General features: G+C 50.8%; 3 protein-coding genes and 1 long non-coding RNA gene across 6 annotated transcripts in view; all 4 read right to left on the reverse strand.

The window, feature by feature from the left end:
- LOC311528828 (cell surface A33 antigen-like) overlaps positions 1 to 9,254 on the reverse strand; it is a 22,150-nt gene extending 12,896 nt beyond the window's left edge. The window contains exon 1 of the mRNA XM_084644263.1: positions 9,052 to 9,254. Coding sequence (XP_084500389.1) covers positions 9,052 to 9,112 — 61 coding nt within the window. The 5' untranslated portion in view covers positions 9,113 to 9,254. The remainder of the gene's footprint in view (positions 1 to 9,051) is intronic.
- A 10,164-nt stretch (positions 9,255 to 19,418) lies between these two features.
- On the reverse strand, positions 19,419 to 50,338 carry LOC311529180 (cell adhesion molecule CEACAM2-like). Of its 3 annotated transcripts, XM_084644939.1 has the most exons (9): positions 50,105 to 50,338; positions 42,852 to 43,184; positions 38,567 to 38,884; positions 37,494 to 37,823; positions 30,916 to 31,239; positions 29,849 to 30,178; positions 21,473 to 21,586; positions 20,958 to 21,004; positions 19,419 to 20,406 (listed from the first exon to the last, which is right to left on the reverse strand). In XM_084644939.1, the coding sequence occupies exons 1-9, from the start codon at positions 50,196 to 50,198 to the stop codon at positions 20,245 to 20,247; spliced, it is 2,052 nt and encodes a 683-aa protein (XP_084501065.1). In that variant the 5' UTR covers positions 50,199 to 50,338; the 3' UTR covers positions 19,419 to 20,244. The 3 variants fall into 3 exon arrangements, with proteins under 3 accessions (XP_084501065.1, XP_084501066.1, XP_084501067.1); XM_084644940.1 differs by lacking the exon at positions 38,567 to 38,884; XM_084644941.1 differs by lacking the exon at positions 30,916 to 31,239.
- Positions 50,339 to 52,594: 2,256 nt separating this feature from the next.
- Positions 52,595 to 58,668, reverse strand: LOC311528883. The gene is made up of 2 exons (XR_014713721.1): positions 57,997 to 58,668; positions 52,595 to 55,082 (listed from the first exon to the last, which is right to left on the reverse strand). It is a non-coding gene; the product is annotated as an uncharacterized lncRNA (long non-coding RNA).
- A 7,420-nt stretch (positions 58,669 to 66,088) lies between these two features.
- LOC311529245 (C-C motif chemokine 17-like) lies at positions 66,089 to 68,711 on the reverse strand. Its single transcript, XM_084645071.1, has 3 exons — positions 68,563 to 68,711; positions 67,103 to 67,217; positions 66,089 to 66,458 (listed from the first exon to the last, which is right to left on the reverse strand). Exons 1-3 carry the CDS (start codon positions 68,627 to 68,629, stop codon positions 66,338 to 66,340), a joined length of 303 nt encoding a protein of 100 aa, XP_084501197.1. The 5' UTR covers positions 68,630 to 68,711; the 3' UTR covers positions 66,089 to 66,337.
- Positions 68,712 to 69,730: the final 1,019 nt, after the last annotated feature.

Consider the following 69,730-nt stretch of genomic DNA (forward strand, 5'->3'; position numbering starts at 1 on the left):
AAGTTCAGAGTGGGAAGGGCTCAGACTGGGCAGTTTGCACAGGCCTGCCCTACTGGCACTGTTAGCCGGCCTGCCCCACTGGCTACAGCCTGCCATACGGGCTCCATGGGGCCTCTCCCTAAGTGCCATCGAGAGAGCACTGGCTGGATCCTAAGGATCTAGAGAGAAGCCCAGATGCAGAGAATTGGGCCTGCAGGCCCCAGGGTGGAGTGTCTGCTCCAGGGAGGCAAATCTCAACAACAATGGGCCAAACAAAGACTTGGGGGGAGGGTTCAATGAAGGGAGATAGAGATGGGAGACAGGAGACAAAAGGAAGGTGGAGAGGGGAGAAGACTGAGGGAAAGAGAGAGCTGGGAGTGGAGAAGAGCGGATGGGAGAGAAAAAAGAGAATGTGTGCAAAGGAGGGGAGAGGGATAGAAAGATGGAGGGGGCCTAAGGAAAGGGGAAGTAAAATAGACAAAGAGAAAGGAATTGTGGTGAGGAAGGAAGTATGAGATGGAAGGAAAGGACAGTTCATGTTATTATTTATTCCCATTGCACCTAGAGTCCTCAACCATCAGTAGAGCCCCACTGTTGTAGGCCCTGTACGTACGTACTGTAAGAGACCATCCCTGCCCTGAGGAGCTCACTGTCTAAACAAAGAATGGGAGAAGAAAGACACAAGGGGGGAGTCTACATAGTCCCTATGCACCGGGGCACCGCCAGCCTGTTCCTGGTGTGGGGGCTTTGGTGGACGAGACAGAAAATTGGAGAGCTGTGCCACCCCCTTGCCACAAGGCCCCACCCCTCTCGATGGCCCTGCCTCCTGGCCAGGTCAGAGGCAAGGATCGGGCAGTGCGGGGCGCTGGCTGTTCACAGCCAGTAAGAGCTGCCGAGGTGGGGGGGGATCTGACTCCAGGGCCAGCAGAGTTCTTGGGGAGCAGCGATTGTGGGGCCGCGGCCCAGGAGCCTGGGCTGGAGCAGGTCAGTCTGGTCTGCTGAGGGGAGCCCTGAACCCTCCACCTGCCCTGGGCAGTGCCCCCTGGTGAGCGAGGACACGGGGCAGGGGCTGCTTTCAGGCCCCCCGGTCCCTCACTCAGGCTTACTTCTCTGCTGCTGCTGGAGCTGGGTGCCTGGCCAGCAGCCACTGCTTTCCCCACTCTGCCGTCAGAGCTGGGCAGCTGGAGAGCAGCAGAAGCTACTGGGGAACTAAGGGAAATTTTGGGGATGGCTACAGCCCCTGAAAGCCTGCCCCAGTGCTGCCCCGCCTATGCACTAGACCATACCACCTCCTCCTAATTATTATTATTTATTATTAAGCAGTACTGCTAATGAGCACAGCACTCTGCAGAACAAAGAGCAGGACGATGAGTGGTATCATCTGCAAACTTTATAAGTGTACCCTCGATGCCATTATTTAAATAATTTAAGAACATATTGAATATCACTGGACCCAGAATTGATCCCTGTGACACCTGTAACAGGGTTGAGACTCGCCGGTGTGGCACCTCCTTCTGGTCGTTCGGGAATTGCCTCATCCAGCAGTCGACACGCCTCCTGGTGGCCAGTGTCTCACTTGCCAGGCCCCTGTGTCCCTCCTGGACCCTGGTTTCCCTTACCCTGGGGTTCTGCACGCCCCGATGGTCCCCACGCTCTGGGTCTTCCCTCCCAGAGGAACCCCCAACCCACTACGCCCCCGTTGCCTCAGTGGCTACTGCCAGGCATCATCTAGCCCCCGCTCACTGGGGCAGACTGCAGTCTGTTATGGCCACTCATCATTGGCAAGGAGGTTGGACCAGCTGCCTCTGCCTAACCCTGGGCTGCACCTCCCAGCCCCAGGACCTGCGTAGGCCTCTGTCAAGGCCTTAGCCTGGGGAGTTGCCAGGCTGGAGATCCCCAGCTCCTCCTGCCTTTCCCCAGCCCTGCTCTGCATCAAGAACCCTATTCCCAGGCAGCTAAGTCCTTCTCTCTCTAAGGCTGGAGAGAAACTCTGACCCAGCTCCTCCCTTAACTCTTAACCTAGGTAGGGTGACCAGAAGTCCCGATTCTACAGGGACAGTCCCGATATTCAGGGCTTTTTCTTATATGGGCGCCTATTATCCCCTACCCCTGTCCTGATTTTTCACACTTACTGTCTGGTCAACCTATAACAGGGGTAGGTGTGGCCTGATTGGGTGTGGCCCCAGTTGTGGCTGCTTCCCCAATCAGCCTAGCCTCTTTCCACCAGAACGGGGTAACTGCCCCGCTATAGACCCCACTAGATATGCCCTTGCACCATGACTATGAACCACTGATAATAACTACTCTCTGGGAATGGTTTTCCAATCAGTTATGCGCCCGCCTTATAGTAGCTTCATCTAGGTTGTATTTCCCTAGTTTGTTTATGAGAGACTCATGGGAGACGATATCAAAAGCCTTACTAAAGTCCAGATATACCACATCTACTGCTTCTCCCCTATTCACAAGGCTTGCTAACCTGTCAAAGAAAGCTATTAGGTGGGTTTGACATGATTTGTTCTTGACAAATCCATGCTGACTGTTACTTATCACCTTATTATCTTCTAGGTATTTGCAAATTGATTGCTTAATTATTTGCTCCATTATCTTTCTGGGTACTGAAGTTAAGCTGATTGGCCTGTAATTCCCCAAGTTGTCCTTATTTCCCTTTTTATAGAATGGCACTATATTTGCTCTCTTCCAGTCCTCTGGAATCTCTCCCGTCTTCCATGACATCTCAAAGATAATTGCTAATGGCTCAGATACCTCCTGAGTCAGCTCCTTGAGTATTCTGGGATGTATTTCATCAGGCCCTGGTGACCTGAAGACATCTAACTTGTCTAAGTAATTTTTAACTTGTTCTTTCCCTATTTTAGCCTTAGATCCTACCTCATGTTCACTGGCATTCACTATGTTAGACGTCCAATCACTACTAACCTTTTTGGTGAAAACTGAAACCAAAAAGTTGTTTAGCACTTCTGCCATTTCCACACTTTCTGTTACTGTTCTCCCCACCCCCCTTTTCCCCCACTGAGTAACGGGCCTGCCCTGTCCTTGGTCTTCTTGCTTCTAATGTGATTTAGCTCAAAGAAGTTCTGGGCTTGATGCAGGAATTACGAAGTGAGATTCTATGACCTGTGTTATGCAGGAGGTCAGTGTAGATGTTCATAATGGTCCCTCCCTGGCCTTAAAAATCTATGAAACTATGAATGCCTGAAACACAGGCCATTATTCTGCTGCACCTTCTGCAGTCAGTTCTACTGTGCAAAGTGTGTGTAAAATACAGCAATTCTGCTTTGTTTCCTTTGCACAGGTGCAAATGATGACACAAGATGCAGGCTTAGACGCGGGGCGGGGGACGGGGGGCGGTGTCAGGTTCACAGTGTCTGCCCAAAGAAGCACAGGCCTGATTGAGATCTTAACACCAATTGTACCCCAGGTCATGTCTACACAGCACACCAAGCCCGGGCTCTGACTCAGGTTTAAGCCCAAGCCCCCCTTCCATCCCCACAGAAATATGTCTGACTCTGGCTCACAGACCCTGCTAGGGGGTGAGTCAGAGCCTGAGTCCCACTGTGACACAGGTCAAAGCCCAGGAGTGTTGCAGTCTGGATGCAGCTGAAGTCTGGGTCACCAGACTCTGGTCTGGAGGATCCACCAACACTATCCCACAACCCCATGGGGCTGTGCTTCTCAGCCCTTCCATCCCCAAACTTCCCTTTTGCTTCCAGGGAACCAGAAGCAACCTCCTGGTCCAGATGCAGCTGCCTGGCGTTTAACCCTTCATTTCTACGTGGACTGCTCACCTGGAGACACAATCAACCCCAATGTGCATTGGCTATGGCCAGTACTAAGGAGCACCACATCAAACTCGCCGCTAGCTGGCCAAAGGAACAGAGCCCGATTCTGGTTCACTTCTGGTGCAAGGTGAGCAAGAGGTTCGACGTCAGCAAGAGCACGAGAAATGATGGTGTCTACAAAACTGTGAGCAGCTGACGGCACTGGGCCGCAGAACCATGCGGAGAGCGTGGCCTGTCTGAGAGGAACGGTTAACGGAACGGGGGCAGTGAGGGAGGGTTGTTACAGGTCAATGCACTGTGACTGTGATATAAAGTGGTCCCAAGCAGGGTGGTACTGAGGCCAGGGAGCCTGTTGTGGGGTCCTTAAGGCAGTGGGCCGCAAACTGTACAGGAATGTTCGGCAGGAGGGGCTAGGTGGGGCCAAGGCCAGTCCCCATGGGGGTCAGGGAGGGGGCGCTCCCCAGCCACAGCTAGGGCCCTGGGCCCCAAACTGTACAGGAATGTTCGGCAGGAGGGGCTAGGTGGGGCCAAGGCCAGTCCCCATGGGGGTCAGGGAGGGGGCGCTCCCCAGCCACAGCTAGGGCCCTGGGCCCCAAACTGTACAGGAATGTTCGGCGGGAGGGGCTAGGTGGGGCCAAGGCCAGTCCCCATGGGGGTCAGGGAGGGGGCGCTCCCCAGCCACAGCTAGGGCCCTGGGCCCCAAACTGTACAGGAATGTTCGGCGGGAGGGGCTAGGTGGGGCCAAGGCCAGTCCCCATGGGGGTCAGGGAGGGGGCGCTCCCCAGCCACAGCTAGGGCCCTGGGCCCCAAACTATACAGGAATGTTCGGCAGGAGGGGCTAGGTGGGGCCAAGGCCAGTCCCCATGGGGGTCAGGGAGGGGGCGCTCCCCAGCCACAGCTAGGGCCCTGGGCCCCAAACTGTACAGGAATGTTCGGCAGGAGGGGCTAGGTGGGGCCAAGGCCAGTCCCCATGGGGGTCAGGGAGGGGGCGCTCCCCAGCCACAGCTAGGGCCCTGGGCCCCAAACTGTACAGGAATGTTCGGCGGGAGGGGCTAGGTGGGGCCAAGGCCAGTCCCCATGGGGGTCAGGGAGGGGGCGCTCCCCAGCCACAGCTAGGGCCCTGGGCCCCAAACTGTACAGGAATGTTCGGCGGGAGGGGCTAGGTGGGGCCAAGGCCAGTCCCCATGGGGGTCAGGGAGGGGGCGCTCCCCAGCCACAGCTAGGGCCCTGGGCCCCAAACTGTACAGGAATGTTCGGCGGGAGGGGCTAGGTGGGGCCAAGGCCAGTCCCCATGGGGGTCAGGGAGGGGGCGCTCCCCAGCCACAGCTAGGGCCCTGGGCCCCAAACTATACAGGAATGTTCGGCAGGAGGGGCTAGGTGGGGCCAAGGCCAGTCCCCATGGGGGTCAGGGAGGGGGCGCTCCCCAGCCACAGCTAGGGCCCTGGGCCCCAAACTATACAGGAATGTTCGGCAGGAGGGGCTAGGTGGGGCCAAGGCCAGTCCCCATGGGGGTCAGGGAGGGGGCGCTCCCCAGCCACAGCTAGGGCCCTGGGCCCCAAACTGTACAGGAATGTTCGGCGGGAGGGGCTAGGTGGGGCCAAGGCCAGTCCCCATGGGGGTCAGGGAGGGGGCGCTCCCCAGCCACAGCTAGGGCCCTGGGCCCCAAACTGTACAGGAATGTTCGGCGGGAGGGGCTAGGTGGGGCCAAGGCCAGTCCCCATGGGGGTCAGGGAGGGGGCGCTCCCCAGCCACAGCTAGGGCCCTGGGCCCCAAACTGTACAGGAATGTTCGGCGGGAGGGGCTAGGTGGGGCCAAGGCCAGTCCCCATGGGGGTCAGGGAGGGGGCGCTCCCCAGCCACAGCTAGGGCCCTGGGCCCCAAACTGTACAGGAATGTTCGGCAGGAGGGGCTAGGTGGGGCCAAGGCCAGTCCCCATGGGGGTCAGGGAGGGGGCGCTCCCCAGCCACAGCTAGGGCCCTGGGCCCCAAACTGTACAGGAATGTTCGGTGGGAGGGGCTAGGTGGGGCCAAGGCCAGTCCCCATGGGGGTCAGGGAGGGGGCGCTCCCCAGCCACAGCTAGGGCCCTGGGCCCCAAACTGTACAGGAATGTTCGGCAGGAGGGGCTAGGTGGGGCCAAGGCCAGTCCCCATGGGGGTCAGGGAGGGGGCGCTCCCCAGCCACAGCTAGGGCCCTGGGCCCCAAACTGTACAGGAATGTTCGGCAGGAGGGGCTAGGTGGGGCCAAGGCCAGTCCCCATGGGGGTCAGGGAGGGGGCGCTCCCCAGCCACAGCTAGGGCCCTGGGCCCCAAACTGTACAGGAATGTTCGGCGGGAGGGGCTAGGTGGGGCCAAGGCCAGTCCCCATGGGGGTCAGGGAGGGGGCGCTCCCCAGCCACAGCTAGGGCCCTGGGCCCCAAACTATACAGGAATGTTCGGCAGGAGGGGCTAGGTGGGGCCAAGGCCAGTCCCCATGGGGGTCAGGGAGGGGGCGCTCCCCAGCCACAGCTAGGGCCCTGGGCCCCAAACTGTACAGGAATGTTCGGCGGGAGGGGCTAGGTGGGGCCAAGGCCAGTCCCCATGGGGGTCAGGGAGGGGGCGCTCCCCAGCCACAGCTAGGGCCCTGGGCCCCAAACTGTACAGGAATGTTCGGCGGGAGGGGCTAGGTGGGGCCAAGGCCAGTCCCCATGGGGGTCAGGGAGGGGGCGCTCCCCAGCCACAGCTAGGGCCCTGGGCCCCAAACTGTACAGGAATGTTTGGCGGGAGGGGCTAGGTGGGGCCAAGGCCAGTCCCCATGGGGGTCAGGGAGGGGGCGCTCCCCAGCCACAGCTAGGGCCCTGGGCCCCAAACTGTACAGGAATGTTCGGCGGGAGGGGCTAGGTGGGGCCAAGGCCAGTCCCCATGGGGGTCAGGGAGGGGGCGCTCCCCAGCCACAGCTAGGGCCCTGGGCCCCAAACTGTACAGGAATGTTCGGCGGGAGGGGCTAGGTGGGGCCAAGGCCAGTCCCCATGGGGGTCAGGGAGGGGGCGCTCCCCAGCCACAGCTAGGGCCCTGGGCCCCAAACTGTACAGGAATGTTCGGCGGGAGGGGCTAGGTGGGGCCAAGGCCAGTCCCCATGGGGGTCAGGGAGGGGGCGCTCCCCAGCCACAGCTAGGGCCCTGGGCCCCAAACTGTACAGGAATGTTCGGCGGGAGGGGCTAGGTGGGGCCAAGGCCAGTCCCCATGGGGGTCAGGGAGGGGGCGCTCCCCAGCCACAGCTAGGGCCCTGGGCCCCAAACTGTACAGGAATGTTCGGCGGGAGGGGCTAGGTGGGGCCAAGGCCAGTCCCCATGGGGGTCAGGGAGGGGGCGCTCCCCAGCCACAGCTAGGGCCCTGGGCCCCAAACTGTACAGGAATGTTCGGCGGGAGGGGCTAGGTGGGGCCAAGGCCAGTCCCCATGGGGGTCAGGGAGGGGGCGCTCCCCAGCCACAGCTAGGGCCCTGGGCCCCAAACTGTACAGGAATGTTCGGCGGGAGGGGCTAGGTGGGGCCAAGGCCAGTCCCCATGGGGGTCAGGGAGGGGGCGCTCCCCAGCCACAGCTAGGGCCCTGGGCCCCAAACTATACAGGAATGTTTGGCGGGAGGGGCTAGGTGGGGCCAAGGCCAGTCCCCATGGGGGTCAGGGAGGGGGCGCTCCCCAGCCACAGCTAGGGCCCTGGGCCCCAAACTGTACAGGAATGTTCGGCGGGAGGGGCTAGGTGGGGCCAAGGCCAGTCCCCATGGGGGTCAGGGAGGGGGCGCTCCCCAGCCACAGCTAGGGCCCTGGGCCCCAAACTGTACAGGAATGTTCGGCGGGAGGGGCTAGGTGGGGCCAAGGCCAGTCCCCATGGGGGTCAGGGAGGGGGCGCTCCCCAGCCACAGCTAGGGCCCTGGGCCCCAAACTGTACAGGAATGTTCGGCGGGAGGGGCTAGGTGGGGCCAAGGCCAGTCCCCATGGGGGTCAGGGAGGGGGCGCTCCCCAGCCACAGCTAGGGCCCTGGGCCCCAAACTATACAGGAATGTTCGGCGGGAGGGGCTAGGTGGGGCCAAGGCCAGTCCCCATGGGGGTCAGGGAGGGGGCGCTCCCCAGCCACAGCTAGGGCCCTGGGCCCCAAACTGTACAGGAATGTTCGGCGGGAGGGGCTAGGTGGGGCCAAGGCCAGTCCCCATGGGGGTCAGGGAGGGGGCGCTCCCCAGCCACAGCTAGGGCCCTGGGCCCCAAACTGTACAGGAATGTTCGGCGGGAGGGGCTAGGTGGGGCCAAGGCCAGCCACAGCTAGGGCCCTGGCTGCAGCCCCACTCCCAGCCCCAGGGGCAGGTCCACTCTGAGCCTCATCCCCAGCCGCAGCCCCGGCTTCAGCCCCCAACTCCCAGCCCCGCAGCCTGGGCCACAACCATGTCTCCGCTCCCAGCCCCAGCCCCAGCTGCAGCTCTGACCCCGCCCTTGGCGCCCGGCCCCGATTGCAGCTCAGCTCTCTGCTCCCAGCTGCGGCTCCCAACCACGATTCCCGAGAGGACCCAGACACGTTCCATCTGGGTACGGGGGCGCAATGGAAAAAGTTTGGGGACCCTGCCTTAGGGTGCTGGCAGGGGAAGTGGGATGGGAACCCTGGAGTTAGCTGCAAAAGGGGACTGGGGCAAGGTGGAATCGTTCACAATGGGGCTCCTCAGCACGAGCAGGAGTGGCAGAATCTAGGGTGATCATAAAACAGCTTCTTTACCAGCTTTTCTGACACAGCAGCCACTGATTTGTGTCCACAGACGTCAGTGGAGTTCTGCCAGCCGGGAATTCAGATCAGTACGTTGTTTTTTCAGCTATGACCTGGTCTGTGCGAGAAAAGCTTTGCGACTCTAACTATACCAGCAAACCCTCCTCGAGGAGACACGGCTTATGGCAGGGGGGGAAAGTGCTCTTGCTAAATCCAGCTCCCACCAGTTCCTTCATCAAAATAAGCTACTCTGGGAACAGCACTTTCCGGCTGGTATCACATCTACACTGGGGCTTTTGCTGATACAGAGCATCTTCATAAAAATCACACCTCTCATTGACAGTGCTGTCCTGGCAAGAGTTTCTAGCGTAGACCTGGCATAAGAAGAAAATGCTGTCAATTGATTTTTTTAATGGTGATGCTCAGACCAAAACCAATACCACAGTCGTTACCTCTCTACGCCCTTTAATTCCATAGAAATATTTGTTACAGTTCATCCCTCCTTTCCCTCCGAACACTCGCTCCTCTGAAAGCGTCAAACCCCACAAACTCACCCATCCTCAGAGACAGGAGAAGTGGCCAAAGCAGAGAGAGCCTTTCCAGCTGGGCTCTCATGTTCCTTAGAGAACCTTTCCCTGGGCAGCACTGTCAGGGTCCCTAATTGAGGAGGTGTCAGATCTGCTGCTAAAACAGCCGGTGCTCTTATTTCTTGCAGCTCATTGTCTGAGGTAACACCAGAGCCGTTGTTGCACTCTCTCTCCCCGTCCCCTTTCCGCGCTGGCTCTTGGGAACTCTCCTCTGCTCTATGGTATTTTTTTCTGCAGATTCTTTGTTCCACGTGTGAATTTCCTGCTAGTATCCCCTGCCCACTTCCCTATTCTGTCACACTGAACGTTCTCAAATCACACGGTGAATTTAAAAATATTGCGGTTGAATAAATTTTTTAAACTTCCTCTCTTCTCTAGAAAACTCTTTACTAACCCAAAAAGAAAAGGAGTACTTGTGGCACCTTAGAGACTAACCAATTTATTTGAGCATGAGCTTTCGTGAGCTACAGCTCACTTCATCGGATGCATCTAACCCAGTCTTCCCAAAGTTTGAACGTATCAGACCAGCAATGCCCGTGGCCCTGAATCTCCCTCTGCAAGGTCTGAGTAATTTCTATTCCAGTTGTGTCCTCTCAGGCGGGGCATGGATCGGGGTCCCGAATAAAAAATATACCATTTAAAATACAGGTGTCATTCCCAAAGAGTGGTGCAGAGGGGTTGTAGTACAAAGAACGAGCAAAATGGAGGGGCAGGTTTAACTTTGCTTTTGAAAATCTCATCAGGTTCTATTCCCCTCTGCAAAACTAAACCCCCAACCCAGACATGGGTCACACCTGAATCCTATCTTATCTGAGCCCCCAAAGATCATGAAGGGTTTGGGTGGGCAGTTCTGCTGTTGGCCCATCAGTCCCTCAGACTGACATGCTGCCTGCATATGGAAGGCTTTGGTAGCTGCGGCATTAAATCCATGATTAAGAATGGAAATCCCTGATGCCTAATACATGCCACCACGTCCAGGAGATGGCAGACCCAGGTGCACCGATGTGAGGTCCCTTCATACAAAATGATGCAACTTAACTCTGCATAGGAAATGACTAACACCTGGCAATCTAAGTTTAAAATGAAGAGTATGTTTTACTTAACAAGAAGAGCAGGGCGGCATCCACTGGTAAATAAGCAATGCCCCAAATGGAGGGTAAGCAAAGCAAGGGGTCACAGCTGTGAAGGGAAGAGGAGAGCCGATGTGACAGGGAATGTCCCTGGTGATAGTGTTTGGGAAGAAGGCAGCACCGTTGGCCATGCGTGTGTAGATGTGAGCAATGCAACAGGTGTCAGCTGTCACGATGGAGGCAACGAAGTATGCCACACCTGTCAAGAGGAAGGCAGTGCAGATGGGCAAAAGGAAATCTCACGTTACTTCAGACAGACTAAGGCGAGATCTACACTAGGGGCTGTCTTCCGTGTCTAGGCCTGTGGTTGTGCAATCACCCCCCATTGTCGCCCAGAACCAAGTGTCTGCAGGAAACAGAGAGCGAGGGAGCTAGGCCACCTGAGGGGTGTGGTGTACATGCCTCCGGCTGTGGCCTGGCCCCGTTCCCATGCCAACTGGCAGCATGGACGGGAGGTGGGGGTGGGGGGGCGGGAAGGGAGTATACCAGATCTCGCGTTTCAATTGTCCTCCACCGCCAGCCCCACAATGCACTGAATCCTTTTCTGCCTGGTCCTTACCCAAGCTATAAAGGGCCAAGTCCCTCGTTTTCACCCGTAGGCATGAACTGTGCTGATCACATCAGCTTTCCGCTGCACTCTTTTGATCAGCACAGGTGAACCTGGCTCCTCCAAGAGCAGCCACCTGGCTCACCGGCCACGCGTGCGTGATGCTGATCAGCGTGCGGTCGGAGTACACCGCCCTCCCCGACGTTGCCCAGAGCAGCGGGAACATTCGCCTGTATCAGGACTCTCCAGGGAGGCTGGAGCAAGTCAGACACTTGAGGCTCCTGCAGCAGAGAGCAAAAGGCTCCAGCAGTTGCTGCGGGAGGACTCGTCATCGTCCATGGCCCCCTCTATGACGACCTGGACCCGGTGCTGTCAAGGGCTCCCAGTCCACAGCTCACGACCCCTTCCTCAGCCCTGCGGCCTCATTGGCTGACGGGATGCTGATGAGGGCCAGGGCAAGGAGGCAGCAGGAGCTGCAGAGGAGAGGACTGGAAGAGCCGGAGGATGAGGACCATGTGATTCTGCACCTCTACCCAGAGAAGGTGGATGAGGAAGCCCCCCCCACCCCCCGCAACAAGCCCAAGGAGAACCTAGAACTGGTAAGTTTCAATGGACCCCCCCACCCCAATATCCTTCTTGCTCTGGTGCTACATTCCTGATTTTAAGCCCGACTCCACTTCAGTCCTTAAATGGCCCCTGAGCAAGACGCGGCTATAGATCAATGATTTTATTGATTTCCAATCAACCATTATTAGACCTTTCGCAGAAGCTATAAAGCAGATTATTAATGAACAATCGTGCCCGGCTGTCTGGGCATTTCTTGGCCAGCACGCTGGCGGTGACATCCTGGGGCTGCACAGACTGGGCAAAGGGAGGGGGTGGGTTTAGAAGAGTTCCCGTTGTAGAAAACGTACAGTTGTTTGTCTAATAGCCGTTTCCTTTGTCCTTTCAGTTTCAGTGTTTCAGTTCTCTCCTCCCGCCTCCCCTGCTGCACTCTTTCTATCCACTTACAAAGAGGAGCTGCACAGAACAGAGGTGGAGTTAGGTCCAGGGAGGGAAAGCGGACACTGGTTATCTGAGAAAACGTTAGTCCCAGCCGTCCTTTCTCCCTTGGAAGATTACAAAATCCTACTACCCCTGTCCCTGGTGTCTGGCTTCTCCCCGCACTGAGCCATGCTGCACAAGTTCGGAAATGAGGGTGCGTAAGGAAGCCGGTCTGGCAGTTGGAGAAACACAGTGTGATGTCCCTTTGCTCTGGAGAGGTGAGGGGCTTGTGGTGTGGCGCCGAAGCTCCAGGGAACCAAATAAAGGAGCAGTGTCTCTTTCTTTCCCTGTGCTTTCCCCTGTTGTTAGGCAGGCACAGAGGCAGGATTGCTGGAGCTTGAGGAGGGCACAGGGTGCTCCTGGCTGGCCAGAGGGAACTGCAGCACCACAGAGAGCTCAGTGCTGGCAGGGACTGGGGGAGCGAGAAAGGGCTCCTGGCTGGCTGCTGGGCCTGAACTTAGGTGAGCCCTGAGGTAAGGGTGAAGCTTTGGCAAAGGCTGGGGCCATGGGAAAGTGGCCCAGGGAACTGAAAGCAGTGTAGTTAAAGGGACACGGTGGCATGTGGCTGCTATCCTTAAGATCCCTGGACTGGGACCCAGAGTAGTGGGTGGGCCTGGGTCTCCCCCAACCCTCCAATAGGCCACTGTGGAATTGGCTTACAGTCAGACAGTGAGAAACCCCCAGAAGGGGAACTGAGCTACTTTGTGGCCCAGCTGGGGCCAGAGTAGACCAAAAGGGCGAAACCTTTGCCTCCAGGGAGGAAGCCTTGGAGGTACGGCCTGATACCAGGGCGGGGACTATTTAAAGGTTGCAGACACACCCAACCAGAAGGGGGCGCCCATGAGAGGTGGGTGCCATGCCATTACACACCGATGAACCCGTTCATGGAGCAGACGGCACACCATAGGGAAGGGGGCATTCCCTAATGGAGAGACTGAGAGAGCTGGTAGCCAAACAAGTTTGGGGTCCATCTGCTACCGTGGCCACTGCACCTGTCTGAACCACTACCACCATCCCCCTACTTCAGCCCCCGGGTGTGTGCCAATGTTCCCTCAGGAGCTTTTCCAGCAGCTGGACAGGGTGTGATGGTGTCCCTTGGCACAGGCAGATGTCATCCTTTGCCTCCCTGCTGTGCCAAGATACATGCGTATATCGCATCCCTGATTTCCCTTGCATGCTGGGAACCAGGACCAGTCTGCACATGGGTGGGATCCGGCTGTCTGTACAGAGTTTATAAACCTCCAACCTCCGGAGTTTATAAATTCCAACTGACTTCAATAAGGTCAGGATTTCACCCATTATGCATCCAGGTCTGAGGCTGCTCAGAGAGGGCAAATTAGACATTGCCCTAATGTCTATATCTAAGCTTCAACCCTGGCTGCATATTCACTCTTAGCATCAGCTCTGAGTCAGTTTTGTCCGTCTATCATCAGTTGCCCCTGCCCCTGCCCCTCTGCTCTGCCAGCTCCTGGCATCAACTGCCGCCGCAGGGTCCTAGCATCCCCCAACACTCATGCCAGGGCAGGCTGCCCCAGGCTGCCCCATGCTGCCCCTGCCCTTCCCCCTCTGATGGACCCTTCCCTTTTCCGGCAGGACCTTCCACCAGCACAGTCCCCTCCAACCCCCGCCTACAGTCACTGCTCCTGCCCTATGCTGGGCAAGGGGCAGCCCCACCCCCCACCCTCCAGTGAGGCTACAGTAGGGGAGAAGACACACATGTGATGGCAGCCCCCCGCCCTGCACCTATGATAGGGGATTCGAGGGGGCTTCCAGGACCTGAGAGGGGCCTTAGGAGCACATGCAGTGACAGTGATGCAAGGTGAGTGTCCTCCTCTCTTTCCCCAGCCAGGGGCAGCCTGCCTGCACCCCAAACTCCTCATCCCCCACCCCGCAGCCAGAGCTCTCACCCCCCTCCCCCGCACTCCAACCCTCTGCCCCAACCCTAAGCCCCCTCCTGCACCATGAACCCCTCGTACCCAGCCCCATCCCGCAGTCCTCAGCCCCGCACCTCAACCCTCTGCCCTAGCCCTGAGCCCCCTCCCACAGCCCAAACCCGTCATCCCCAGTCCACCCAGAGCCCTCAAATTTTTACATTATTTTTAAAAATATATATCGGCTTACAAGGCAGGTATGTGTGGGGGCGGGACCCATTCTGGGCACCACCAAAAATTACACAAACCTGCCACCCCTGGTGCCAACTTGCCCTAGGCATTTTCAGAACGTGGTCCAGGGCAGGGTGGGAGGGTGGGGAGTGGATCCCGCTGTAGTCCCCTATGAGGCCTGTATCCTCATCCTCCTACTCCCCGTAGATTACTGCTTGAAAGAAGCCTTTCCGGGCAATCACAAACATTTCTTCTTTTTACTTCTTCCGCTGTATCCGCTGGTTTTTTAATGTTTATTTGCACACAGGAAATATTAGCAAGTTAGCTCTCAGAGCCCCTTGACGTCTGTTCTCTAACAAAGAAAAGTGCAATTGAACAAATAACGTCAGTGAAGTTTCATAAAATTGCTGGATCAGGAACAAAATGGCTACACGGTCATAGCTATGTCGGTAAGAGCGAGAACGCGAATAGCCAACCATCCTTCATTACAGTGGTAATATCACGGCAACAGTGTCACTCCAAAGGAGAACCTGTGCCAGAAGGGCAAAGCCTGCTCGCAAGCGTTCAGGCCCAGATCCTCCAAGGTTGCAGGTGCCTAACGCCCAGTGATTTCTCTGGGCATTAGGTGGCTAAGCGCCTTGGAGGATCTGTGCTTATCGCCCTCCCGGTGCAGGGCGCTGCATGTGTAATGGGACAGGAGAACTTGAGCCTGCCTTTTTGGAAGAGCTGCTCTGTAGCTGCCGAGTCCTTCCTACCCAGCTGCAGTAGCCAGCTGTGCACTTAGCTCCGTGCTCCCCTTTTACCGGAGCGCTGTACAAACGCGACGTGTAGGCAGCGTTGGTGTAGCCACGCGGGTCCCAGGGTATCAGCGAGACAAGGCAGGTGAGGTCATATCTTTTATCCGCTCAGCTTCTGTTGGTGAGAGACAAAAGTTTTGGAACTACCCAGAGCTCTTCTTCACCACATATTCTGGGGGGACTGTGCCTCGCTCTCTCACCAACAGAAGTTGGTCCAATAAAAGACAACCGGTCTTTTATGACCGGTCCCTTAGAATCTGTGCTAACTGCTTATGCTAAACTATCGGTTTGCTCTTGTTGTTTGCGGTGACACTCTCAGCACCTTGCCCAGGCCCGAGGAAGAGCTTGGTGCAACTGGAACGCTCGTCTCTCTCTCTCACAAGCAGACGTTGGTCCAGGAAAAGACATCACCTCGCCCAGCTGTGTGTGTATTAGGAGACAGTCAAGGCAAAAAGCGCCACCTACTGGCACATAAGCTATTCATTTAGGATCAGTACTACCTATACTTCAATAAGGGTGATGTTCTTCACCGGAAATGAGCGCTGATTCCAGCTCTTCCCAGTCTCTGCCTCATTAACATGATGTGGAATGAGTGTGTTCTCATACGTGACTATCTGCCCACACCCTGCTCCTTTTATACCCTGTGAACAGAGGCCATGCGCAGGGGTGCTGGAACTAGGGGTGCTGGGGGGGGGGTGTGACAACACCCCCTGGCTTGAAGTGGTTTCCATCACATATGGGGTTTACAGTTTTGTTCAATGGCTTTCAGCCCCCCCACTATACAAATTGTTCCGATATCACTGGTGACGTATGGCGGGGGGGGGGTGGCACACGGGGTCACATGCCCCCCAGATTTGCTGCTTGGTTTGTACTGAGCATGCTCAGTAACATCTGCTGAAGCCGCTGCCCTCACTCTGTGCCCCCCCACACTGTCAGCAGGTCCGAGTCATTTCTGCTTGTGAATAAGGGTGAGGGCATGCCAAGGCCTGGCGAGTTCCTGCTGTTCAGTGCATGGGACTCTGCTCAACCTCTAACTCTTCTTCTCCCCTCCCCCTCTTGGATGCCAGAGCAAAACCTGATACAGCTCAGTGGAGTCAAGGCCTTTGTGAAAAAGGCAGCAGCCCGGGCCAGTGCTTCGGGAGAGGGTCGGGGTGCACAGGGCGGAGAACCCAAAAGGAGGAGAAAGCACAGATGGCAGGAGAAGGTGTGAAAACTCCTCCCTCTGGTTTCACTTTTGAGCAGCCTCATCCTCTAGGTAAGGGCAGCAGCAGAGGCAAAGAGCAGGTAAAGGTACAGGAAACCAGCTGATGTCTCCTACCAACCTGTCTACTGCCCGCAACAGAAACACCCACAGTGTGGGAGAAGCAGGGATAGCCTGTGAATTGACTCCAGGGCAGGAACTTTTACAGGCAGGCAGACAGAGACTATGCAGATGAGATTCTCCACTCTGGGGAACTTGCAATCGAAGGAATATCCTTGATTTTTGCCCAGGAGCCGTGCGGAAAGTTCCCAACCCCATTCTCCAGTTGGAGCACCGGAGCGGGGCAAGACCCCAACCCCGCTGCCTGGTGGGAGCTCAAGGGATGGATTAAAAGTTCTGATGGGCTGGACACGGCCTGCGGGCTGTAGTTTGCCCACCCCTGTTTTAGACAATCAGCTGGATATGCAGCAAGATCTCTGCACACTTGCAGTGTGTTCATTTTCATTTGCCTCTGTGTTACTTTTAAAGGTTGGCAGATCATAGTTTCTGTGAGACCTTGGAAGCCAAAAAATCCTGCCACACCAGTAGATCCAGGATGATGGTTACGGGCACCTCTGTCCGAGAGCATTTAGAAAGCGTCTTGTTTACAAAATCCTCTTTAAATGTTATGGAACCAGATCCTCGTCAGTTATGACTCCATGGAGGCTCTGACCCAAACTACAGTCAATGTACGTAGCTTTGGCCTTAGCCTGGGGATGTCAACAGGATATAATGTAGCTTGGTGCTCAGCTCCCTTGGCTTTCACTGAGAGTTGTGCCTAAAACTCACACTGGACTTTTTAGAAATCCTACATTTTATTCAAATATGCTGCTTTTTAAAATAATGGCATAATTAATTTCCTAGTGGAAAGAAGAAAGACCAAAAATAAAAGAATTTTTTTTTCTAGTTAGTTGTTTTCATCAACATTGCTCAACTTCTGATTTCTTGCCAAACTCTCCCTCTTCAGATAGGCTGATACAGATTCTGGTTCAGTTAAGACTAAAAAAGCCCTGGCAGCAGCAGGAATTTACCCTTTGACTTTACTTCCCCCTTTCACGGTGACTCATAAACTTCACTTTCCCACAGCAAACAGCAGTAGTCTTTGCTGAGCAGGATCTGGCTTTTGCTAATGGCAAAAATAAGAATAACGCACTGTCTTGTCCATAACCGAAGTTGGCTATTTCCAATCTTGTGGCATTTGAGGCATTTTAAGAAGCCCTTAAGTGGAAGTATTTGGTGTGGTAAGAAGTCTATGCAGTGTTGCACAGCAATGGCCTAAACCATCAGCAGTAATTCCGCTGTAAGCTGTAGTGTTTAGGGCAACCACTGTATATTCTGTATACAGCTTAGTCATTCAGTGTGGTGTCTCTCAACCTCCAACTGTCATAAGGGGGGACTAGACAACAGGGGATAGATCACTTGAAATTGCCCTGTACTGTTCATTCCCTCTGAAGCATCTAGCACTGGTCAAAGACAGGACACTGGGCTAGATGAACCATTGATCTGACCCAGGATGGTCATTCTTATCTATATTGTAAGGCACATGTACAGTCTTGGTGTAAATGTGTGAAAAACTTAATGACTTCAGCCAGGCTTGAATTTGGTCTCCACCCAGCATATGTGGTGTTGGTGATGGGTAATTAGTCACCCAATTCTTCTTCTGGAAGGACTGCCTCTGCAGATTTGCCCTGGGTGGATCTGCAGAGGTGATATACCCAATGAACAACAGTTACCACTGAATAACCCATCATTCGCATTCATGAAACTGATGTGGCTAAAGACCTACCCCACATAAGGGGCCCAAGCCCCTTATGCAATTTGATAGCTGCCTTTTCTTTTGGGAGTTCAGTCTTGAAAATGGCTGATGCCATGTCTTAGTTAATAATGAATTGATGCAGGTGTAAGCAGAGTCAGGATGAGCTTCACCCTGACACCTGCTGGTGAGGTGTGGCAAGTTGTAGAAAAGAACTTCAGGGGCTGATCTCATTTGCATAGGCACAGCCACCCTGCCTAGAATGAGGCCATAGCTGCCCAAATGGTCACTTTGGCTGCTGTGGGATCCCCAGTGTCTCTGTTATTAGGGCAGGAAGAATAAATTGTTATTACCCTGATTATGGGAACTGTGCTTGGAACTGTACTTGGCCTTTTGTTATGATGGAGGGACTCACCATCAACTAAGTAGCACTCGCTAGGCAAGGGTCATGGGTTCCAAAACTCTGTGAATTGAGAGAGATTGTGATAAGTATTAATACTCAGTGGCATAGATCCCTTGGTGAGGGCCTTACATGCTAATTGCACTTCCTCTTCTCTCTACTGTGGAATATCAGAGCTAATTTTTATTCTATTAGGAGTCTCGTTACAGACTGCTGAGCTCACTTTGGGCTAATGGTGCGCCAGCACTGAGGCTCCCCTAGTACAAGCTGAATTCACCAAAGAGCTGAACTGACTAAGAGCTGAAATCACTGAGCGTTGTGTTAAGTAGTGGGGGAGCCTGAAGATCTATTGTGGAGCAGTTCGTGGGGCGGCGGGAGCTGCTTGTGGGATGCGGAGCTGGTGGAGCGGCGCGGAGCCCTATGGAGCTGTGGGGCAGTCAGCTTCAGATCATATAAGGTGCCCCTTACATCGCTCCCCCCCCCATCTCCACCCAGGTTGGGAGGTAAAGCTCCGCAGTTAAACTTTCAAACTCTGGGGCTGCCCTGACCAGGGACAGAGACTTTTGGGTCATTGGACTTTTGGGTGATTTCGGGTTGCTGGACTCAAGAACCAAAGGGAAAGGACACGACTCAATTTGCTTGGGGTGGGTTTTTGCTCATGGGTTGTGTTGTGAATCCTGTTGGTGGTGTTTCCCCAACATAATGCCACATTGTTTCTCTCTGTTATTAAAAGGCTTTTTTGCCACACTCAGACTCTGTGCTTGCGAGAGGGGAAGTATTGCCTCTTGGAGGTGCCCAGCGGGGGTGGTATATATTTGTCCCAGGTCACTGGGTGGGAGCTCGAGCCAGTTTTGCATTGCGTTATTGGAATGGATCCCCTAGATATTGAACCCGGCCCTTGTTGCTGCCAATTCTGATGGGCAGAAGGGTTACACAGGTATTAATAATAAGCAGAACATTCTACAGGTGTTCACACGGTTGCTATGCTGTTTCTTCTGGTTGTATCCTTATGGCCATCCATGAGTTGTGGTCTGCACGGGTTATATCTCATTCATCTGCAGAAGTCATAAAAATCAATGCATTATGGGGAGACTTTAAAAGGCACTCCTGTTGATTTTTTGGGGTCTCTCCATTTTTGGGAGCCCAACAGCCCCTTTGGTTATTTTTTCTGGGGGTTTATCTAAAATTATTGGGGATATTTTCAAAAGCACAATCTACTTAAACCGCTAGAAATGATGGCATGTTTTTTTTTAAATTACACATTTCCTTTTTAAATTTACAATAAAGCCACGCAGACACAAGGGGACAAATCCATTCCTGGTGTAAGTAGGTATAACTCCATTTATATCAGTGCAATTGCACACACTTAATCCTGAGCTAAACTTGCTGTAAAAGCTTTAGTTAATATTTAAAATCTGCTTGCAAAGCAATTCATATTGTTGTTGTTTGGCTCTTAAGTGGGTGGAATCCAGGGAAGCTTAATTCACTCCCAACAGAGAAACCTACTTTGTGCTTAGAAAGATGAAACAATCGTGTCAGTCTTATTCATGAAAGTATGGGAAATTGCTCTTGAGCATTTTCAGCATTACTGTACATTCTTCAGTGTAGGGAGCATGGCTCTTCGGAGGCTTTTCCTTCCTCATTCAGCACACTTGGCACCTTCACTGGAGGACAGGGCTTCCCGCAACAAGATGGCAACATATTCCATACTTGGGTGGCTCAAGGGCTTGGCTCTCGGTCACTTGTTCAAATACAGTGCTGGTAAATAGCAACTAAAAGTTGCAACACTCTGATGGCTGGTGAGTTCGTTAAATGAATTTCTGGTCTCGACTCAGTTCCTAGTGAACCACTGTCCACAGCCCGGCCCATTTCCTGGCTACAATCATGGCACATAGGCCAAGAGTAGGTGGGTTAGAAGAACTCGCCATTTGCTCACAGAATTGGTCTCTCCACATCAGAGTTGAGGCATGTTGGTGGAGCAGGAAACGAGGGAATCTTGCATTGCTGCCTGTTCTGTTCATAACTAGAGGACTTTGATCTCCAAGGACCATCATTTACTAAGAGCTAATTCATTGTTTCATGGAGACTTGCATTTAACAGACGTGAAATACTGGTCACCCCTCTGTTAATTCCCACTAGCTCTTCCCCTAGTGATGATGAGGGTTGACTTTTGCGTAGATGACATTGTCATCTCTCTGTTTTGGCCGTATCTTCACTTCCGTGTAAACAACATCTTCCTCCGCTTTTGCGTCCCTTTTGTGGAAGTTCAAGTCAACGTAAGTCACCTCATCGGCTGGTGGAGGGGAAGACTGCAAAGCAAGAGGAAAATGAGTGAAGACTGCTCGTTCCTTTCATGCCCATATCATACTGTTATAATGCTAGACCATCTTCCACTGACACAGGCACTATAAAAGGGTGTGCTGACTTTTTAGGAAGCTGTATTCTGATTATGAGATACCTCTAAAGTTCATGGAACAAATGCAGCATTCTCCAGTATTTTGAGGTTTCTGGAGCTGCATAAGATTCCCCCTGCCTTGAACTTCCCAGTCCAACTGCCTGGAACCAATGCTGCATTCTCTATTATCGCTGAAGATCCTGCGCAATCGCTAATTTATGTGCTCTTTATCTTTGCTCTAAGGCTAATTAATTCTTGATTCCCCTCTAGCTTTTTAAATGTCGTACCACCCCTGATCCTATTCAGGACTAGTGCTGCATTTTCTGTTACTCTGAAGTTCTTGGAGCAGTCTGTAAAAGGAGAACCGATTTCTTTATTACCTTGTATTCCTGGAGTTGATGCTCAATACCCCTATGCTAGAGAGAAAAATTAAATGCAGCTCTTACGATAAGCTCTCCAACTCACCGTCTCCATCTGAGTCATCTCTGCCTCTGACCTGCTTTGAAGTGGTTCTGGAAAAAAAATGAAGTTGTGGCCAAGCTGGTAATTCTCTGATGACCTTTGGGTCACTTCAATGAAGGAGGTAGTTGTCAGTCTAGTTAGTTCATAGTGGAGCAGTATCTACATCCCACACGTTCCCACCAAGCAATTGCCAATAATTGGCGGCTTTGTTGGCAATCCAGCCAAAGGTGGAATAGACGTGGAGACTGAATCCACCTCTCACACCTTGAGGTGCTTCCTCAGGTCAGGGAGGAGACATAGAATAGTCCTACCATTGCCCAGGCGGTATCTGTGCTTAGGTATGAGACTTCACTAACTAGGGCTGCCTGTTCACCACCGCTGCTGTACATTCACTGCCAAAAATTCCCCAAATTACTCCTTATTCAGCTAAAGGAAGGACACAAAGAAGAATCTATCGGCATCCTATGAGCTCCCTTCATACAGAAATTGCTTGCATTTATTGTCCAAGTAAATCTTACCTTTGGAGCACTGTCTCCATCTCCACAAAAGGATACCGAGCACCAGCAAGAAGAGAATTGTCCCAGCCGCAGCTCCAGCAGCAATGTAAGAGCTCATTAGCCATTGGTAATGTGCTGTTGAAAGAAACATTCATTAGCTGCTGTCCTACTAGACAGGCGCTACAGAGGCAGGGCAAGTTGAGTTATTGCACTCCCATCACCACTAGTTCTAGGGAAAGACAACACAGGTTGGGTCATGCATTACCACCTCTACAGGAGTCCTGCTGCAGAGTGGCAGGGGAAGATGCTGTGAGCTAGGTCACTAGACCACCACTACCTGAGGCATCCCGCAGCAGAACAGCCAAAGGAGAAAAAGGAAGCCGGGTCTCTGCTCCACCACTACTGGAAGAATGATAACTGACACCATCCTGGTGGATTCATTTGTCAGAAGATGATATTTGCAATGGGCTAATCAGTTAGGATAAAGTACGGACTTGCTTACACCCTCACCCAGAATCAAACTGGAACCTGTGCTGAGGTTCCACAAGATTTCTCTTATTTTAAAAAAAAAAATACAGTATTCTACAGTTATGGTCCAAACCACGGCAGTTTACAATAGTGGTACTGCAGTGAGTGGGTTTTTAGGACTGTCCTCTGTCTAGACACTTCTTGTTTTTGTCCAAGACTGAAAGCAGAACCAGCAATATACTGAGAGGCATTTCCATCCTGCTCAAAATGTGGAAACACTGGAAATCTTCTTACAAGAGAGCCTATCATGGTGAAATTGACTGTTCAACATGGGCGAGAAGAGCTTCTGAACCTGGAGGTGCTTCTCCGAACCTCTGAACCTTTTGTGATTCGCCCGTCACCACATGGCTCAGAGAATTCTGGTGGGCAGCAATGCTGTGCGAAGGACATCAGGAAAAGGGGAGGGTTGCAAGTACTTGAATGACAAAAAAAAAAAGAAAGGAAAAAGAGATGGGCAGGATCTGGAAAGCCACCGGGAATCACTGACTTCTCACTGCAAATCTTTCCATAGCTTTGCCTTCTCCTTCTGTTTGCCAGCAACTCCTGTCCAATCACTATCACACCATGCAAAGTATTAGCATTAGCTCTTCCTTTCCTGGTCCTTATTCTTCCCTAGGAAATACAGTGAAGATCTGAGAGGACAATGCTGCTATTTACCCTGGATGGTCACTCTGGATCCATTTCCAACACCATTTTTACCAAAGTCACATCTGTAGAGCCCGGAGTCGTTCCTATTGATTTTGATCAAGGTGAGAGAGGCCAGGCCCTTTGAGGAGTCTAGGACTGTTGTGACAATGCCTGTTCCATTCTTCAGCTCATTCTCGTGTCCATCAGCCCCCTTCTTATACCACGTAACACTGTACATGGTGCTGGAGTCTTTCACCACCTTGAACCTACACTCTATAGTGAGCTTTTTTCCTTCTAATCCATTCATTACGGCAGGCGTCTGATTCACCAGCAGGTCAACAGCTGCAAAGAGAGAAGCACAAGTGACTGTACCTTGGTGCAGGAACATTTCAGTTGATTGGTGTGTGTATATATACACATATGATTTATATAAAATTATATATACACATATATTTTAAATGTCATGGATAAAGATGACTGGGCAAGATCTCCAATGGGAGGAAGCAAGATTGCTACTGTGCGTGGAGAGTGTTTCTGCAGGGCTCTGCCAGTAATTTGTTCTCATTTGTTTGCTTTTGGTTCCTCTTTAATCAAGAAGCATGTTGAGATTCTTGGGTGCCTTGTGTTTCGGTGTGGCTAGAATTACAGGTCTTTCGTAGAAAATAGGTTCTGTTTTTCACACTCAGAGGCTCGGGAGGAGTTCTTGCTACAGCCCTCGCACCTGGGGTGGGGGTAATTTAAGAAACTCTCTGTGACAGCCTCATTCAGGGTTTCTTCCTATCCTGGTTGTGAAGTTCCAGAACCAGAGCCTTTTCTGGTGTAAATCAGCATCACTCCTTTGGTGTCAGCTGAGGATTTGGCTCACAGATCTGATGTGAAGGACACTCTTTGCAAGCAGGACTTACCAGTACAGAACATTCATTGAAATGTTCTCAAATGCTCTGGTCTTGCTATTTCAACCCAATTTACTCACCATCATCCAAAACAAACTGCACTACCCTGGAAGTTCTTCCCGTTTTTGGTTGTGGATCTAAGTTTTGTTTTGATTTTTGGGCAGAGGGAAGCTACTGACTCACATGATCAAAAGAAATCCTGACCCCTTGCTTCCTACAGCATCAAGAGATCAGAACGAAGGGGAAGCTTTTCCAATGTCCCTCTGGCCCCATCCCTTCTTGTTCATGCTTTTTACTTAAAAAAAATTAGACCTCACGTTTAAACGTGGAGCTCTGATATCCATGGAAAAACAATACCTTCCTGCAAGCAAAGAAGGATTGTATTAGGCATTGTAATACATTCTTCCTCTTAAGTCAGCCCCAGTGGTACGTGGGCATAGCTCATAATGCCCCATTATGGATCCATATAGAACAGGAACCCCCGCTCCATTGTGGTGCTTAAGGTCCATATATTACAGATATTCACAGGAACGATCACTGGCAAATGATGTTACGCAAAGAATCTAGCAGCTAGACTAAAATGTCATCCATTGACATATGACTAGTCAATACTCTTGGGCAATTCAGCCTCGCTAATTGGAGTCAAATCAATGATGGGGAAGCAGGGGATAGAGAAGAGTCCTCTATTCCCATCCCAAGTCCCCCCACGCCCCAATGATCATTTAAAGACCTCTAAGGAGCTGCAGGGTTGGCAATTCCTCCAGATGAGACATTGGTTAGTCAATAGCAACCCAATGCAGCAGAAGCCCTGGTATATACAGACTTATAAGAATAATAGGGCAGCATGCCAAGCCCAATACATCTATACAGCCTTATTTAACGAAGGCCAGTGGCAAATATTCAGAAATGCTTCAACAGAGCTGGAGTCAGGAATTCCCCCACCAACACCACAATGACAAAATTACTGTGTAGATTATGGGTCTGTTCAACAGCGGCAGGTGAGAAGCCAGACAATTTAATATTCTAGTAACATGAGAATTCTGAATAGGCAGTAATATAATAAACTATTTTCTCATGGTCACTATTAAAATGTCAGTACTTACCCATAAGGTGGGTGAGGTAATATCTTTTACTGGGACAACTTGAGAGAGACAAGGTTTTTGAACTTACTCAGAGCTCATCTTCAGCTTTGGGAAACTTAGCCTTTGTCTACATTACCACTTTTGCTGATGAAACTTATGTCATCATAAGTCGTCATCGACATGAAACTTATGTCGATTAAGGGGATATTTTTTTCACACCCGTGACTGACAAAAATTTTACCAGCAAAAGTGTAGGTGTGGAGAGCACTATGTCCGCAGGAGAGCTTCTCCTGCCGACATAGCTAACAGTGCTCATTGGCATAGGATAGGTGGTGGAACTAGGAGTGCCTGCTCTGGTATAGGGCGGTGCCCCCCGGGCTTTCTCCCTGGAGACTCTTTGCCTTATCAGTTCTTATTGCCCCAGCTAGGTCACGCCTTCAAGTTCAGTCCTCTTCTGGGGTAACAAAGTCCAGCAAATGGCCCTCTGCGGGGTCTTCAGCCCTTTAAATTCCAGCTCTGTGCTTGGGCTTCTAAATAAACTTGTCCCCTTCTCAGGGCTTTGGCCACCCTGACCCAGCCCACCCCCCCCCCCACTACTCCGGGTCCCAAGCCAGGGACTCTACAAATAGCAGCCACGTGCTGCTTCCTGTCAAGCTGCTGTTGTTCCCTGGGCTGCTTCCCATGTAGTCCCTTCCACTTCACCCTTATCTCAGGGCTGAAGTTCTTAACTCCTCTTTTTCTATACCAAATGCCAGTGCCACCAGAACCCACCTCCTGGTTCTCCCTTGAGCTTCATCAAGGAGCACCCTTCCTTACTCCTCTGGACCCTGCCAGGAACTGACCTGCTCAGGCCCAGCAGTTCCTTTTAACTGAGCCTGCTGAGCTCTGATTGGCTGCTACCCTGCAGCCTTTCTAGGTAGGTCTGGAGGACCCACCTTCACTGCTCCTTTTCTGGGGCCTGGTGCACTCCCTCACACTGACCCACATTGTCTCTCTAATATCCAGGGACCCACACGGCTACAAGAACACTCCATAATTTACACACAGCCTATCTCTGAGATACCACTGCATCTCCCTGTCCTAGACTAGGAAGTAGCTGTGGGGTTTCAGTTACCATGTGGGAAGTGTGAGTCCGTGGTGACCACAGTGTACTATCCTAACAATGCAGATCAGAGAAGATAATGCTGCTGTTTACCCTGGTAAACTCTGGTTCCATTCCCACAGCCATTTTTGCCGAAGTCACATCCGTAGAACCCAGAATCACTCATGCTGGCTTTAGTCAAGGTGAGAGAAGCCAGGCCCGCTGAGAAATCTAGAGTTATTGTGACTGAGCCGGCTTAGTTTTTCAGCTCCTTCTCGTGTCCGTCAGCCCCTGTTTTATACCATTTAACAGAGTACTTGGTGCCGGGTTTCTCCAGAGCCCTGCATCTACATGCTATGTTCAGCTGTTTCCCTTCCTCCTCATTGACAAAGACAGGGCTCTGATTCACTAGCAGGTCAACAGCTGCAGAGAGAGAGAAACACAAGTGACTTCACCTTGATGCAGAAACATGTCAATCAGCTGAAGTATTTAAAGAAACAGTTTTTCTCTCCAGCATTTCAGGCCCCTTTATGAAGCTTGGCCATTAAAATATCCCCTGTAGGTGTTAAGAAGTTAACTGATGCGCTCCAGTTTGTAGCCACAGCAAGATTTCTGTGTTTCCCAGAAACAATTCTGGCCATTGACAAAAAGCAGGAAAATTACAGCTTCCTAAACATCATCTTCAAACGTCTTTTCCTATAAAGCCTTTTGATACAAAGTCATAAGCAGGACTCCACAGAAGAAGAGGCAAAGTGCCATAGCAAGCTCTGTATGTACTGTAGAATTCCTCTAGTCATGTGCTGGGATGATAACTCCTCTTCTGAGTCGCACAATGAGTGAATCTGATCTCTTTGCTGTCTTGTGTTCTAATTTCAGTGGAGACTTCATTTTTTCCCTCTGGAGAGTATTCCTGAACTTTTAGAATCATACGTGCTTTGAAGAGAACAACAGGAATTTATCTTGTTAGTGCCACAGAGGAAGAACCACAAAAAACCCTTCTGGGTACATGCCACTTCCAGCTACACTTACAGATCACTACAAGGGGAAATGAGGCTCCCATTAATGTGGCTTTGAAGCTCAATTTCCCTTCACATGGGAGGAGAGGTTTAGAAATAGGAGGTGTCACCAAACCCATCCCAAGAGATTAGCAAAGACAGCTGAGTGTACTTGGAGAAAGGGAAGAAGGAAGAGGACTAACTTAGGGTATGCTGACACAGCAAAGAAAAAGCCGCAGCTGGCCCATGCCAGCCAACTTGAGCTCTCGGGGATGAGGCTGCGGGGCGGTTTCATTGCTGTGTAGACTTCTGGGCTCGAGCTGTGGTCCAGGCTCTAGGGCCCTGCAGCGTGGGAGGGCAGTGAGGGGGAACTATAAGCTGCAGAGACTGAAAACAACCTCCTAAAAGTTCAGATCAGATAATATTCAGATAAGCATCCCGAGTGTGAAGGAATACACCAAATCTTTCGAGCTTTGTCCACCACCCCTGAGCTCGCATCTCACGCGCTCTCAAAAGGTGAAAAAACCTACCATAATATTAATGGTGTTATCTATGGTTATGGTGACGCTCAGAGAAATTAGTGGATTCCTGTGTTACACACTTAGATATGGGTGAGAGGGAAACTTGAGCTCAATATAGTTACTGGGGAGCGTTAGAGCACAAGGGGGCAAATGGCAATGAGGAAATTAAAACTGGCTGACGTTGGAAAGATGCTTGAGAACAGTTACCGAGCCTGGAGTGTGGGATGGGATTCGGGTCTTTGGATCTTTGAGGTTTGCACACTCTATCAGCTGCTTCAGTAGAACAGAGGAGACAAAGGAACTGCAAATTGAGAACCCAACTCCATTTCTCTTGTTTTAGAGTTGCGGACAAATTGTCCTCAGACTAATGTGTCTGGAAACAAACTCGAATTCGCATGTACAAACAAATCATCATTTCTGTACATGCATTAAACTGCCCCATGCTGGCATTTCCAGTTGTGACTCAGAACTATCACAGGTGAATACCGACATGCCAGGCTTCAGAGCATTTGCCAAGCACACCCTGATCTTGTGCTAGCTGTGTACATAGATGTAGAGAGCCAGTACCTGCCCAAGGAGTTTAAAATCGAAATAGACAAGACAGACAGAATCTGGGAAAGGAAATATTATCTCCATTTTACAGACGGAGGCTCAGGGAGACCAAATGACTTGCCTGAGGTCATACAGAGAGTCTGTGACCGTCAGAAATAAAATGAAAACAACCTAATTCCTAGTCTCCTGCTCGAACCACTACAATATACTGCCTTTCCGCACTGCCTCTGCTGTACCCATCTGCAACAAGGAGGCCTGCCCCATGGGATGGAGAGCCTGGGCTAAGCTAACCCTGATTACAGGATAAGTCCCACCTGAGCAGAATCAGGTGCTTCCAGTACAAAAGAAGCAGGAAGTTGCTGAGAAGGGGGCAAGCCCAGGAAATGGTGGCCAAGTCTGTGGACACTGCAGCGAGTGAGACAATGCCTGCAAGGTTCTGAGCCAGCAGGGGGAAAGCTCAAGAAGCAGGAGAAAGTGAGGAAAGGTCTCCAGGTGGGGAGGCCTGGGAGAGACCCAGTCCAAGCAGGGGAGAGACTGCCAAGGCCCAGTGGGAAAGGCCTGTGGAGGAGGACAAAGAGGAGGTGCTTTTTTTGAAGCAGGAAGACAGTCCCTCGGGGAGGTAGGGCTGTGCCCAGCTGAAGTTGGGATGAAGACAGGGTGAGTTTGTGTTGTGTTGTTTTGGAGTATCAGGAGCAACACACTGCACTGGGGCCTAGAGGGCCAATATGCCCCTGGGGACTCAAGTTACTGGACTGCAGGAGGTGATGGTTTGAACTAACTTTAAACTGAGTGAGTTGTTAAAGGGTCCTGAAGAGGGGGAAATGGGTCCGGTGCTGAAAAGTGGCCTCTGGCCACAAGTTGCTGCTAGAGAGCTGTCCGTGTTACACTCTCCCGTTCATAATCTCAGGGTGTCAACTGAGCATTTTCCACTTGCACCAGAAATCATCAGACCAATACACACAATATGTATTGCCGCTCCCTTTTCCCAGCACCATGTGCTCACCCCGTTGCCGGTAGTGAGAATTGTGAGCTCAGACGCAGCAATCGGCAGTAGAAATGTTGGGTCTATCCTGACCGGGATGTGGGGTTTTCAAATGAGCTTTTTCCTTTTCACTTGGCAGATGGGAAGGATCCTTTAGAGCTACAACCAGCTCGGTGGATGGCCATCGAGAGTTACAGCAGAAGCTCTCTCTGTACGTATTGCCATGCCCCCACATTGCAGATGCCCCCTTGGCATAGAATCCTAGAGCCACAGGGTTAGATGGGACTGCAAGGGTCAGCTAGTCTTCCCCCCACCCCCCGCCAAGATGCAGCATTTGTTGTGTCTAAACCAGGGCGTCTGACACTTCACTGCACCGCGACCCCCTTCTGACCACAAAAATTACTACACAATGCCAGGAAGGGGGTACCGAAGCCTGAGCCTGAGCCCCATTGGCCCAGGCATGGGGAGGCGGGGGGCAAAGCCCAAGGGCTTCAGCCTCAGGCAGAGGGCCCGTAACCTGAGCCCCGCTGCCCAGGGCTGAAGCCCTCAGGTTTTGGCCCCAGGCAGTGGGGCTCGGGCTTTTGCTTTGGCCCCAGGCCCCAGCAAGTCTAAGCCAGCCCTAGCGACCCCATTAAAATGCAGTTGCGACCCACTTTGGGGTCCTGTCCCACAGTTTGACAACCGCTAAACCATCCAAGACAGATGCTCTCCAGCCTCCTTTTGAAAACCTCCAGTGAAGGCCCTTCCACACCCTCCCCAGGCCTCTGTTCCAAGCTCACAGTTAGGAAGTTTTTCCTGAGATTTACTCTAAATCTGCTGTGCTGTAGTTTGAACCCATCGACTCTTGTCCTGCCCTCCGTGGCAAGAGAGAACAACTTTTCTCCATCTTTTTTATGGCAGCCTTTCAAGGATTTGAAGACCGCTGTCATGTCCTGCAGCTTAATCTTCTCTTTTCCAAACTACACATACCCAGCCGTTGCTCATATGGCTGCATTCCATCCCTCTGATCATCTTTGTCGCTCGCCTCTGGATCTTACCTGCTTTTGCCTGCAACAGTCATTCACTCTCTGTCCTTTAGGCTGTCATTCGCTATCTCTCACCCCATGAAGATCAGATAGGAAAATCCTGGTACTTACAAGTGATGGTCACTTGGGTTCCGGCTCCTGACGCAGACCAGTTCCTTGCTGTGCTTCCCACCTCACACACGTACGTTCCTGTATCGGTTACGTTCACGTTCTTCAGAGCGAAAGAAACAAAACCCTTTTCCAAAGCCAGGGCTCCTGAGCCCCAGCCTTTTTCGCTCATCAGCTCCTTCTTCGTTCCCCCAGTTCCGTTATGTTTATACCATTTTACATACAAGGTGTTGTGTTTTTTCAATACCGTGAATCTACACTCCATGGTGAGATCTGACCCTTCAGACACCTCGATATTGACTGGGGTCTGATTCACCATCAGCTTCGGAAAATCTGCAGGAGAGAAACACAGACGATTGCACCTTGATGCGGGAGAATTTCAGTAGCAATGGCTGATGACTGGGGATGTATTAAAATAAATGTCTCCCCCTCCAGTATTTTGTGTTCTTTTCCCAGCCTGGCCATTTAACATCCCCTCCTTATCAGAGGTTAAAGTGATGCTTTCACTTAGTTCGATTCATAGCTTTATGATGCATGGCAAGACTTCTGTTTCTGGCCAGGAACCAGCAAACCATCCCCTCATACCCACCCGCACCCCAAATGTTCAGTCTAGAGACATTGCCTCCTGCAATATGGATCATTATGTGAACCAGATCTGACATAAGAAGCAGCCCCAGGTTTCACCTATCCACAAATCAGACATGAATTCATGTCTAACTACCCTGTTATCTCTCACAAATTCCAGATTCCATGCATGCAGGCAGGCTTTGAATGTACCAATGGGTGTGCATGCAACATGGGCAAGCATACATTTAGAGACTAATTTGAGGCCATGTGAAACATTTGGCTGTGAAGGATCTAAAATTGAAACATTGTTCCCCCTTAATACCATGCTACAGGGCTCTATCTAGCAAGGAATTTAGTGCTTGAGGGCAGGCGTGGAGCACCCTCAGCTCCCCTGGAAGGTGGAACTGAAGACACTCAACACCTTCCAGGAGATGTATGCTCTTGTTCTCATGTGCTCGCCCCCATTCCCCCAAGAAGATCAGGTAGGAAATTCTGGCCCTTACTCTCGATAGTCACTTGGGTTCCTGATCCATTATTATAGAGGTTCCTTGCTGTAATCCCCACCTCACAGATGTAGGTTCCTGTATTAGATGAATTTGCATTCTTCAAAGTGAGAGAGGCAAACCCATTGTCCAAATGCAGGGTTGTCATCACATCGCTCTCATTCACCAGCTCTTTCTTTAGTCCCTCGGTCCCATAGTTATACCATCGCACACGCATGGTGCTGTGGTTATTGACTGTCTTGAATGTACAATTCATGGTAAGTTCTGAGCCTTCTAAATCACTGAAATTGGTTGGGGTTTGATTCACCATCAGGTCGGTAATTTCTGCAGAAAGAGAAACACAGATGATGACCCCTTCGTTGAGAAATAGTTCAGTGTGCCAGCAGACAAGGGCAGATGTATAAAATGAATCTCTCGAGTCCTGACGTTCAGTTTCCCTTGCTCGTTTAGAGTTTAAACGGATGTTCTTTCGTTTGGCCCCATATAGAGCTCTATCGTGCATGTCAAGACCTTTCTGCTCTGTTTAGTGAGCAGGTAACCTCAGAGGCTTCAGTCTAGACCCTTCCAACAATGTGACTTCTTATCCAAACCTTGTGTACACCTGACATGCCTGCCAAATCCCTTACATTCAAAACCTTCTTGAGACCTATTTTGCTCCCCCAGCCCAATGCAGTAATGTAATGTAAGTCCTGCTTGCAAAGAGTGTCCTTCACATCAGATCTGTGAGCCAAATCCTCAGGTGATACCAAAGGAGTGATGCTGATTTACACCAGAAAAGGCTCTGGTTCTGGAACTTCACAACCGGGATAGGAAGAAACCCTGAATGAGGCTGTCACAGAGAGTTTCTTAAATTACCCCCACCCCAGGTAGGAGGTCTGTAGCAAGAACTCCTCCCGAGCCTCTGAGTGTGAAAAACAGAACCTATTTTCTACGAAAGACCTGTAATTCTAGCCACACCGAAACACAAGGCACCCAAGAATCTCAACATGCTTCTTGATTAAAGAGGAACCAAAAGCAAACAAATGAGAACAAATTACTGGCAGAGCCCTGCAGAAACACCTTCCACCCACAGTAACAATCTTGCTTCCTCCCATTGGAGATCTTGCCCAGTCATCTTTATCCATGACATTTAAAATATATGTGTATATATAATTTTATATAAATCATATGTGTATATATACACACACCAATCCACTGAAATGTTCCTGCACCAAGGTACAGTCACTTGTGCTTCTCTCTTTGCAGCTGTTGACCTGCTGGTGAATCAGACGCCTGCCGTAATGAATGGATTGGAAGGAAAAAAGCTCACTATAGAGTGTAGGTTCAAGGTGGTGAAAGACTCCAGCACCATGTACAGTGTTATGTGGTATAAGAAGGGGGCTGATGGACACGAGAATGAGCTGAAGAATGGAACAGGCATTGTCACAACAGTCCTAGATTCCTCAAAGGGCCTGGCCTCTCTCACCTTGATCAAAATCAATAGGAATGACTCCGGGCTCTACAGATGTGACTTTGGTAAAAATGGTGTTGGAAATGGAACCAGAGTGACCATCCAGGGTTAATAGCAGCATTGTCCTCTCAGATCTTCACTGTATTTCCTAGGGAAGAATAAGGACCAGGAAAGGAAGAGCTAATGCTAATACTTTGCATGGTGTGATAGTGATTGGACAGGAGTTGCTGGCAAATAGAAGGAGAAGGCAAAGCTATGGAAAGATTTGCAGTGAGAAGTCAGTGATTCCCGGTGGCTTTCCAGATCCTGCCCATCTCTTTTTCCTTTCTTTTTTTTTTTGTCATCCAAGTACTTGCAACCCTCCCCTTTTCCTGATGTCCCTTGCACAACAGCACAGCATTGCTGCCCACCAGAATTCTCTGAGCCATGTGGTGACGGGCGAATCACAAAAGGTTCAGAGGTTCGGAGAAGCACCTCCAGGTTCAGAAGCTCTTCTCGCCCATGTTGAACAGTCAATTTCACCATGATAGGCTCTCTTGTAAGAAGATTTCCAGTGTTTCCACATTTTGAGCAGGATGGAAATGCCTCTCAGTATATTGCTGGTTCTGCTTTCAGTCTTGGACAAAAACAAGAAGTGTCTAGACAGAGGACAGTCCTAAAAACCCACTCACTGCAGTACCACTATTGTAAACTGCCGTGGTTTGGACCATAACTGTAGAATACTGTATTTTTTTTAAAAAATAAGAGAAATCTTGTGGAACCTCAGCACAGGTTCCAGTTTGATTCTGGGTGAGGGTGTAAGCTGGTCCGTACACTGACACTCTCTTGCTAGGCTGTAAGCACAGCCCTGCCCAGAATAACAGTTGCACCCCGATCCTCACTCCCCTGCCAATCAGCTGAAGTATTTAAAGAAACAGTTTTTCTCTCCAGCATTTCAGGCCCCTTTATGAAGCTTGGCCATTAAAATATCCCCTGTACGTGTTAAGAAGTTAACTGATGCTCTCCAGTTTGTAGCCACAGCAAGATTTCTGTGTTTCCCAGAAACAATTCTGGCCATTGACAAAAAGCAGGAAAATTACAGCTTCCTAAACATCATCTTCAAACGTCTTTTCATATAAAGCCTTTTGACACAATGTGATAAGCAGGACTCCACAGAAGAAGAGGCAAAGTGCCATAGCAAGCTCTGTATGTACTGTGGAATTCCTCTAGTCATGTGCTGGGATGATAACTCCTCTTCTGAGTCGCACAATGAGTGAATCTGATCTCTTTGCTGTCTTGTGTTCTAATTTCAGTGGAGACTTCATTTTTTCCCTCTGGAGAGTATTCCTGAACTTTTAGAATCATACGTGCTTTGAAGAGAACAACAGGAATTTATCTTGTTAGTGCCACAGAGGAAGAACCACAAAAAACCCTTCTGGGTACATGCCACTTCCAGCTACACTTACAGATCACTACAAGGGGAAATGAGGCTCCCATTAATGTGGCTTTGAAGCTCAATTTCCCTTCACATGGGAGGAGAGGTTTAGAAATGGGAGGTGTCACCAAACCCATCCCAAGAGATTAGCAAAGACAGCTGAGTGTACTTGGAGAAAGGGAAGAAGGAAGAGGACTAACTTAGGGTATGCTGACACAGCAAAGAAAAAGCCGCAGCTGGCCCATGCCAGCCAACTTGAGCTCTCGGGGATGAGGCTGCGGGGCGGTTTCATTGCTGTGTAGACTTCTGGGCTCGAGCTGTGGTCCAGGCTCTAGGGCCCTGCAGCGTGGGAGGGCAGTGAGGGGGAACTATAAGCTGCAGAGACTGAAAACAACCTCCTAAAAGTTCAGATCAGATAATATTCAGATAAGCATCCCGAGTGTGAAGGAATACACCAAATCTTTCGAGCTTTGTCCACCACCCCTGAGCTCGCATCTCACGCGCTCTCAAAAGGTGAAAAAACCTACCATAATATTAATGGTGTTATCTATGGTTATGGTGACGCTCAGAGAAATTAGTGGATTCCTGTGTTACACACTTAGATATGGGTGAGAGGGAAACTTGAGCTCAATATAGTTACTGGGGAGCGTTAGAGCACAAGGGGGCAAATGGCAATGAGGAAATTAAAACTGGCTGACGTTGGAAAGATGCTTGAGAACAGTTACCGAGCCTGGAGTGTGGGATGGGATTCGGGTCTTTGGATCTTTGAGGTTTGCACACTCTATCAGCTGCTTCAGTAGAACAGAGGAGACAAAGGAACTGCAAATTGAGAACCCAACTCCATTTCTCTTGTTTTAGAGTTGCGGACAAATTGTCCTCAGACTAATGTGTCTGGAAACAAACTCGAATTCGCATGTACAAACAAATCATCATTTCTGTACATGCATTAAACTGCCCCATGCTGGCATTTCCAGTTGTGACTCAGAACTATCACAGGTGAATACCGACATGCCAGGCTTCAGAGCATTTGCCAAGCACACCCTGATCTTGTGCTAGCTGTGTACATAGATGTAGAGAGCCAGTACCTGCCCAAGGAGTTTAAAATCGAAATAGACAAGACAGACAGAATCTGGGAAAGGAAATATTATCTCCATTTTACAGACGGAGGCTCAGGGAGACCAAATGACTTGCCTGAGGTCATACAGAGAGTCTGTGACCGTCAGAAATAAAATGAAAACAACCTAATTCCTAGTCTCCTGCTCGAACCACTACAATATACTGCCTTTCCGCACTGCCTCTGCTGTACCCATCTGCAACAGGGAGGCCTGCCCCATGGGATGGAGAGCCTGGGCTAAGCTAACCCTGATTACAGGGTAAGTCCCACCTGAGCAGAATCAGGTGCTTCCAGTACAAAAGAAGCAGGAAGTTGCTGAGAAGGGGGCAAGCCCAGGAAATGGTGGCCAAGTCTGTGGACACTGCAGTGAGTGAGACAATGCCTGCAAGGTTCTGAGCCGGCAGGGGGAAAGCTCAAGAAGCAGGAGAAAGTGAGGAAAGGTCTCCAGGCGGGGAGGCCTGGGAGAGACCCAGTCCAAGCAGGGGAGAGACTGCCAAGGCCCAGTGGGAAAGGCCTGTGGAGGAGGACAAAGAGGAGGTGCTTTTTTTGAAGCAGGAAGACAGTCCCTCGGGGAGGTAGGGCTGTGCCCAGCTGAAGTTGGGATGAAGACAGGGTGAGTTTGTGTTGTGTTGTTTTGGAGTATCAGGAGCAACACACTGCACTGGGGCCTAGAGGGCCAATATGCCCCTGGGGACTCAAGTTACTGGACTGCAGGAGGTGATGGTTTGAACTAACTTTAAACTGAGTGAGTTGTTAAAGGGTCCTGAAGAGGGGGAAATGGGTCCGGTGCTGAAAAGTGGCCTCTGGCCACAAGTTGCTGCTAGAGCGCTGTCCATGTTACACTCTCCCGTTCATAATCTCAGGGTCTCAACTGAGCATCTTCCACTTGCACCAGAAATCATCAGACCAATACACACAATATGTATTGCCGCTCCCTTTTCCCAGCACCATGTGCTCACCCCGTTGCCGGTAGTGAGAATTGTGAGCTCAGACGCAGCAATCGGCAGTAGAAATGTTGGGTCTATCATGACCGGGATGTGAGGTTTTCAAATGAGCTTTTTCCTTTTCACTTGGCAGATGGGAAGGATCCTTTAGAGCTACAACCAGCTCGGTGGATGGCCATCGAGAGTTACAGCAGAAGCTCTCTCTGTACGTATTGCCATGCCCCCACATTGCAGATGCCCCCTTGGCATAGAATCCTAGAGCCACAGGGTTAGATGGGACTGCAAGGGTCAGCTAGTCTTCCCCCCACCCCCCGCCAAGATGCAGCATTTGTTGTGTCTAAACCAGGGCGTCTGACACTTCACTGCACCGCGACCCCCTTCTGACCACAAAAATTACTACACAATGCCAGGAAGGGGGTACCGAAGCCTGAGCCTGAGCCCCATTGGCCCAGGCATGGGGAGGCGGGGGGCAAAGCCCAAGGGCTTCAGCCTCAGGCAGAGGGCCCGTAACCTGAGCCCCGCTGCCCAGGGCTGAAGCCCTCAGGTTTTGGCCCCAGGCAGTGGGGCTCGGGCTTTTGCTTTGGCCCCAGGCCCCAGCAAGTCTAAGCCAGCCCTAGCGACCCCATTAAAATGCAGTTGCGACCCACTTTGGGGTCCTGTCCCACAGTTTGACAACCGCTAAACCATCCAAGACAGATGCTCTCCAGCCTCCTTTTGAAAACCTCCAGTGAAGGCCCTTCCACACCCTCCCCAGGCCTCTGTTCCAAGCTCACAGTTAGGAAGTTTTTCCTGAGATTTACTCTAAATCTGCCGTGCTGTAGTTTGAACCCATCGACTCTTGTCCTGCCCTCCGTGGCAAGAGAGAACAACTTTTCTCCATCTTTTTTATGGCAGCCTTTCAAGGATTTGAAGACCGCTGTCATGTCCTGCAGCTTAATCTTCTCTTTTCCAAACTACACATACCCAGCCGTTGCTCATATGGCTGCATTCCATCCCTCTGATCATCTTTGTCGCTCGCCTCTGGATCTTTTCCAGGTTTTCTACCTCCTTTCCATACAGGGATGCATTCTATGCATGGATGAAGATGTTCTCACAGAATAAGAAGCAACTCTTTAGCCATAACATCAGTTTAGCTCCAGGTGCAGATGAACATTGGGGGCTGCTTCTTATCCCATCCAGTGCAATTGTGGTGCAGTGGTGAGTTAGGTTCATCACCCTCCTTAATGTTCTTATTAGAGGCCCGAGTCCTGGGAGGTTCGGAACACCCCTCTTCGGGGCATTTGGGGGAAATTTTCAAAAGTCCCTACGTGACTTAGAAGTGTAAGTCCTGTTGGCAAAAGTGACTGATTTCAGTGGGAGTTAGGTGCTGAGATGCTTTTGAAAATCCGAACGACAACTTTTGGTGCCTAAATGCCTTTAAAAATGTGGCCCTGTGTGCCTAAGACCCCTCTGAAACTTGGAGGCTCCTAAAACACTTAGGTACTTTGTTACCTTCAATTCCTTACAGGCTGAAGCCCCTATTTTCTATGGGTTACTTGTACACATCTGAGAATACATACCTGCTTTTGCCAGCAACGGTCGTTCACTCTCGGTCCTTTAGGTTGTCATTCGCTATCTCACCCCATGAAGATCAGATAGGAAAATCCTGGTACTTACGAGTAATGGTCACTTGGGTTCCGGCTCCTGACGCAGACCAGTTCCTTGCTGTGCTCCCCACCTCACACACGTACGTTCCTGTATCGGTTACGTTCACGTTCTTCAGAGCGAAAGAAACAAAACCCTCTTCCAAAGCCAGGGCTCCTGAGCCCCAGCCTTCTTCGCTCATCAGCTCCTTCTTCGTTCCCCCAGTTCCGTTGTGTTTATACCATTTCACATACAAGGTGTTGTGTTTTTTCAATACCGTGAATCTACACTCCATGGTGAGATCTGACCCTTCAGACACCTCGATATTGACTGGGGTCTGATTCACCGTCAGCTTGGGAAAATCTGCAGGAGAGAAACACAGACGATTGCACCTTGATGCAGGAGAATTTCAGTGGCAATGGCTGATGACTGGGGATGTATTGAAATAAATGTCTCCCCCTCCAGTATTTTGTGTTCTTTTCCCAGCCTGGCCATTTAACATCCCCTTCTTATCAGAGGTTAAAGTGATGGTTTCACGTAGTTCAATTCAGAGCTTTATGATGCATGGCAAGACTTCTGTTTCTGGCCAGGAACCAGCAAACCATCCCCTCATACCCACCCCCACCCCCACCCCGAATGTTCAGTCTGGAGAAGTTGCCTCCTGCAATATGGATCATTATGTGAACCAGATCTGACATAAGAAGCAGCCCCAGGTTTCACCTATCCACAAATCAGACATGAATTTATGTCTAACTACCCTGTTATCTCTCACAAATTCCAGATTCCATGCATGCAGGCAGGCTTTGAATGTACCAATGGGTGGGCATGCAACATGGGCAAGCATACGTTTAGAGACTAATTTGAGGCCACGTGAAACATTTGGCTGTGAAGGATCTAAAATTGAAACATTGTTCCCCCTTAATACCATGCTACAGGGCTCTATCTAGCAAGGAATTTAGTGTTTGTGGGCAGGCGTGGAGCACCCTCAGCTCCCCTGGAAGGTGGAACTGAAGACACTCAACACCTTCCAGGAGATGCGTGCTCTTGTTCTCATGTGCTCGCCCCCATTTCCCCAAGAAGATCAGGTAGGAAATTCTGGCCCTTACTCTCAATAGTCACTTGGGTTCCTTTTCCATTCCCAGAGAGGTTCCTTGCTGTGATCCCCACCTCACAGATGTAGGTTCCTGTATTAGATGAATTTGCATTCTTCAAAGTGAGAGAGGCAAACCCATTGTCCAAATGCAGGGTTGTCATCACATCGCTCTCATTCACCAGCTCTTTCTTTAGTCTCTCGGTCTCATACCATCGCACATACATGGTGCTGTGGTTATTGACTGTCTTGAATGTACAATTCATGGTAAATTCTGAGCCTTCTAAATCACTGAAATTGGTTGGGGTTTGATTCACCATCAGGTCGGTAATTTCTGCAGAAAGAGAAACACAGATGATGACCCCTTCGTTGAGAAATAGTTCAGTGTGCCAGCAGACAAGGGCAGATGTATAAAATGAATCTCTCGAGTCCTGACATTCCGTTTCCCTCGCTTGTTTAGAGTTTAAACGGATGTTCTTTCGTTTGGCCCCATATAGAGCTGTATCGTGCATGTCAAGACTTTTCTGCTCTGTTTAGTGAGCAGGTAACCCCAGAGACTTCAGTCTAGACCCTTCCAACAATGTGACTTTTTACCCAAACCTTGTATACACCTGACATCCCTGCCAAATCCCTTACATTCAAAACCTTCTTGAGACCTATTTCGCTCCACCAGCCCAATGCAGGGCAAGAGAGACAGTGGTCAATTCTCCTTCGTTACAGGAAAATGGGATTCCCTAAGGATGTGGAATGGGCAGTTCTGAGATGTGATGCACTTCTGCTGGAAATGGCAGGGGAGTGAGGATCGGGGTGCAACTGTTATTCTGGGCAGGGCCGTGCTTACAGCCTAGCGAGAGAGTGCCAGCAAGTCTTTATTTACTGGTTTTACTGGTGGAAACTTCAGCAGTTCCAGGGCTAGGCGGCAGCTGAGCAGGGGTTTTGAGGATCTCCGTGGCACCCAGATGTTGGATTTAAGGGCCTAAAACCCTGTGTGGATTTAATCCTTTAATCTCTCTGTGTTCCACTTCCCAATCCACTGTTAGTACGTCTGCCCGTTCTCCCCACTCTTGTCTGTTTAGAGTGTAAATTCGTTGGCAAAGGGGCTCTCTCACTATGTCCATGTACAGTGGAGCTGATTGCAGATGTTCTGGGAAAACTTAGCTGAGACTGAACATGCCAATGCGCTGAAGGGAACCGATTTACCAAATCTTCTACAGATTTGACTGCACTTTTGTCAAAACACACACAGGTTTCTGTTGGTGTTCCAAGCTCCACAGGGTTCAAAAAAGAACTAGATAAGTTCCTGAAGGATAGGTCCATCAATGGCTATGAGCCAGGATGGGCGGGGATGGGGATGCCAGAAGCTGGGAATGGGTGACAGGGGATGGATCACTGGATGATTGCCTGCTCTGTTCATTCCCTCTGGGGCACCTGGCACTGGCCACTGTCAGAAGACAGGAACTGGGCTAGATGGACCTTTGATCTCACCCAATAGGGCTGTTCTTATGTCCCACGAGCCTCAGCTCGGGGAGTCAGGGAGTCGAGTCTCGGGGCAGATAGGCTCCCCACTCTGTGGCAGAGCCAGGTCTCTAGGGGCTCTTGTTGTCTGCTAGGCTCCCTGCTTGAGCCAGGGCTCTTGGCACTTCCAGTGTCCCTGCCATGGAGCTGAAAGCCTGGAAGTTCTAGGACCAGCTCCCAGGGGGTGCAGCTGTGGGGTAGATCCACCATGCAGACTGCCCCGGGCTGGGGATCCCAGGGCTCCTAGAGTCCTGGGCCAGTGACTCCCCAGGTTGCTCTACTCCTGAGCAGGCAGCTTGTAACTGGCCTCTGGGACTCTGGAAGCCCTTGGGTCCCTGGCCCTGGTGTAGTCCTTATCCGTCTTGATTTGGAATGAAAGCCAGTTCTGAAATAATGAAACTTCTCACAAACTGAACCCGCCAGCTCTAGTGTACAGGGCCTAGCTCAGTGGGCCTGACATGTTGGTTGAGGACTCTAAGCACTATTGCAAAGCAAACGCTCAATAATAACCTATTACTGATCATACAACTTCATCCTGACTCTGCTAAACCCTTTGTGGGTTTGGGTTAGACTCTTCGCGGGCTAAACTAGAGGGATGCCCACATTTTGTTACATCTGTAGGTCAAGCACATTGCATGCACCAGGGACTCTTTGCATCCCTCTGTCCCCCACAAGGTCCCTGGGTACCACCCTCCCATTCCCCTCTATTTCAGGGACTCCCTAGCCCCCACCCTCATGCCAGGAGCTCTGTGTGTCCCCCATTTCTTCCCCTGCCCCCACCCTGTGCTACAGTCCCCAATTCTGCTCCAAGCCAGGAGCTCTGTGCCCTAATTTTCTCCCTTACCACCATTCCAGAGTCCCCCATTCCCCCAAAGAGAAATGCCATCAAGTTGAGTGCACTGTAGCTGTGTCAGTCCCAGGATATTAGAATGACAAGGTGGGTGTGGTAATAGCTATTATTGGACCAACTTCTGTTGGTGAGAGAGATGAGCTACATAGAGCTCTTCAAGCTACATAGAGCTCTTCCTCAGGTCTGGGAGAGGTCCTCCCAGCATCACAGCAAAATGCAGTGCTTAAACTCCTGCATAGATTTCCACCGCAACTTCAACAACCAACACCCGGACAGCCAGACATTAAACTCTGTGGAACACTCCCACACTAGCATCAACTTCCTGGACACCACCACCAGGTTCAACAATGGAACCCTACAGACAACCCTAGACAAGAAACCACAGATCACCCTACCTCACTCCCTTCATAAACCCCGTAACCACCCCAAACAACCAAGAAATCTGTAATCTACAACCAGGCATTCAGATAGCACAGAATACGCTCCTAGGAGAAAGTCTGGGATACACATCTTAATGCATTCAAAACTGCCTGCACCAACTCAGGGCATTCTACTAGAGCAGTAGATTGCATCCTAGAATGGGCTGTCCAAGTACCCTGAGAGCACATGCTTAAAGAAAGAAATAAAGCCCCCTCTGACTGCACACCAGTTGCTACCTACCATGCTATGCTGGAACCCATACGGGGTATCCTCAAACAACTATAACCCAGACTCGATGGGGACCACATCCTGAAAAGTCTTTCCTGAACCCCCACTTCTGACCTTCAAACAACCCCCCAGCCTCTCCAAGGGCAACATCAGAAGCAAGCTCCCCACAGACCAGGACAGACGACTCAAAGCAGCACCAGATCCTGCCAGAACAACAGCTGCAAAATCTGCGGACATATCTCCACTGCTACAATGATCAACACCCCCCACAACACACCTTTCAAGATCCTACACAAGCCTATCACAACCTGTGGGGTACCTCATCCCACGCACTAAATGCCCCAACAACAACTATGTGGGTGAAACCAGACAATCACACAGGAAAATGATACAAGACAAAACCACCTTGTCTCCTGCGGGGAACACTTCTCACAGGTCAGATACAGGGTAGTCCTCGTCCTCAAAGGGAGCCTACACAACACTTTCAAAAGACGAGCCTGGGAGCTTAAATTCATAACTCTGCTAGACAATAAAAATCATGGACTGAACAGACACTGGATTTATGGGTTATTACAACAATCTGTAACCCCCTAACCCCTCTTTTTGTCCTATGACCCCAGAAGTGTTAACGGGCCACCCCGCCTTGAATGGTCCCTTGAAATGTGTTAACTACTTATACTAAACCAGCCATTCAACCTTGTATTTACCTGGGACACTCTGAGTAAGGGCACGTCTACACTGAAAACACTTCATCAGCACAGATGCACCACTGTCTACACAGGAGGTTCAGTCGGTGTAACTAATGACGTCGCTCAGGGGTGTGGATTTTTCACACCCCTGAGCAACGTAGTTATTCGGACATAGGTCTGTAGTGTAGACCAGACCTAAGTTTCCAAGAGCTGAAGACAAGCTCTGTGTAAGCTTGAAAGCTTGTCTCTCTCACCAAGAGCAGTTGGTCCAATAGACGATATTCCCTCACCCACCTTGTTTCTCAAGTTGCATGTAAGACCTCACAGGCGTAGCCAATTAGAAACCTCCCCCCACACCTAATCTCAAAACAGTTTTTTAATATATGGGGCTTGACCCTGCATTCCTTGTGCAGACAAAACCCCCACAGAAATCAGTGGAATGCAGGATTAGGACCATTGTACGTACCACAGAATGTCCCCCAGTTTTGCCCACTGCTCTGCCCTTTTCACCACCTGCCCCAGCTCTCTGGGACAAGGCCAGTGTCCTGAGCGCCCCCAGAAGGGTTTTGTGGAACAGAGAAGGAAATGCTGGTGTTTACCATCGATGGTCACTTGGGTTCCATTCCCAGGAGATATCCCATTTTTGTTCCCAACCCCACACACGTAGGTTCCAGAATCTGTGACGTCGGCTTTCTTCACAGTGAGGGAAAGAGATCGCTTTTCTTTATCTGCTGATAATATGATTCGATCTGTTCCATTGCACACCTCTTCTGTTACATTGTTTCTGGTTTTATTCCATGCAGCAAACCACTTGACTGAATTATTGCTTGTGTTGAATGTACACTCGATGGTGAACTCTGACCCTTCCATTGCACGGATATAAGGGGGCGTCTGATTCACCACTAAGACAACAGTAGTATTTTCTGCAGCTCCTGAAACACAAAGTTCAGTGTCACTAGATGAAATTATTGTAACAGGAGGAAGAATTAAATCAAACATGATTTGGAAATGATCCACTGCAAAATGTTTCCATTTCTCTATAAGGAAACCAAGTGCACGAGCATGAACTCTCTACTGAAGGCCATGGCATGAAGTTCAGAGTGGGAAGGGCTCAGACTGGGCAGTTTGCACAGGCCTGCCCTACTGGCACTGTTAGCCGGCCTGCCCCACTGGCTACAGCCTGCCATACGGGCTCCATGGGGCCTCTCCCTAAGTGCCATCGAGAGAGCACTGGCTGGATCCTAAGGATCTAGAGAGAAGCCCAGATGCAGAGAATTGGGCCTGCAGGCCCCAAGGTGGAATGTCTGCTCCAGGGAGGCAAATCTTAACAACAATGGGCCAAACAAAGACTTGGGGAGAACAGTTCAAAGAAGGGAGATAGAGATGGGAGACAGGAGACAAAAGGAAGGTGGAGGGGGGAGAAGACTGAGGGAAAGAGAGAGCTGGGAGTGGAGAAGAGCGGATGGGAGAGAAAAAAGAGAATGTGTGCAAAGTAGGGGAGAGGGATAGAAAGATGGAGGGGGCCTAAGGAAAGAGGAAGTAAAATAGACAAAGAGAAAGGAAATGAGGTGAGGAAGGACGTATGAGATGGAAGGAAAGGACAATTAACGTTATTATTTATTCCCATTGCACCTCGAGTCCTCAACCACCAGTAGAGCCCCACTGTTGTAGGCCCTGTACGTACGTACTGTAAGAGACCATCCCTGCCCTGAGGAGCTCACTGTCTAAATAAAGAGTGGGAGAAGAAAGACACAAGGGGGGAGTCTACATAGTCCCTATACACTGGGGCACCGCCAGCCTGTTCCTGGTGTGGGGGCTATGGATGACCAGACAGAAAATTGGGGGGCTGTGATCCCCTTTGCCACAAGGCCCCACCCCTTTCAATGGCCCTGCCTCCTGGCCAGGTCAGAGGCAGGAATCGGCCAGTGCAGGGTGCTGGCTGTTCACAGTCAGTAAGAGCTGCCGAGGTTGGGGGGATCTGATGCTAGGGCCAGCAGAGTCCTTGGGGAGCAGCAACTGCGGGCCAGGGCCCAGGAGCCTGGGCTGGAGCAGGTCAGTCTGGTCTGCTTAGGGGAGCCCTGAACCCTCCGTCTGCCCTGGGCAGTGCATCCCGGTGAGCGAGGGCAACCAAAACCACACTGTTTTTGACAAAATATAAAACAGATTTATTAACTACAGAAAGGTAGATTTCCAGTGATTATAAGTAGGAGGCGTAGAGATCAGAGTTGGGCCTTGCCTACACTGGCAAATTTCTGCGCAGTAAAGCAGCGTTCTGCGCTGTACTCCCGAGGGGCACACACGGCCACGCCACTTCGTGCGCAGAAACGGCACACTTGCAGCGCTGTAAACCCCCCCCCCCCCCGATGAGGGACGTACAGCTTTCTGCGCTGTGTCTTTCTTTCTGGCGTGTCTCGTGTAGACACTGTGGTGAGTACAGCACTGATTGGCCTCTGGGAGGTGTCCCACAATGCCTGTTCTCGCCTCTCTGGACGTCGGTTTGAACTCCCTGCCCTCCCTCCTCAGGTGACCAGCCATCATCCCCACATTGTAAATTCCTTTGGCATTTTGAAAGTCCCCTTCCTGTTTGCTCGGTGACGCGTGCAGAGGTCTCAGTGCATCTTTCCAGGTGGCCAGGCCTGCTCCATGCACCAGGCGATCCCCCGCTTGGAGCAATGCCGAGCTGCTGGACCTCATCAGCATTTGGGGAGAGGAGGCTGTCCAGTCCCAGTTGCGCTCCCGCCGTAGGAATTATGATACCTACAGACACATTTCTTGATGCATGATAGAAAGGGGCCATGACCGGCATGCATTGCAGCGTAGGGTCAAAGTGAAGGAGCTGCGGAGCATCTGCCACAAGGCGCGGGAGGCAAACCGCCACTCAGGTGCTGTGCCCACGAGCTGCCCGTTCTACAAAGAGCTGGACGCGATACTCGGCGGCGACCCCACCTCCACTTCAAAGGCCACTGTGGATACTTTGTTGGCTCCTGTGCCAGTCGAGAGTGGACCGAGCCAGGAGGAGGAAATCTTGGACTTGGCTGTGGAGGGGAAGGGGGACCCAGAGGCAGAGGACAACTCAGAGGTCAGAGATGCATGCAGCCAGGAGCTCTTCTCTACCCCAGAGGAGCCGAGCCAGTCACAGCTGTCAGAGACTGGCAACATGCAAACAGGAGAGGAGGCCCCTGGTAAGTGGATCTGATTTTGAGAATCACTGAAGTGAGTTATTGGGGGTAGGAGGGTTGCAGGAAGCAGGCTTGTTTCCCAGCGCATGCCTAGTCTGAGCAGCGGAACAGGGTGTTGATTGACTCCCTCACTTCACGGGAATCTCCCTCCAAGATCTCCAGGAAACTCTCATGGAGATACTGGGCAATCTGCTGCCGCAGGTTCCTTGGCAGAGCTGTTTTGTTTCTTGCCCCATTAACGTTAACTTTCCCGCACCACTGTGCTGTCACGGGGCTGGGTGGGGGGGACCACTGCTGCACACCGGCGAGCCACACAGGGGCCAGGGTGGAAGCCGCAGTCTTGGAGAAGACCCTCCCTGGATTCCCTGCTCCCCCTCAGCAGCGAGAGATCTTCCATAATGAACACAGCCTGTGGAAAGTGTGGGGACAAGAATGATTATCAGGCCCCCCCTACAGTGCTGGCTCGCCCCAAGAGCCACGTGCCCAGTGTACAGCAGCGTCCTGGAACACTGATTTCCCCTGCCCTTGTGGCTACTCACCATGTTAGAGGTCTTGTGGCTCTTGTGTGCTTGCCTGGGGTCAGCCAGGTAGCGACAGGTGTCTGAGGACTGGCTGTGTTTTAAATCACTGAATCCACGGTCTGTGTGTTGCTAAGAATACTGCTTCTGTAAAATGTTGTGTATAAACTTCACAGAGATGACCTTGGGTGCCCAGCGTCCCTGTTTGTTATCGGCGGCAGAACGGCTGCACAGAATTAGAAAGTGGCCAAGAAGAACTAAGGAGGACTTTCTGCCGCCAGGAAACAGGAATTGAAGGAGTGGCGGGACAGTGAGAAGAGGGACCAAAAGGAGAACGCGGCGCGCCAGAACGAAGCCACGGAGCGGCTCTTAAAGGTTATGGAGCGCCACGTGGACACGCTCCAGGCGCTATGAGCACTGCAAATTGAGCAGCTCCACGCCCACGCTCCCCTGCAGCTGCTGTCGCAAAGCTCTTTCCCATGCGCCCCCCCAGACACCGCCAACACACTCTTATCAACCTCCTGGCTCCAGTCTCTACCCCCAGCCATCCACTCCTCCCCCCTCACAGTCCAGCACTGTGGACTCCCCCTGCACTCAACACCCATCCCTCAGACAGTGCAAGCTCATTAATTAGTTTGCCACTCCTACAAAGGGTAGTAGATATGTAACAGCCCTTGTTAATCTGAGCTGAGATTCCCCCAACATTTCAGCCCAAACCACACTGATTTAGATAAAATATAAAACAGATTTATTAACTACAGAAAGACAGGTTTTTAAGTGATTATAAGTAGCAAGCATAGAGATCAGAGTAGGTTACATAAGAAATAAAAAAATTTAATCTGCAGTCTAAATTCTACAGAATAAGCAAGATTTGAATCAAGCAGTTTCTCACTCTAGTAGATGTTACAGGCAGCTCACAGTTCTTAATACACAGGCTGAATTGCCTTTCAGCTTGGGACCAGTCTCCCCAGTTCAAAGTCTTGGTCTTCCAAATGATCTTCCAGGTGTTGAGATGCAGGAGGAGAGAGGCCCCGTGGTGAAGTCATCAACCCTCACTTATACTTTCTCTCCAAGTGCTAGAACGATGCTTGCTGTGACGTGGGGTTAGGCAGTTCCCATTGCGTATGTGCCCTCCCTGAGGAGTCTCTCGGAGGGCCACTGGGAGAGTGGATTCTCCTTCCTTCCCACTCTGGCCAGTGTTCGTTGCTCCCAACCTCACTACATATTTTAGTAACGCGCACATGGCAAAAGTTGGTGACTTCAGATACAATGATAGTGCCTACAATTCATCAGGGTATTAATGTTCAACCGATCAAGATTTCTTAAATGATACCTCACAAAGCATGCATTGTACAAAACATCGAATCGTGTCACCATGGTGAATATGGGAGTTCCAGGGTGCTATTTTGAGGTACAGAGTGAACATGAAGAAATTGAGCTCACGAAAGTTTATGCTCAAATAAATTGGTTAGTCTCAAAGGTGCCACAAGTCCTCCTGTTCTTTTTGCGAATACAGACTAACATGGCTGCTACTCTGAAACAGTAGAACATGGGGGTTTGGCCAGATCGGGCCCTCTGCGCTATTTCCAAAGGTGTGCCTCGCTGGCTGCACTGGTATTTATAGCCGTGCTACCTGGGCGTGTAATGTCTGTCCGCGCCACACTGCCGTGAGGGTAGATGTGCCCTGCGTGAGAGGAAGAACACCATGTCCAGAAATACCAGATTAGCGATGATGATTGAATCCCTAAGTAATGTGCAAAACAGCTCTTTCTATCGCTAGAGCAGTCACGTTTGCACGCATGCAGCCTGAGACAGGACTGCCACGAGCAGAGGGCAGTGGCTTGGCCCAGGCCAGGAATGAGTGGGTGAGGAATGAAGAGACAGAAGCAAAGAAAGTCGAGGAATGACCTATTTTTGAGGTTGTGATGATGATGACTTATGCGTCTTCTAGTGACACCCAGAGGATTCGGGCCACATATTGCCAGGCCCTGTACAAGCAAACAGAAGAGACAGTTTGCCAAATCTAAAACCGGTCTGGAAATTTCCCCCCTCAATTTCCTAGGCCTCAATTAGCCCAAATATTTAGGGAAATACAATCAACTGTAAAATGTTAAGCTGTTCAGGGCAGAGTTGGACAGTAGCCGTATCAGTAAACTAACGCATACACACAATAGAGACAAGTGCCACGCTTAGGAAGGAAAAATCAAATGCACAACTGCAAAATGTGAAAAGGATCTGGGGGTTACAGTGGATCACAAATTAAATATGAGTCACCAATGTGGCACAGTTGCAAAAAAGGCTCAGATCAGTCTGGGGTGTATTAACAGCAGTGATGTGTGTAAGCCACAGGAGCAATTGTCCCGCTTTGCTCAGCACTGGTGAGGCCCCAGCTGAACTTCTGTGTTCAGTTCTGGGCAGTGGGCACCACACTTGAGGAAGGATGTGGACAAAGTGGACAGAGTCCAGAGGAGAGCAACAAAAATGATAGAAGGTTTCGAAAACCTGACCCAGGAGGAAAGGTTGAAAAAACTGGGTATTTTTAGTCTTGAGAAAAGAAGACTGTTTTCAGGCCCACCTCCAGTCTTCAAATATTAAGAACTGTTTTAAAGAGAACTGAGATCAATTGCTCTCCGTGGGCACTGCAGGTAGGACAAGGCCTAGTGGGCTTAATCCTCAGCAAGGGAGATTTAGGGTAGATACTCGGGAAAACTTTCTAACTATCCGGGTAGTTAAGCTCTGGACTAGGCTTCCAAGGGAGGTTTTAGAATCCCTGTGCCTGGAGGTTTTTAAGAATTGGTTAGACAAACACTTATCAAGGATGGTCGAGGTTTACTTGGCCCTGAGTCAGCATAGGGAGCTGGACTTGATGAATTCTCAAGGTCCCCTCCAGCCCTATGCTTTTATGATTCTCTACCAGTACCTTCCGACTCCTTTCCCCCAAATGCAAGCTCTGTGGGTGGAAGGAGCAATGCAGCCAGGCCATGCCGCCCTCGTTTCCCATCCAGGGGAGTTTTGGAATGGGAGGAAATCTTATTGAATGCAGACTGCATAAAATGACGTAAGTTCACAACCCAGATAGTTTCCCTCAGAAAAGGAAAGTTCAGACACCACTTGTGCCATGATACCAGATACTTCACAAGGCAGAAATACGCAGATAAGCTAAGCACCGTTTTGCAGTATAAAAATCACTCATTCCATAGTAATTAACCTTTGAATTGCTTAGTGTCTTAAAACAGAATTGGCAGCTAAAAAGACATTATGTGCTCTGCAATTTTAGATGATATTCAGATGTCTTTATAGTATTTATTGTATGAGTTAGATGGTTCCTGCACAACAAAACTATACCAAAAATCCAATTCCCACCTTTCCAGCTGCTTGGATTTACAGAGACACAATCAACTTGAAACCTAGTCAATGGACAAACAAATAAAGTGTGAGTATTTTTAGGCACTACCCATGCCTCTGAGTCTCCCCTACCAGTTTTTGTGGTTATAGTCAAATGAGCTTGTTTTTTTCCAAGTGAAAGACCCATGCAAATTGCAAGTGTAGCTGGCTAAAGCCATGATCCTGAATCACTGCCACACAAGCAGACCCTTGTGCCTGCGCGGATCTGATTGATCTAAAACAACTAAGCAAGGGAAACCGTGAAACTGGCCGTACAAAAGTTGTTGTTAAATGCATCAAGAAAACCAATTTTCAAAAATATATAGTCATATTTATCTCAAATCTCTTTCATTTATATTGCTGGTACAGACTAAAATAAGTTCAAAAGTTTTCAAAAAGATGTGTGATTCCACCCCACCCCCCCTTTTTTTTAAGTTGATGGCAAACTAACTAGGATAAAAAGAAGTTGGGAACATTGGGGCGGCTCAAGCGTCTAATCCTGCACTCTTTGAAATGGCCAAACCAAAAATCCAAAGAGAAAACCCCCCAAATCCAAAGACAATCAGAAACCTGTATGTCATTGGCTCACACCATTCACTCTGCCAGTTCCCATGTGCTTCGGGTATCACCCGCTTACAGAGCTTCTATGAGTACCCTGGGAGAAAGGGTTTTATTGGGTTTCTTTCTTTCAGAAGCTTTTACTTTGCAAGCAATGGAGACTCCTGACTCTGACACCGCAATGAAAACACATCATTCAAAGGGGAAACTCACCCATACGCAGACAAAGGTGGAAGAGCAAAGGCAGAAAGATGTTTGCCAGCTGGAGGCTCATGTTGGCTTGTACAATGTAGTCTTTCCTTGGCATAGACTCTGCAGCCGCCACTGTACAACAGGGCCTTCTATGAGCCACTCGCTGAGTCTGAGGTTTCCTGTCTCTCTCTCTCTCTCTACCAGAATATTCACTTCTTGAGCCTGGGATGTCAGCGAATGCTCACGCGCCCTCTCTCTCCTGCCACTATTCTGGAGATTGCTCTGTCTCTCCGCTCCCCCCTTTTCTCGCAGTTAGTTCCCCTTTCTACTCACATGCTTCCTCTTGTACTGGTTCCTTGCCATCACATATGATTTCGTACGTTAGTTCTATTTGTCGCTAGGTTCTGTATGCAGTTTCATGCTTGGTCAAAGAGAGAGCCAAAAAATTGTCCAAGAGGACTTTATTTTCAGCAGTGGCTTTCACAGGTCACTGTAATGTCTCCTAGAAACCTGCACCCAGCGATTCTAGTGACGTCTAGTGCCCCCACTCACTGTGACGTCAGGAGTATCTGGAGTGACAAGTCAAAGGGAGATGTTGCGAAACAAGTGTGGATCTAGTAGTGAGGGCCAGGGCTGCCCAGAGCAGGGGGCAAGTGGGGCACTTTGCCCCAGGCCCCCGGGCCCCGCAGAGTACTAGAGTATTGCGACTGTTTTTTATGGAAGGGGCCCTCGAAATTGCTTTGCCCCAGGCCCCCCGAATCCTGTGGATGGCACTGAGGGCAGCTTCCTGAGTGAGCCTGCTGCCTCTCGACACTTGGAAGGCCCACCCCGACATCTGTGCTCCTTCTGGGGTCAGTGGCAAGACATTCAGCAGGTGCTGAATTTTTGTAGAAGACAAAACCGTGTGAGTCTGGGCTTTAGGGATTACGACACAGTCAGGCCGGACAGCTGCTGGAGGGGCTAGGGAACCAGCTATGTTAGCCCTAGAATGCTAAAGGCCCTTTTCCCTACAAGCTGGGAAGGGGTTACTTCAGGTCAATTAGGGACACCTGAGTCCAATTAAGGGCTGCCTGAAACCTGTTAAAATCTCTCCTGCGGGGGCAGTGGAGAGACAAACGGCTGCAAGGCTGAAGGCAGCAGGGGGATAGGTTTCTCCAGTGTACAGCCTGCACCCCTCCCCATAGGGGAGACACCTAAAACCCAGCGCCTGTTTAGGGGAAGGACTGGTGCTCTGGGGCCAGTGACAGGACAACACCTGCCCCAGTGAGGGGGCCAAGGCAAGGTATTCCCCTTTTGTTTCGGTGCATTATAAATTTTTTCCCCTTTGTTTGGCAGAGGAGCACTCTGCCTGCTGGGAAGGCTCTGAGAACCAAACGCCGAAGAGGGAAGACAGACACACTCCAGAGTGGGTGGCTGATTTCCCCCGGGCCCTGCCCTGCCAGAGGAGGGAGGGCTAAGTCTGGCGAGGCAGAAGGGGTGCCTTGCCACAGGGCGGAAATAACATGATGGATGAGTGGGAGAAAGAGCACTTCTGCAGCAGCATTTTGAGAGGATGGAGGAAGGATAGTGGCTTGGGAGCAAGAGTAGGAGAAGGTAGGAGCAAAGGGGAAGGTCCGTGACAAGGGATGCTCGGAAGAGGGGGTGGGCAATGTGTATTGAGAAGGAAGGATGGACTGTGAGGGTGTTTTTCAGGTCAGGTGAGTTAGAGATGGTGGCAGGACATCCAGGGAGAGGTGTCTTAGCGACAGGTTGAGATGCGAGCCAGTGCTGGTTTACAGTGGCGCCATGGAGCCGGGCCCATGCTCAGAAGGGGCCCCGGCGTGCTCTGCTTGCCCTGTGCCCCGAGACCCCGCTGGCTTCCCCCCGCCCACCACTTGCTCCTCTCAGCCTGCCCGCCGGCTGGCCAAGAGCTCCTCTCTGGTCCCCCACCCCTGCTCCTCTCTGCCCCCTGGCTGGACCCCAGTGCATCTCCGGCTCCGGGCAGTCTCTGCTTCCCACCACCTGTGGGCCCCCACCTGTGCCCCCGGAGCTGAGCCAACTGGGGCAGAAGCCTGGCCTGTCTCAGCCAGGTGTGTGTGTGGGGGGGGAGGAGGGAGGGCTTGGCTGGGACCCTCCTGGCAAGTGCGTCTTGAGGGAGCCGGGCCAGGCAGGCCCTGGCCTGGCTAATCACGCCACTCCCAAGGGTCCGGAGCGATTCCCAGCCCTGGCTGCACTGCCGGCTCAGCCCGGGAGACACAGTCGCCTCCCAGAGGGCCGGTGAGTGCGGCTGGGAGGCAGGGCTTGGGGGAGTGGGTCTGTAGGGAGTATGGGGGATTGCTGGGCTGTGAAGCGGTGGGGAGGATCTGTGTGTGTTGGGGCACTAGGGAGTGGGGGTTCTATGGGGGGTGCTGAGCAGTTGTCGTGGGGCTGTGGGAAGGGGTGGTGTTGTTGCCGGCACCCAGTGCCGAGAGGCTGAACAACAGCTGGAGTGGTTCGTTACCCGGTGTGCTACACCCAATAATCACAACGGGGTGGAGAAGCAGAAAAGTTTATTTGCAGCTGCAAAAAGGTACAGGGAGAATAAAATCTCAAATCCTGCACAACAGAGCAGGAAGTTACACAGGCTTTTATACATCCTTTTTTCCAGCATACTTATCCAACAGCAAGCTGCTCCAAGTATCCATATAGCCAGCCAATCCAGTTCCCAGCTAGTTCCCTGATTCTCTGTATCATTTGTTAAACTATACATAAAGCTGCTTTATTCAGCATTGTTCTTTCATATGTCCCCTGTTTGGCCTTGCTTAGTTTCAGGCAGTCTGACTCTGCAACATACTGTTGCAGATTCTCAGCATAACTGCTGTGTGTGCCTCCAGGCGGGGGGGCCAAGGACACTTGGGCCTAGCACACAGAGCTGCTGCGAGTGCCTCCAGGCAGGAGTGGGTGGGCAAGGACACAGGGGCCTAGTGCGAGGGGGCTTCATCGACACTCGTGGTCTTCCATCCCCTCGAGTTACCTAGTGGCCATGCCCCAGTGTTCCCAACAACTCCCCCCTTTGAGAACACTCAACAGCCTTGGCTCTGAGTTTTCTCACTTGGGCTACTTATTTCTTTACAATATGACTTTGCATAAGCACTTTGATAGCCCTGAAGAGAATGACTTATTAACTTTTGCAAAAGGGCCCTGACACATGATACCGCACAGCATAATACCAGTAATACAAGCAATACAGGAAAGAGAAATTTCAATAGCAGGCTAAATAAACCACCAAGCCAAGACGACAAACCCCAGCCTGAAAACAAGGTTTGCAACCAATCGTTCTCTGGGGCAGTATAGGCAACCTGTGCTCCGGCTTCGGCATGGGCCTTAGCCTGTACCACCTTTTCATAGATCTTATAACTGCTATCATTTACATATACACAACATCGGGGCCCGATGAGGGCACAAACCCCTCCTTGGGATGCCAAGAGATAGTCCAAAGCCAGCCTGTTTTGGAGGGAAAACGTCCTGAGCTGCTGTACCTTTTTATTTAATGTTTTTACTGCGGACCCTAAATTACTAACTGAGTCCTCTAACTCTAAGGCCACTTTCTCAAGTACCATCTGCAGCCTTACAGTATAGCGGCCTATGCATGCCAGGGCTGGCCCGGTAAACAGTGGCGCTATTCCCAGTACAGAGCACCCTACAAGCTTCTCGGTTGTGAGGGGATTCTTCATATTGCCCTCCAATGCCGTAGTCAGTCGCCGCAGGGTCTTTTCTCGTGACTCAACAGAGGTGTCTCGGGCATTTCTAATCTTTCCTTTGGGCAGTGTGGCAGTTATGGAAAGATGAGGAACTCCATGAGCTATATAACAGCTACCTGTCCAGTTGGCTGGCAGCACCTTGTAAGCCTTTCGGCCACATACAAAATAGTGACCCTGTAGGGCCCAATAAGGACTGTTTTTTAAGGGGATTCCTGGGATATTTAAGGCTGCTTTGGCTGCTTTTTTAAACAATTCATATGCCCCTAGGGGGGCATCCCATCCTCCTGATTGGGTACAAGTGGGGGCATTTTTAATTGTGCCGTTTAAATTACACTCGCCATAGGGACCACTACAAACCCACCATTGGCTTGCTACATTGGAGATATTAACTGGACGGCAAGTTACATTTCCAAACCCCTTTTTTGTGGTAAGATTATTTGTAAGAGTTTCTCTAAAAGGGGAGGAACCATTACACCCACACTGTTGGCCTCCCCTGTTGGTCTTTATTCAATACCCATCAGCCCACTGTGTAGTAACACAGGAGCTCTTTTCCACAGGATGCCCATAGGGATCAGATTGGTTTTGGGTAAAACATAACACTCCCTCAGTGAGTACTGCAACTGAATACTCCTGGTCCTGATAGGTGGCCTGCTGTAAAGAGGTCTTGTTCCAGAATGGTGAGTCCGTTCTTTCCTGCTCTTTGGTGGTGGCTAATTCTGCTAGGGTCAAGGGCAGCATGTCAAGGGGCATTCCCGTTTTGGGGGACAGTGGAGTTGGAGCACACACCCAGCAATCAGTCTGGTTTGAAGTAGCAACATGGTGCGCAAGCAAAACAAAGGAGTTATGCTCCCGATATGCACAATTTGGAAATACCAATACAAAGAATAACAATGTTACCCAATTAATTATTACCAGAGTCTTCCCAACCCAGGGTCTCCAGTACCTGGGTGGGCCCATTTTAGCATTAAGGTGCCCGCTATTTGTGCCTTTTAAACAGTAGCTTTAGCCCGAGATCGTCACTAGATGAGGAGTCAGCAGGCTGGACGGTCCACTGTCCTGCTGACGAGGGGGCGGTTACTGCCTTCAGACGAGAGGGATGGATCCAGTTCTTGTGTCCCTCGATCTTTGCCGCTGTATGGGAGATCAGCAGGACGGTATAGGGTCCTTTCCACTTTTCCTGGAGAGGCTCGTCTTTCCAGGTGCGAACAAGCACAGAGTCACCGGGCTGTAAGGAGTGAACGGGAGAGTCCAAGGGGAGAGGCTGGGAATCCTTGGTATACCTGTGAAGAGACAAGAGAACAGCAGACAGGGAACACATATACTGTGACAAAAAACCATTACCCAACTCCCATTCCCCTGACAGAACCGGGGTGCCATTCATAGGCCATGCCCTTCCAAACATAATTTCAAAGGGACTGAGCCCTAATCTACCCTTTGGGAGAACGCGGATACGGAGTAGGACGAGGGGCAAAGCATCAGGCCATCGCAGTGAGGCTTCTTGGCACACTTTTGAGAGATGCTGTTTAAGGGTCTGATTGGTACGCTCCACTACCCCACTGGCTTGCGGTCTCCAGGGCGTATGGAGTTTCCAGGGGATTTGTAAGGCATGTGAGATGCTTTGGATGATTTTTGACGTGAAGTGTGTCCCATTGTCAGATTCCATCCACAGGGGGAGTCCAAAGCGAGGAACGATCTCCTTAACAAACTTGAGGGCCACTGTCCTGGCAGTGCAGTTACGGCATGGGAAGGCTTCTGGCCATCCGCTGAACCGATCCACTATAACAAGGAGATATTTGAACGCTTGGGTCCGGGGAAACTCAGTAAAGTCTATTTGCCACACTTGTCCGGGGCCCGGAGTGGGTTCTAGGCAGCTGGTGGCACAGGATGTCCCGGTCGGGGATTATTCTTTTGGCAGACTAAGCAGTCCGCTTGTACCTGGGCAGCCAGGGGTCGGAGTCCGGAAGTGATAAAGTATTTTCCCATTAGCTGGATAAGTGCTTCCCTGCCAGCATGAGTGGTTTGATGTAGTTTCTGCAGCACTGGCCGGATTAGGCCCTTTGGTAGGAGGACCTTCCCTTCCGGGGAATGGAGCCATCCCTCCTTTTCCCGGAGACTGAGTTTGTCGGTTAGCTGTCTCTCCTCCCCAGAGTACTGAGGGGTTGGAAGCTCCCCTACTGATGGGATAAGGGCATGCATATGGGCGTTCTCAGCCTGAGGGGATGGCAGGGTGGCAGCATGCTTAGCCTCTCTATCTGCCCGGGCGTTACCTCTGGCCACATCTTGATCCTCCCTTTGATGGGCTTTACAGTGTACCACCGCCACTTCTGAGGGGAGTTGTACAGCTTCTAGGAGCCGGAGGATTTGGGGCCCGTACTTGACTGGGGAGCCTTGGGCTGTCAGCATTCCCCTTTGCTTCCATAGGCCAGCATGAGCATGCAGCACACCAAAAGCATACTTTGAATCAGTAAAAATGTTGACCCGCTTTCCTTTTGACAGTTCAAGTGCACGGGTCAGGGCTATTAGTTCGGCAAGCTGGGCAGAGGTCCCAGCAGGCAAACCTTCAGCTTCCACAGTGTCATGGAGGGTCACAACAGCATAACCCGCCCTCCTTTGCCCATTTATTACAGTACTGCTACCATCAGTGTACCACTCATAATCTGCATTTGGGAGGGGTACATCCTTTAAATCCGGACGGCTGGAGTACTGGACATCTATGATCTCTAAACAGTCATGTTCCTGTTCCTCTGTTTCTGGCAACAAGAGAGTGGCTGGGTTAAGGGAGGGGCAAGGCTGTAGGGTGACTTCAGAGTTCTCTAACAGCTTAGCCTGGTACCGAGCAATCCGAGCCTGGGTGAGCCAAAGCCCTCCCTTTGCATCCAATAAGGCTCGGACCATATGGGGAGTATAGATTTGCATAACCCCTCCCAATGTTAGCTTTTTAGCTTCCTTAAGCAATAGGGCAGTAGCTGCGACTGCCCGTAAACATGCCGGCCAACCCTTTGCAACCTGATCCAATTGCTTAGAAAAATAAGCCACAGGACGCTTCCATGCTCCTAACAGCTGTGTAAGCACTCCTAGCGCCACCTCCCTTCGTTCATGTACATACAACTGAAACGGCTTAGAGAGATCCGGCAGGTCCAGAGCTGGGGCTTCCATCAATTTTCTTTTCAGGATTTTAAATGCCCTGTCAGCCTCTGGGGTCCAATAGAAGGGGTCATGATCTGCTCCTTTTACACAGTCGTACAGGGGTTTAGCCCACAGTCCAAACTCTGGGATCCATATCCTGCAAAAGCCTGCCATACGCAGAAATGCCCTGAGCCGCTTACAATTATTTGGAGAGGAACTTGACAGATTCCTTTCTTTTTCTTGAAAGCTGACGCTCCCCTTGCCTTAGCTGTAACCTGATCCCTCTCCACCTCAGACCACAGGGTTGGTTCTCAGGAGGATATTACAGTCGTCTCAATCGGCTTGTGACTACTGAGGCACACCTTAAAGACTGAAATAAACCTGCTTGCGTTCGTTGAGAATTCCCCAGCCTGTGTTTTAAAAGCTGCTAAGTCTATTGGATTGAATGGCACATGGGTTTAAACTTGCATAGTGGTAGCCTGACGTCCGTCTGCCCCTGGGCAAGCCACAACAGTCTCGGTAAGCAAAGAATAGAGTCCCACTGAGGGGGCAATCTCTGTAACCCGAGGCATCCTACCCTTATAAGGTGGGAGTGTGGGGGCAGAAGGGGACACCGGCTCTGCCATTACAGTGGGGGTTGGGGTCTGGGGACTAACATTTGCTGCTACCAAACCAGTTGGAGTCAGATTACAGTGCTGTAAAATATCTGGTCGAGTACATAAAGTCAGAAACAAATGCACATACATATGTTCATTCCATTTACCCATTCACTGACAAAACAAAAGTAATTGGAGGATCGTGTTGTAATTAATTGACCCTCCTGGTGGCCACCACTCCACTCCTGGTCCTCTAGTTGATATTGAGGCCAGTCAACTGTACAGAATCGTTTTAATTGGCTCTTAGTCATCGGATCCGCACCAAATACCTTCCAGTTTGCTAGAATGCACTCTAGGGGCGTACACCGTGCCCTAACCTCTGAGCTCTGTCCCTGTCCCATACCTACAGGGTAACTCTGGGCGTCCCCAGGTTCCAACAGAGCATATAATCCGGATTTTAAAAGGATCCTACCTGATCCAAGGGACCGGTTCTTCACCGTGGCCCTGCAGCTGCTCCTCCCCCACGTCTAAGGAACCGGTTCTTCACCGTGGTCCACAACAGCTTCTCCACTATATGAGTGCGTTGCACCGTTGTGCCCTCTGGGGTCGATCAAATCGCGTCTCCTCCGAGGCCCCCGATGAACTCACTGGTGCGCGCTGGGCAGCGGTTCTCGCCGCAATCCTCGACCTCCAGGAGGGGTCCGGGCAAGGCTAAATTGCAGCCTCGAGCCCACCCAGGGACGCCAAAAGCTGTTGCCGGCACCCAGTGCCGAGAGGCTGAACAACAGCTGGAGTGGTTCGTTACCCGGTGTGCTACACCCAATAATCACAACGGGGTGGAGAAGCAGAAAAGTTTATTTGCAGCTGCAAAAAGGTACAGGGAGAATAAAATCTCAAATCCTGCACAACAGAGCAGGAAGTTACACAGGCTTTTATACATCCTTTTTTCCAGCATACTTATCCAATAGCAAGCTGCTCCAAGTATCCATATAGCCAGCCAATCCAGTTCCCAGCTAGTTCCCTGATTCTCTGTATCATTTGTTAAACTATACATAAAGCTGCTTTATTCAGCATTGTTTTTTCATATGTCCCCTGTTTGGCCTTGCTTAGTTTCAGGCAGTCTGACTCTGCAACATACTGTTGCAGATTCTCAGCATAACTGCTGTGTGTGCCTCCAGGTGGGGGGGCCAAGGACACTTGGGCCTAGCACGCAGAGCTGCTGCGAGTGCCTCCAGGCGGGGGGGGGGGGCAAGGACACAGGGGCCTAGTGCGAGGGGGCTTCATCGACACTCGTGGTCTTCCATCCCCTCGAGTTACCTAGTGGCCATGCCCCAGTGTTCCCAACAGTGTTGTGCAGGGTCCTGTGCATTTGTGGGTGGGTCTGGGGGGGGGCTAGGCATAGTGGGTCCAAGGGGCCTCTGGCCATAGGGAGTCGGGGGGGCTGGGGTGTTGGGCGGGGGGGGCTGTGTGGTACGGCATAGGCCTGCCCCTGAGGGGAAGGGGTTTGTTGCCAGCACAGGAGCAGCTGCTGATGGAGGGGGAGAGAGGCGAAACCGGAAAGCACAGAGGAGCTGAGGATGAAGGAATGACCAACAATAGCAAAGGGCACCGATTGAGCAAGGACCATGACAGAGAAAGGCTTTTAGATTTGGCCAAGAGAGGCTCATTGGACTCTCGGGAGCAGTTTGGGTGAGCAGAAAGGGTTGAGCCAGACTGCAGCTGATGCAGGAGAAGATATCAAAGCAGAGGGTGTGAGCTGCATGGTGAGGGAGTGGGTAAAAGGAGAGGGAGGCAATGGGCCAGTCTTTGGAGAGGGGAAAGGGGTCAAGAGAGGGTTTTATGAGGGAACCAGTGGCTGTTATAAGGGGGATGGAAAGTTTTGGTATAGGCATATCATCAAGAGGATGAGGGAGGGCACGAGAGAAGAAGATAGTGAAGTCAACGAGGCGGGGATAGGGACAATGGGACAGGAAGAGGAGTCGGAAGAAGAGGGACATCTCCAGGTTAAAAATGAGCATGGTGGAATGGGAGGAAACTGAGGCAAGTTTGGGGGGATTGTAGAGAGGAGAAGGAAAGTCTCACCAGAGACCCTCCATTTTCTCTTTGGGGAAGCTAGTGAGACCATGGGCAGAGAGGGCAGGGCGCAAACGATGTGAAGAAAGAATCTCAAACTGAACTAGAGCCTCCTGGATTTAAAAGAGGGGACTGCTGTCGGGGTGCTGTCCGTGACCGGGCCAGGACCTGGGAACTCCCTCCCTGCTCCCTTGGCACAAAATAAGCCAGATCTATTGACCTTCAGGGCATTCTCCAAAGCCCCTCACTTTCCCCGGGCATCTGGGGAAGGAGGGGAAGCTGAGGGTAGGGGTATATGTGTGTTGTGCAGAGTCTATCCCGTCTCTGGTTTGGTCTGGCTGTTTAAGTAGGACTGTTTAGCGTCTGTCAAAGGCTCCGAAGGGCCCTCAGGAAGGGGGTGTCCTATTTTTTTCTAGAAATCTAGCTGAACACAAAGACAGACGTGATCACATTTTGAACACCTGCAATCTGCCGTGGGCAGTGTCTGGTGCATGGAGCTGGGAAAAGCATGACCACTTTCTATGAAAGCTTATGCTCTAATAAATTGGTTAGTCTCTAAGGTGCCACAAGTACTCCTTTTCTTTTTTCTATCTTCAGTCTCACCAGTGGAGATTTCTCATTTTCTAGAAATCCTATGGCACACACAGAAGGAAGTAAGAGAGAAGAAGTGAGACTGGGTGGAGACAGATGGGCCAGCAACCTGGGAGAGGATGTTGCCTGGCATAAGTGTTGATGAGCTAGACCGAGGGAGCGAAATGTGAAAGAAGAGCCCAGAGAAGCCTGATCACAGCCATAGAGAGAGAAGTGATGGTTGGAGTGAACGTAGAAGGGCAAACTGGGGCAGGCTGGCCAGGAAAGGGCTAGAAGCAACAGGAACAGAGAATGGGAGCTTGAGACCGTGGTTCTGGGTGGGTGAGAGAGGAGGGAGCAGCTGTAGAGGCTGAGTGAGATGGGGAGTGTGGGGAAGAAAGGGCAGGGAGCAGGAAACACGGAGAAGTGGAAGTGGAGTGAGGTGGAGCGGGGTTGCTGGGAGACAGCGGGAGGTAAGGGGGAAAGCATGCGGTAGGCATAAGCTTTCTAATGGACAAGCTTACGGGGGAGCTCAGACAAGCCCAGAGCAGAGAGGGGGGAATGGGGGTATGTGTGGGGGGCGAGTGTCGTCAGAAGACAGAAGTTGAGGGTGGATGAAAATCTGCAAGACCAAGAGGATGCATCAGCAGGTGGATGCTGAGGTGGGGCATGGAGAGCAGGTGGCAGGGCTCATGGGTGCAGGGTGGGAAGCCAGGACAGCAAGATGGAGGGTGATGGTGGGGAGAGACAGAAGTGACTTTGGGTCAGAGAGCGCCACAAATCCTCCATGGCGTGATGCCTTAACGCAGCATTGGGCTGCCTTTTTCAGGCTGTCATATCAATGTCCAAGGTGACGTGATGGCACAACATGACCATCCCAGTGCTTGGCCAGCAAGTCACACTGTGAGTCTTGGCCTCCCTGCATCTCTGTTCGATGGCAGCATGGCTCTCTCCAGCCTGTCAAGCTAGGGCCTAATGAGGCTGGGCACTGGGGTCCCAGTCATCAAGAAGGAGAGGCCCAGGTGTGGGGGCATGTGGTTCTGGTCATAAACCCTGCTTCCCTAAGAGGAGACTCGTGCCTGCATGTTTGCCCTCCAGTCAGTGAGCCTGAGGCCCACTAGCCCATGTTGTGGGGAAGTTCTTGCCTAGCCCGGCCTGAGTTTGCGCATGCCCTCTCTCTCTCTCTTGCCTATTTTTACATTTCCTGCAGTCTGCCACAGGAGCTAGATGCAAATCAACCTTTGTGCAAATTCACCACTCAAGAAATTCAGTCCATGTTTCCTTCCTCATCTAGGAAGAGCTAAGGGAAGTGAGCGCCTTCTGCTCCATGCATGGCTCTAAATTTCCTCTCTGCACACCCTTGCTGAAAAGGCCTTTATTTACGTGCCTGAATATGGACACTGGAGGCTCCCAGGTATGAAAATGTTGGCCAGTCTTTCCTTGCTTTTTAAGAGCATGGGGTTACAATGCAGGCTTTTGGGGCCTGATTTCCAATTATTCCCACCATTCATATTCCCACTGCAATTTATTCTCTACTTCCAAGGTCCAGAAGAGGCCATGGGAAGCAGAACATAAGTTAGAGCAACCATGAGGTTGCTCTGATTGACACCCTAGGAATCTGCAGGAGCCTTGTAGTCAACAGCAGCTTTCAGGGGATGTAACAACTGCTTCAGCCTGGACAATGACCTGCAAAACATTCAGCCCTGGCATAAGGTAGTGCAACTCTACTGGAGACACGTCATGTGCTCACTTACAGCCGGCCCAATTGTGGTGCCTTGGAGGCTGCTTTTTGCAACAGCAGCAAAATGAATGGTGGGAAATTGCATCATCCCCATTTTAGCGACTCAGTGCTGGGAAAGGCTGAAAGAACTGGCTTTGATCAGAAAACCAGCCAGTGCCTTTCGGCTAAAGCACCAGCACTTCCAGAAAGTTACCTCCCTTTTCACTCTTATCCCGAAACCATTCTATGGCTTCCTAGTGCTCGAAATAACCTGAGTGCAGGAGAGACAGGCATGATAATGTAGCACTGACAGAACCTGGTCGTCAGCGGGCAGGATCGAATCTGGAGCCATGAGCCAAAAGCCATATGGCTCTTAGCTACGGCTGTAGAACAGACTCATAATCTCTCTCTAAGGGGTCTCTGAACCACTAGATAGGACAGAACCCCACACCCAGGAGGTGTGTGGGTTACAATATGGCAACCAGGACAAAAAGGCAAGCAGCCAGTGAGTCTTCCATGTGCCTGCTAAACCCAGCTCATCTTGTTACTAGATTGGTTACTCAGCTCCAAGCAGTAACACTTGTGCAAATGCACAGAAGACCATAGGACTGCTGCACAAGTGTCAGGGAGAGCATAAGTGAGCCTGCTGGCCCTTTAGTGCTGGCGATGAGGCATAAGGAGGAAAAGGCCCAGCTTCATTCTCTGAGCCCAGGCTCCGTTTAGAGGCCTGGGAGCTGGGAAACAAACCCATGTTTTTAATTGTAAACTGAGCACATTTAATAGTGGGTCCCTGAGATGGCAAACATGGACCCTTAAAAGGTATTTGCACAGGTGCCTTTCAGACTGGACATGCCCTACCAACAGGAAAGGGACAAATCTGACTCCAATGGAGCCAGATTGTTTGTTTGTTTTTTGAAGTAAAAATGAAAGTTAAGAAGTGACCTGTGAATTCTTAAATGTCGGGTAGCTTCTCAGTCTGAAATACACCTTGTCAACAGGGCTTAACTAGCTGTCTGTAAACACTCCAGGTCATAAAACAGTTCAGTGGGGACAGGCGGTGAGTGGGAGGTGGCTGGGGCAGAAAGGGTGCCCCCAAGTTAGCGGTGAAAGTGAATTAAATACAAGAGAGGCAGTCCCCGCCCCTGCGGTGTATTGACCCTGGGGAAATCCTGTTCTCGGCAGCTCACGTTTCATGCGTCTTCTCTCTACCGTCACATGCAAAGCCAGCAGCACAGAGCCCTGTGACTTTGGTTATGAGCTGCTGGAGGAAGTTTGGAAAGACGTTCTGTAGCTTTACATGAGGGGAGAGAAGTGGATGCTCGAGGGCAGCAGAGGGTTAGATGTGAAAGGGGCTGGTGTCAGCATGACTGCGGGGGGGCCAAGGAATGGAACGGGCTGCTATACTTTAGAAGGGCCTGATGTGGGCAGCAGAGGCTCACGAATGGCAGACCGATTGCTACAGGCCAAACTGAGTGGAAGCAGCCTCTGGGGGTGGGTGCCCAGGTTGCAACTGTACCATCAGCAGGGCAAATAGTCCAACCCCCCCAAAGTGAGCCCACTGGTTTGTTCCCGCCCCAGGCGGTGGACTTCATTTGCTGAGTTGTCGTCCTGGGTTTTCAAAGCAGCACCGTAGACGCTATTGCTCAGGCAACAAAACCAGCAGCTCCTCCCTGGATGACACGCCCAGACATGTACACTGCATCCTGGCCCCTTTTCGGAGAGGATACAGGGAGCACAGCCTGGCCCTGATCCAATCACCCGGTGTCCTGCTGTTTGCTGCTCTCTGTGCGGAAGCTCACGAGCAAAATCGCTTGCTCTTCAGTCCCTGCCACCAGCACCCCTGTCTAGTTTGGTTGCCTGCCTTTCCATGGAGCACTCTTGTCCATGGAATGATAAACTCAGGGCTATTCTGGGACCTGGGGTGGGGGGGGCATGCAAAATGGGAGTGGCATGCAGACATAGCCCTGCCCATCATTACTTACAGAAGGTCACCCCCGCAACACCCCTGAATGCTTCTGCCATGCGACACCCGCCCTGGAGCCTAGTTTGGATGGCATGAGGCACTTCAAGCACAGTTCAGTTCCTGAGAGCGGAATACAGCCCAAGATCTTCGAATGGCTCAATAAAAAACCCAGAGCACTTAGGGCCTGAGACTAAGGCTCCGACCCCCTGACCGATGCTGAGATTTTAATACATAGAATCGTAGAAGATTAGGGTTGGAAGAGACCTCAGGAGGTCATCTAGTCCAACCCCCCCTGCTCAAAGCAGGACCAACACCAACTAAATCATCCCAGCCAGGGTTTTGTCAAGCCGGGCCTTAAAAACCTTTTAAGGAGGGACATTCCACCATCTCCCTAGGTAACCCATTCCAGAGCTTCACCACCCGCCTAGTGAAATAGTGTTTCCTAATATTTAACGTAGACCTTCCCCACTGTAACTGGAGACCCTTGCTCCTTGTTCTGTCATCTGCCACCACCGAGAACAGCCTAGATCCATCCTCTTTGGAACCCCCCCTTCAGGTAGTTGATGGCTGCTATCAAATCCCGCCTCACTCTTCTCTTCATGTATCTCTGTTTGCTGGACTGTAGCGCTCCTGGCATGTGTGGGCTGCTTTTCCCTCCATTATCAACTCCGCTCCCTCGTGCATGCTATCTGCCTCCCCCGGAGAGGCCATCAGGGGCCATTCCCTCTGGGCTGTGCACCCCAGTGAGCTTGCTGTGCTTATGGGGCTTGGGGAGTCTCTTTTTCCACGCGCATTTTGTCACTCCAAATCCTTTCTAAATGTACTGAGGTTGTGAGAGCAAGCAAATAGGGGCTGGGGGGAGACAGGTTTAGCCATGAAGCTGAGGTGGGGGCAGGGTTTCTATCTATGTGGTGCTGACGGGCAGGGCTCTTTCCAGGGAGCTGAGGGGAAGAGGGTCAGCGGCGGGGCTGTGTCCTCATTCTTAAGCACTTCCTGGAAGAGCTCAATTCCCCCCTTTGCCCACAGGATGGCAGTGTGGCCCAAAGAATAGGGCACTGGCCTGGGAGTCAGGGGATTTTGTGTCCAGTCCTGGTTTTGCCTCTGATCCGTGGTGTGACCTGGGACAACCTGTAACCCTTAGCAGCTGTGCTAGCAAAGATCTCACTGCCCAGCTGAGTGCTGGAGCATTCAAAAATCTCCTTTTCTCCTGTGTGTGTGTGTGTGTGTGTGTGTTTATATGAACTTTTTGGCACGCGCCACAGAAATACACTAAGCGGATTTTATGGCTCCACCCCAGGCCTATGGCTTATACAGGGAAGCCAGTTCCTGCTACCTTACAGCCCCGGTGGCGCACCTCTACCTGGGGTTCCACGTGCTTTGCTGGCCCCCTAATCCCGTGGAGAAATGGCAGCCCCTCCTTTTGTGTGGAGGCAAACAGTGGAGAGATATTGGGGGGTGCAAAATGAGTGCAGAGGAGTGACTCCCATGGGGATGGAGGTAACCTGTGACTACACGCAGGATGGACCTATAAGAATAAATGGTCCGGCAATGGCAGTGAAGTAGTCACAGATGGGGAATATCCCTGGCTCTGTTGAAGGATTGGGCTAAACCAGGGGTTCTCAAACTGGGGGCCAGGACCCCTCAGGGGATCGCGAGGTTATTACGTGGGGGGTTGTGAGCTGCCAGTCTCCACCCCAAACCCCTCTTTGCCTCCAGCATGTTAAATATATAAAAAGTGTTTTTAATTTATAATCTATAACACGGGGGGGAGAGGGGGTCTGTCTCAGAGGCACCAGTATAAGAGTTTGAGAACCACTGGGCTAAACTCTGCATCACCCTGTTTGAAGGCAGGTGCCAGAGATGAGAAGCTGGAGGCCGGGCAGCATTTCACTGATCTGTAGCTTCCCTTGATCAAACACCTCTTTGACAAGGGAGCCAGTTGCCCAGGGCACATGCATATCGTGCCATGAGGAATTACCTTTGATTGGGTGGTGGCTTTTTTTTTTTTTTAAATTCCTACCCCCTGGCCTGCCCCCTACTGGCCTCCTTTGCTGTGCACAAGTGCAATAAGCTGCAGCACTGCCCCCTGCTGCTGGAGCTGGGAGTTTGACAGAAAGGAGCCCCCCCTCCCCCCCAATGAGGCTTCCTGATTGTGGCTCTTTCAATGAATCAGCCCGACCAGCCGTTAATGCCAACCTGTGAGGAGCATGAAAAACCACAAACGCTTGGAGTGTAGCAATGAAGCTTTATTATTTGTGCGTCTGTTACAGCTTGTGGGTGTTCTTGCAAGGACACTTACAGTCTGAAACACAGCGTATCTGGCTGCACTGCACGGTGTGTCCTTCTGTAAGTGCACAGAGCTCGCTCTCTCAGGACTGAGCTATCTGTCTGTCAGTGCTGAATCAAGAACAGTCCAGTGAGGTATATGGAATGAAGACAGGAAATGTTCAGAGACAAGGGGAGGCAGTAGGGTCTGGGGTGGAGCGTTTATTTGTGGTTCTCAGAACGTGAGGTTTGTTTCCTCTTTGCCTGCAAGGTTCTGATTGCCCTCTTCACCCAAGGCTTTGAGGGGTCAGCACAGACCTTGCGGTCAGCACGGGTCTCCAACCTGCAAATGGAAAAGCAAGAGAGCTCATTTTAAAGGGGTGCCTTTGTATTTTTATTTGGAAACATCCTGTCCTACCCTTTCCTTGCATCAGTTTCCCACACCCTTGTCTGTCTTGTCGATTTAGATTGTAAACACTTTGGAGCAGGGACTATAATTTATATACGTATCTACAGTGCCCGGCACATTGCGGCCATGATCAAGACTGGGGCCTTTAGATGCAATAATAATGCAAATTAGTATTAATAAGTGCTATGCCGTTCATACAGATAGCTCACCCTCTTGAGTCTTGCTAGGCCGTTTCTTTCAATAATACCCTGCAGCAAAATTACTTCTCACTTCTGGAGATTACACAGTGTGAGCTGTAGCTCACGAAAGCATATGCTCAAATAAATTGGTGAGTCTCTAAGGTGCCGCAAGTCCTCCTGTTCTTTTTCTGGATTCAGACTAACACAGCTGCTACTCTGAAACCACTCTTTTTATAAAGAAAACCTCCCGTATACAAGAGCTTAATGTGACCCTGGGGTCTCTGTAACCTGATGTGACAGCTGGCATCTCAAGCTGACACCCTCTCTGGCTTGCCAGTGAGGTGCGCTGTAACAGGGTCGGAGGACAATCAGCCCCTGGAGGGGGTGGTCTTTACTTACACAACAGCTTGTAAGTGACACTCGCTGGGGGTATTGTAGAAATCCACCAGTTTAGCAAGCTGAATGGCTCCAGTCACGTAATCAAAGCAACATTCCTTGGGAGTAGGTGATTTGGCTGTGAAAGAGAGAGTTAGTTAATCCCAAAGCCATTGCATTAGAACTGACTGGTATTGGGATTTCTCAGGGTCTTTGTTCTCCCTTTTAGTCACCTCCGAAAAACTACATTAAACCGGTGAAAACACAGTCTCCACAGGAGTGGGAATTCCCAGGTTAAGATGCAGGTACTAAAGGCAGTTAAGTTTAAGAATCTCTGTCCATTTTGGCTACTGTATTGGAGACCTGAATCTGAAAGCGCAAGTTAAAGTTAATGGCGAAGCTGCATATGGGAACACACCTGGGCCACCTGGTACTTCACTGGTGTCATTCTGAGACGCACTCTGGCTACAATGAATTTCACAGCTACACTGGTTTGAGCTCAGCTCTGGCTGTGATTCTCCAAACAGACTAATGATTTCAATGATTTTGGGTGCACAACTTGAGATGCCTTCAAGAGGCCTGCTTTTCAGAAGGTGCTGAGCACCCCACATCTGAAAACTAGACCCCTGGAAAATGTCTCCCTTTGTTTACCCAGAACTTCAGGTACCCAAACTAACTTGGCACTTTGGAAACTGTGGGTCAGATTCTCCTGATTCAAAAAAGCCCAGCCTTTAGTTTAGCACTTAAACTAAAGGAAACTCTCCATTAACTGTTAGCAGTATAGGACACATGACACACAGTTGAATAAAACTAATTCCATGCTGTAGGGGGCAGTGGTTCAAATACACAGTAGCCAGTACATTATAGTCATTAGAAACAAATTTGCTGAAATGTATTATTTTGGCTTTCCCTCCCTTTATTCTCTAGTACTTAAGGACACTTCCATGAAAACAGATTTTTGTTTCCTAAAAGCTTGCTCTCTGCTGCTGTGTAACCCCAACCTGAAGTCAGAATCCTGTGTCTGTCATGTCACAATTACTTGCCCTGGGAATGATCATAAGGTCACAAAAGGAGTATGGCAATCAAATGGGGGACTAGCAGCAAGAGGAGATGAACCCTTAAACACAGATCCTATTTACATGCAAATCTCGTTAATAAAAGAGGAAGGCATAAAATCTTAATGTTTATATTCAGCCCTGCCATAAGTGGGTGCAATTTCCATTGACTCCGTTGAGAGCTGGACCTGCTCAGTTCAGGACTGAATTATGTCTAGTCTATTTTTCTCTACTATTATTCTCTAAGGTGGTTTCTATAACCCTCCCAAAAACCACGGCTGCAGGCCACCAACTCCCTAATTCCAGACACTTGGGGCTAGAACCTTGGCTGATGTAAATCGATATAGGTCCACAGATTTCAATGGAACTACTCCTGTCTACACCAGTTGAGGATCTGGCCTCTACTCCTGTATCAAGGTTCCTACTTACCTGTTGCATATTGATAAGAAACCCCCAGGATGAAGGCTGCTAGGAGAGCTGTCCTCAGGCTGATCATGGTAACTTTGGAGTGGGTTGTCTTCTGCTGTAGAACTGTTCCTTTCTTCCCCAGAAAGCTGTGAAGTTAGACCTTGGAGGCAAAGGCAGGCAATTTATTCTGTCTGTGCTGCCTTCACAAGCCACGTGGTAGAGTTCAGGAGAAAAACCAACCCGGAAAGTGTGGAGAGATTCCACAAAATGTGTCTGATTTTAACTCATGAGGAAGGAAACCCTGAGAACAGCCCTGGAAACCAGAACACCTCACTTCTGCATTCTGAGTAAACTAGCCAGTGTTCTGAGAGCCTGGCTTCTGCCAGCTTTGGCTACCACTTGCAGGGTGACCTCCACACACTCCCAGTCCTGGATTTCCTGCACAAAAAGGTGTATCCAGCCCTTTTTTGGGCAGTTCAGCTATTTTAGCTCTGTCACCCCATAAGGAAATAATATCGAGCAGTCTGCTACTTTAAATGGAGTTACCACCCTGCCCAGTTGAACCATACCACTGGATTAGTTTTGATTAAAGAATAAAATCGTTTTATTTAACTACAAAGAGAGAGATTTTAAGTGAGTGCCAAGTACAAGGCATTGAAGCCAGAAATAGTTACAAGAGAAATAAAGATAAAAAGCTTTCTAGTGCTAAAACTTAAATTAGACTTGGTTCAAGATAAAATCGGTACCTCGTGCTTCCAGCAACAGGGCTGATCACATTTCACATCCCCATTAATTGCGCAAACCTATACAATAGGTGGAAGGGTCTTCCTGAGCTCAGCTGGTGACCAGTTTATATCATGGAGGATGAGGACTGATAGCAAGTATAATTTGGGTCCTCTCTTATGTAACCACAGATGCTAGGCTTAGTGGCTCGACAGTCTGATCCAAGTGCTTTTCAAACTCTGGACATCACCGTGTTCCAAAAAACACTTTATGTCCTGCTCTAATGACCTGATGACCTACTACAAACTGCAGTGGGGAAGGCAAGGGAAGCAAGAGGCTGGAAGTGGGATGTGAGATGATCTCTCTTATGGAAGGACCTTTGCAGTGTCCAGGGGTTATCCCCTCCCAATACCAGACCAGGCTTTAGGAACAGTCAAGGAACAGTCCTGATAATCCATCCCAGATT

The sequence above is a fragment of the Lepidochelys olivacea genome (assembly GCF_965140295.1).
Source record: "Lepidochelys olivacea isolate rLepOli2 genome assembly, chromosome: 12".
In the NCBI taxonomy this organism is placed as follows: Eukaryota; Metazoa; Chordata; order Testudines; family Cheloniidae; genus Lepidochelys; species Lepidochelys olivacea.

What these genes read in the sequence shown, in the direction of transcription:
- LOC311529180 (XM_084644939.1), bottom strand. Translation starts at nt 50,198, where the DNA reads ATGCCAAGGAAAGACTACATTGTACAAGCCAACATGAGCCTCCAGCTG. An exon ending in ATGGAGACAGTGCTCCAAAG is followed by an intron (nt 21,005 to 21,472) that starts GTAAGATTTACT and finishes TTTTTTTTCCAG; the next exon opens with AACCACTTCAAAGCAGGTCA. An exon ending in AGATGACTCAGATGGAGACG is followed by an intron (nt 20,407 to 20,957) that starts GTGAGTTGGAGA and finishes CTTGCTTTGCAG; the next exon opens with TCTTCCCCTCCACCAGCCGA.
- LOC311529245 (XM_084645071.1), bottom strand. Translation starts at nt 68,629, where the DNA reads ATGATCAGCCTGAGGACAGCTCTCCTAGCAGCCTTCATCCTGGGGGTT. An exon ending in TTCTTATCAATATGCAACAG is followed by an intron (nt 67,218 to 68,562) that starts GTAAGTAGGAAC and finishes TCTCTTTCACAG; the next exon opens with CCAAATCACCTACTCCCAAG. An exon ending in TGTCACTTACAAGCTGTTGT is followed by an intron (nt 66,459 to 67,102) that starts GTAAGTAAAGAC and finishes TTCCATTTGCAG; the next exon opens with GTTGGAGACCCGTGCTGACC.